Source organism: Solanum verrucosum, unplaced genomic scaffold (assembly GCF_900185275.1).
Source record: "Solanum verrucosum unplaced genomic scaffold, falcon-dt-bn FXZP01000289.1, whole genome shotgun sequence".
NCBI lineage: Eukaryota > Viridiplantae > Streptophyta > Magnoliopsida > Solanales > Solanaceae > Solanum > Solanum verrucosum.
Window position 1 is genome coordinate 711,481 of NW_026020016.1, and position 72,089 is coordinate 783,569.

Genomic DNA, 72,089 nt, shown 5'->3' on the forward strand with positions numbered 1-72,089 from the left:
TTGCTATTGCTATTGCAAGGACAATTGATTTTGGAGATGGTCTTCCAGCAGAAAGAGATTTGATGTCCATTATCGGTGCTCCAAATCAATTGTAAATTGAAGAGCTTCTGCGTAGGAATACATCATCGGATTAATATTTGTAGAATAATATACGTAGTATATTCATTAGTTTATTTTTCTCATGTACTTATTTGTTGATGATAATGAGAAGTGAGTATATTTGATTCAACTGGATCGGAGACAATATATTTGACCTAACAGAAGTGAATAACTTGCCCAATCCTATGTACTCTTAATTAGAATATATAAGTATTATATGAGTATTATTATTTTCAAAATTTTATTGTGATTACTTGATTGAATTAGATTGTGTGGCTTTGGACATTGTTCGAAAATGGATGGCTCAAGTCTTGAATTGACTTTTTGGTTGAATTGAGGCAAGTGATTTCTAAACCTTGTAAAGCTAGTAGAATCGTGTATTTCCCTTCATTGTGTGTGTTGGGGACTAATGAGATTGAGGTAATGAGTTCAATTATTCCATTTGATTGATCTTAATGAATAAAAAGGGGATTAATGAAAAAGGCAACGTGTTGATCATAATGTCTGTGAATTGCCTTGTTGTGGATCCTAAATTTGTTGATTGATGAAATGTTTTGATGACATTATTGTGGACTTGAATTGCTTAAGTTGTTGTCTCTTCTTTATGGTGTGAAATTGCTTATTTACATTGTTTTTTTGCACCATAATGAGACATGTGATGATAAAGTCAAAGGGACATAATATATATATACACATCAAATGTATTTTTTTTAAAAATAATAAAATTTTAAAAATATAGGCATAATGATTGGTACCTGCCTGAAACTTATATCTTAGTGAAGTTATACAAAATAGAAGGCAAATTGATTGAAGAAGATGAAGATCTTGATTATTATTTAATGACCTTTACAAAGACTAATGACCTATATTTATACAACTTGTTTTTGACTAACTAACTTACCTAACCTTTTGTAACTAACTTCTTGAAAGTACTTCTAACTAACTTCTTGAAAGTACTTCTAACTAACTTTCAATACTCTCTTTCTTTTTAACTCTCTCAATACTCCCCCTCAAGCTAGATGGTACAAAAATGTCTAAGACCCCTAGCTTGGATAGTAGATAGTCATGTTGAGGCTTGTTGATACCTTTGGTTAGCATATCAGTTGGCTGATTTTATGTTGACACATAAGTAATCTTGATTAGTCCTTATTGAAGTTTTTCCCTAATGAAATGACAATCAATCTCAATGTGTTTCGTACGTTCATAATAGATAGGGTTAGAAGCCAATTGAATAGCAGACTTGTTGTCATCACTATATACTTGAACTGGTAACTAAACTTCAGTCTTTAACTCTTTCAACATTCCAACCAACCAAACTAACGTGGAAGCTAAGCTTATGTACTCAGCTTCTGCTGAGCTCCTTGACACAATGGTTTGCTTCTTAGCTTTCGAAGAGACCACAGACTCTCCAAGTTTAATCACATAGCCTCTAATAGACTTCCTTGTAATAGGGCAGGCTGCCTAATCTGCATTATAATAAGTTGTAATTTCATTACTACACTTACTAGATAGTAATATACCTTGTCCTGGCTACCTTTTAATGTATTTAACTACTCTAAGGGTTGCATCCATATGAGATTTCTTTGGTTGATGTAGGAACTGGCTCAAGTTTTGAACACTAAAAGAAATGTCAGGTCTTGTCATATTTAAATATAGTAGCTTCCTAATTAGTTTTTGATAGGCACTTTGATCTGTTAGAGGCTTCTCCTGATTTTGTCCAGTTTGATCATCATATTTGTTTGAAGTTAACTTTACATTTACATCCATAGGTGTTCCAACAGTCTTTGCTCCTGATAAACCAACTTCAGAAATAAGTTGAAGTGCATACTTCCTTTGATGCATGGCAACTCCACTGTTTGACCTTACAAACTCTAGTCCAAGAAAGAATTTCAACTCTCCTAGATCCTTCATCTTAAAACTTTGTTGTAAGGACCTTTTTGTTTCCTTTACTAGCTTCAAGCTACTTCCTGTTACTAAGATATCATCAACATACACCACAATTATTGTAGTTCCTTCAGTGGTCCTTCTTGTAAATAAGGAGTGATCATATTGACTCTGACTGAAACATAGCTTGTGTAGAACTTCTGCAAACTTTTGGTTCCATTGTCTTGGTGCTTGTTTAATCCCATACAATGACTTTTCCAGCCTGCATACCTTGTTCTTATTCTCCCCCTGACTGGAAAACCCCCGAGGCATAGACATATATATTTCATCCTCTAAATCACCATTTAGAAATGCATTGTATACATCCATTTGATGTATATGCCACCCCTTTGACACAGCTAATGATAGTATGGTTCTTACTGTGACCATTTTCACCAAAGGGGAAAAAGTTTCTTTATAATTTATACCCTCCTTTTGGCTGTAGCCCTTGGCTACAAGCCTTGCTTTGAACCTTTCTACTTCTCCAGTAGATTTGTATTTAATCTTATAAATCCACTTACATCTAATAGCAACATTCCCTTTAGGCAACTCTATTAGTTTCCAAGTGTTGTTGTCCTGCAATGCCTGGATTTCAACTTGCATTGATTCAATCCACTTAGGATCTTTATTGGCCTCAGCAAAGGAAGTAGGTTCTGTTAACACAGAAATTGCAGCAACAAAATCTTGATAATGTTTAGACAAGTGATTATATGCAACACACTCATCTATAGGATGCTTCACTTGTGTACCCATATTTAGAGGCATAAAATATTTCATCCAAACTGGTGGATGAACTCCTCTTGTAGATCTTCTATTCACCACCGGTTGAGAATCATGAGGTATAGAACCATGACCTTGAACTGTCTCTTCTACTGTATCTTGTTCACTTTTATCAGTCAAATTGTTGTTTACTTCTTTATCACACTGAACTTCTTGTACACACCTATGATCAACCTTTTCTTTGTCAATCATTTCATCATTTACAGGCTTACATCTTGTGTTCAGCATGTCATTATCCAAGTTATTAACAAATGGACCTTCTCTTCTTTCATCTACAGAAGTTATGAAAGAAAAGATTGACTCTCTGAATATCACATCTCTACTCACAAAAAAACTACCGGAGGCCAAATCTAACATGATATAGCCTTTCTGTGTTTCTGAGTATCCCATATGTACTGCAACCATTGTTCTGGATTCTAGTTTATCACTCTCAGTTAACACCTTAGCATAGCACAAACAACCTAACACTCTTAGATGAGATAGCATTGGCTTACTCCCATGCATCATTTCATATGGAGATTTACCTCCCAGAGTTCTGCTAGGCATCCTATTTATCAAGTAAGCAGCTGCAAGAACACAGTGACCACAATATGTTAAAGGAATTTAACCCTGAAACCTTAGAGCCCTAGTTACTTCTAAGAGATGCCTATACTTTCTTTCAACATCTCCGTTTTACTGTGAAGTATAAGGACATGATCTCTGATGAACTATACCTCTTTTCTTAAACAAAGTAGCACACACAGAGTTTATAAATTCAATTCCATTGTCAGACCTTACCATCCTTACCATTTTATCAGATTGTGTCTTAACAAATCTCAGAAAATAATCTAAAGCTACACGCACATCTGCTTTACTTTTTAACAAAAATAACCAAGTCATCCTTGAGAAATCATCAACAACTATAAGAAAGAACCTGTTACCATCAAAAAGTTGTTTGTTTGTATGGACCCCCCCCACATATCCAAATGAATCAAATAAAAAATTTGACTACTTTTAATACTACTAACTGAAAACACATTCCTGGTTTGTTTTGCACAAGGACAGACTGTACACTCACTTAACACTTTATTCACTACTTCTGAATTAACAGGAAAATTTTTACTCAAAATATGTGCTGCTCCATGTCCTAGCCTCTTGTGCCATACATTCACTTCTTTTGCTGATAACTGTTGTACCTCTGGCTTCTTAACAGGTACAGTAAATGACTTGTGCTTTAACTAATCTTATGCCAAGTTCCTTAGCAGCAAGTGTAACCCATTATCTTCTTTACCAACTTCCCTCACCTTGCCAGTGCAAAGCTCCTGAAACACACAAAAATGTGGGAAGAAAGTAACTGAACAATTCAACTCCTTGGTTACCTTACTTACTAATAGTAAATTGTATTTAAACTCTGGTATGTGATACACATTTGTAATCACACTTCTTGGAGATATGTGACATAACCCTGTATGAGACACATATGATACTTCTCCAGTTGGTAAGTATACAGGTTTTGGCTCTTTGATCTTAACAATAGACTCATCAGTAAGCATGTATATATTTGACACCATATGATTAGATGCTCCTGCATCTATGATCCAGGCCTGTTATTTTCAGAAACCAACAAAGCTTTACCTGCAGTATTAGCCTGAGTTTCATGAGCATGAGTTGTATCTTCTGATTTTGACCCACATCCTTGATTATGCTTTAGCATTTGCAGAATTTGATGATACTGATCTTTAGTGAAATTGCACCCTTGCAACTGATTTGAACATTCCTCTATATTGCTCATATGGTTCTTCACAGGCACATTAGTATTATCTCCATAGTTGAAAGATACTTCATCAGACACATTCTCATAACTGCTCTATTTCATGTACTGTTACTCACTTTTCTTTTAGACTTGAAATCTGCAGGATACTCAATCAGCTTATAACATTGGTCCTTAGTGTGTCCCTTGCATTTGCAAAAGTCACACACAACTGAAAAATTCTTCTTGAATTTGTTAAACCCTTGTGCACTAGGACCTCCTCCAGTTCTTAAATACATTGCCAGAGGATCCACTCCAGAACCACTTATAGAACTTAACCTTATACTCGACCTACTAGATGTCATCTTTTGACATTCATCACTTACTATCATAGCATATGCTTGATTCACTGGAAGAATGAGACTCATCAACAAGATCTGACTTCTAGCCTGTCCAAACGACTCATTCAGTCCCATCAAGAACTAATACAACTTTTGTCTATTTAGATGATCCACAAACCCTCTTGCTTTTTCACAATTACATCCAGGAGGTGACACCAAGGCCTCAAATTCATCCCACAGAGTTTTAAGCTTTGTAAAATATGCAGACACAGAATCAGTGCCCTGTTGTAATGTTGTTATTTCTTTGTGTAGACTAAAGGTCCTTGATCCATCTAACTGATCAAACCTTTCCTTTAAGTCATTCCACACACTCTGAGCTGATGATGCAAATGCAACTCCTCCTAACAAGCTTTTAGACACTGAATTTAGAAGCCATGAGAGAACAATGGCATTAACCCTTTCCCACTGACCTCTTAGTTCTGCACTCACATCATCTTGTTTATAAGATCCATCTACCAAACCAATTTTGTTTCTTCCAAGTAATGCCAACTTAATTGACCTACTCCACAAGGCATAGTTCTCGATTCCTATAAGTTGGAATGAGATCAGATTCACACCGCTGATATCAGCAGGACTCAAGAACAAATGATGATTATAATCAACCCCTTGACTCATCGACATAGCTGGAATGGAGCTTGGATTTCCAGAAATTCCACCAACACTACTGGTTCCTATAGTTTGTTCACCAGTTACCCCTTGAGTCATGTTTGTAATCTTTTTTCTTCTTCAAATTGATTTCCGGAAGCTAAACAGAATTATCAAGACGAACAGAATTCTGTAGATGAAACAAAATTCTCCAGATTCTGATCTTCAAACGTAATACACTGATGACTTCTTTAAACTTTTATCACCCGCTCGGATACCATGAAGTTATACAAAATAGAAGGCAAATTGATTGAAGAAGATGAAGATCTTGATTATTATTTAATGACCTTTACAAAGACTAATGACTTGTATTTATACAACTTGTTTTTGACTAACTTACCTAACCTTTTGTAACTAACTTCTTGAAAGTCCTTCTAACTAACTTCTTGAAAGTACTTCTACCTAACTTTAAATACTCTCTTTCTTTTTAACCCTCTCAATACTTAGTCTCATTCAAAGAGGATCCATATTTCTTCCTAAGTTTTTAGATATTGACAACGGTATTGGATATATGTGTAATTTGGAGCAAACATGCTAAAACATAAACTATTTAATAATTAATTGACAGAACATCGATAGAGTCGAGCATAACAAAATCAAGGAAAATACAATAAGACAGAGAACAGTAATAATATATAGTATTATAATCGAAACAATGAAAACAATAGGTACTAAAAATAAAATCGGAGAACAAGATAGTATGTGAGTAACTAAGAACAACCCTGATAAGGGAATCAAACACTACTCAACTACCTACTAATTAACCTTCTATCCCAATCTTCAATCTCCACATATATCTTCCTATCTAGAGTCATGTTCGCTATAAGCTGCAAATGTGTCTTTCTTTCCTTTGATTGATCTCCTTATTTTGGTTTTCCATTCCTTAGAAGTTGTAGTAAACAAATCACGCTCTGAAATCCAATTATCACCAAAAAGATTATCATTAACAGTACTAGAGAGTCTAATCAAGTGTTCTTCATTCTCAGGAGTGCTAATTGCATTCTGAATAAAAGGATGATTAATTAGTTCATCGACACTCAATAATCTACCTGTAAAATCACAAAACAAACATTCCGTCACAAAACCTTTAGCCATGTTAGAAACATCAGTTCGTATAAACTCTTCATCAGGCATATCAAGACCACATATCTGACGTTTATATTTGTTAATCTGTCCCACATACCACGTGGGCTTCCCGGTGAGAATCTTTGCGACAACGCACCCTACAGAACAAATATCAAAAATCTGATGCTTGCAACTTGTTTCTTCTTTGGCAGATCCAAAATCAGCAATTTTTACCAACTTATTGTTCGGATAAATAAGTATATTGGTCAATTTTATATCCCCGTGGATATAACCTTTCTTATGAATGTGACCGATACCCTTCAAGAGTTGATAAGCATAGAGTGCTGCCATTTGTTCTGAAATTTTTCCATTAAAAAGTATAAAATCTAGTAAAGTGCCACTAGGGGCGCATTCAAGCAAGAGATTATACGTCCACTTTGCATATTCGACGCTCTCGTCTTCCCCAAAACATCGAACGATATAAGGCGAACCTTTTAATTGGTTCAAAATTTTTCCTTCTTCTCGTAGCACAGAGTACTCATCCGATCCAATTTGTGCAGATTTGACAGCTACAGCTTGGGAATAATTGTTGGCAGAAGAATGTGTTGCCAAATATACAGGGCCATTTAATCCAACCCCAAGAACATACTGTTTAATCCAACGCTTATCTGTTGTAATCATACTTATAATGAATGAATGAATGAATGAATGATGAGAAAAATAGGTGGTATATATAACAAGTTGAAAAATCCGTTTCCAACTCACAAAGGGATTCAGAGAACAATAAAAGTTGAAAAATCCGTTTCCAACTGAGAAAGGTATTCGTAATTGGAACACAAATTTGCAATTCTTACTTTTGAATAGAGGCAAAGAAGCCATGATGTATACAACTACTAATTGTATCTCGTACGATATCATTGATTTCATACTTGAAAGAAAATCCCAGAGCTCTCAATTTCTTTGATGAAATCTCTGAGGGGATTACTGAATCATGTCCTCCGTCATGATCTTGCCTGTAAATACAGAGAATTAGACTATAAACTTCATGTGGACTATTTAAGTACGTAGAAATCGATGGATGGATAACCTCTCTATAGCAGGGTAAGGATACTCTTTTTTAAGGTGATCGATAACTTCAGACATTGCCCAACTCCGAGCACAACATATATATCGTCCTTCTGCTTTAATATTCTCCATGAGGAATATGTGGGCACGACATATATCCTCTATATGAGCTAATGCTATTGATCCCATTCTTGTGTTCACAGCAGTCAGTATAGCTGACAGTTCAGGATCACCTATAAAATTAAAGGACGTGTTTTTATGTGTTACAAATATTGTTGGTGCATATTTAGTGCGTTTCTTAACAAATATATATGAAGTTTAGACCAAAGTTATTGAGTTCTGTCAAACCTGTTATTGGTGACAAGAGAACTCGAATGCTTGATGGAACTGTTGGAGTGAGGAATGGACCAGCTATAGTTGGTGTTATTGTTGAAACCAAATCAATGCCATTTTCTTTTGCAAACTGAAATGCTGCATCCTCTGTCAAAACCTTTAGTAGTACATAAACCTATAAAAGTGCATTATAAAATAATCGATAAATAACGTAAAATGATAGTAGTACTTTTGACATATGTTGTGCAAAAAATGTTGTCAGATCCTTCAAATAATGCATTACTTTTTAAGGATCCGGTAGACGTATAGGAAAAGAGAATTACCCAACCACTTGGTTTTGTGTTCTTAACATGTTGGATAGGTATTTTGCAAGATTCATCGACAAAAGGTCTCCATTTCCCAAAGTTGTCTCTGGCTGTGATTGTGCTGATTGATGATGTGAAAACAACTTTTTTTACAGAATTGGATTTCAAGCAGGATTTCAGAACATTCAAGGTCCCCTGGATTGCTGGCTCTATCATATTTTCTTGAACATAGCTCTCTTCAAGTTAAAATAAGCCAAAAAATTACTTTCTTTAGTTAAGGGAAAAAGGGTCAAATAATATAGGAGTAAATTTGAAACTAATGATTTAGATAAGCATATATATATTTACCAACATTTTCTGTGGCTTGTGGGCAGAATTCCATGGGTGCAGCAACATGGAATAGTCCAGTGCAACCTCTCATTGCTTCATCAAAGCTTCCTTCTTCTCTTAAATCAGCTTTGAACAATCTTAGCATCTCACTGCCCTCACCCAACTTCAATAGATGTGATGACTTCTCTGTAAAATTCAACCTAAATATTACCTTTTCACTCAGGCCCTTATAAGTTGAGAGTAAAGGCAGAGACGAAGTCAGGATTTGAATAGAGATGACACCATTGCTTTAAAGGAAAACCTTCTAAGCTCAAACTCGCAGTAATGCGAGATACAGTTACAATTTCAATCAACGCACCAAATGAGTTTTGATTATGAGAGCACATAATTAAATATATTAAGCGTAAACGACTATCTATCTATCTATGTATCTATCTATCTATCTATCTATATATATATATATATATAGTTATCAAATGCATGTGCACCCTCACATCACCAAATGGATCCGCCTCTAAGTACAAGGTAGTTTGGAGAGTTATGAAGGTATATCATAATACCTAAATATTGTGTTTGGAAAATTGTAGGGACGTTCATAGGAATGGAAGAGGTTGTTTGCAACAAATTTGTAATGTTTAGAAAAAATTTGATAATATATAGTCGAACATGACTTAACTTCACATAAACATATCTCTTAGTGTTTAAAATATTGATCTATATGAGTTATATGTGTCAAATTAAAGTTCTTGAATTCTAGTTTCCAAAGCTTGAAATTATTCTTCATTTCGACTTTCTTACAAAATACTATGAGTATTTTATTGAAGGTTATCTTATTAGAATAATTATAGACCACAAACACGAGCTGGAGTATGGATGAATTTATAGTTTTTAGCTTATTTATCTTTTTTATTTAAAAATAAATTCTTAAAAACAGGTTTTATTCTATCCAAACATTATAAAAGTGATTAAAAATTATGTTACTTTAAACATACTTAAAATAAATCAATTCAAACATATTCTTAAATTATTGAACCGAATTTTGACATGTTTAACATGTATGTAAGAAAATTTAATACACACACTACTGCTACATACTGTTTATCTAGATCAATATTGGCATGCTACTTTACTAGAGAATTCACAGGTCCCACCAATATCTCGTGAAGTACTAGCATATGTTAAAGTAAGTAAATTTTCACATAGCTCGAGAAAAATTACGAGCTTTAGCGGGCGTTTGATTATATTTTATTGTTAGATTTGAAAAAAAAAAAAATTAAGGTAAAAGATAATATTTAAAAATTGACAATTTGAAGTTCAATTTCAGAGAACCGTAAAAATAGGTCGGAAACTATATATTAGGTCGTAAACAATGTCTTTGCCCCAAGTTTTTTTGTATAATAGGTCGTAAACTATGTCTTTGTCCACCTAACTTAAAAATTTTAATTATATACGGTACGAAAAAAAATTATATACACTATCAACATGAAGTTATGCTTGTTTATTTTGGGGGCAAAGGCGGTGGAGCCAAAAAGTAAGGTTAATGCTTCGAAATTCTTATTTTGTTTAAAAAGCTATTAAGTTATAATTAATAATTTATACATATTTAATAAATTTCTAATTATAAATTCAGAATCTAAATTTCATCGAATGTGTAATCAACACACTGATTGGGGTTTGGTGTGTGTGGGGGAGGGGGTCATTAGTTTGGAAAGAAGGATCAATATGGGTTGTGGTGCAATAGTGGGACTGCTTCATCCATGATCAAAGATTTCAGGTTCGAGCCCTGGAAATGAAAAAGATCTTGTTGGGAGCGTCACTCTCGAATGGACTTAGCAATGCGCAATTCGAATTTAGTCAGAACTTCAATATGGACTTCCGAACACCGAACAGAAAACAAAAAAATTCAGAAAGAATGAAGGATAAAGAAAATGAACCAGGATGGCGCACAGCAGCATGGACCTTGTAGCCCATTTGAAGGAGTGATTTAATGAGCCATGTGCCTATGAAGCCTGTCCCTCCTGTTACACAATAACTCTTATTCTCCTCCATGCTAATTTCTTCTTGCACTATTCAATAAAAGAAAGCACTACTATTTTTAGCTTGATTTCAAGAGAGGAGTGGTTAACTAGTAGCATTCAAGTTTGGGTAAAAAAACAAACAAATGTGGAGATGATAACTTTTGTAACCAGTGATTCCTCCTTGGTTGTCTTTATATGACTTTTCTATTTATTCAGGAGATAAACAAACAATATTTGTCTGTCCATTCTTGGAAAGCCCCCATTCACTTCACCATTTCTCTCTCCGTTCATATTTTATTAAGGTTGAACCTATCGGTAGCCCTCTAAAGTTGGTATTAATTTTCACTTATATATTTTAACTAGATTTTGTTTATTTTAAACACCTTATGTTGAGTCTCGTTATGTCATTTTGATATTTTTTGCTGACTTGACATATTGTGTGTGTTGCACCCATTTTGAGCGTGAGGGGTTTTTTTTTAAAAATAAATCCTTCTTCTTCTTCACTTTTTAGCCCTACCACTTGTTCCACCTTCCACCATGAAAAATCATGATAAAAAATCTTACAAAATATGAAAAAATAAAATATAAAAATCATCACATTAATTTTGAAAAGATTTTTTAGAACAAGACACACATTTGTTTTTCAAAAAAATAGAAGATGAATGTCATATATGATTTTAAAAAAAAAAAAGAAAAAAAACCTAAAATCTAATGATTTAAAAAAAAAAAAAAAAAAAAAAAATTGGAAGAAGAACCAAAAAATGGTTGTAGGGTTGGGGAGGCAAAAGGGACGTAAGGCAGATGGGGTAAGGGTGGGGTGATGTAAGGTGGTGTGGGATGGTAGAAAATAGGTAATTTTATTTATTTATTTTTGCTGAAAAATTAGTTGTTTTTTAATAATTTATTTTAAAATTATTATTTGTACACTCAAATGTCACGCATGCCAACTTTTAATTAGTCATCATGTCATGTCATCCGCAAGTGTATTACACAAACTTTGTAATTTTAGCTGATTGTCAAAAAGGTGTCAAAATGACACAGCGGACCCCTACTTGAGGTGTTTAAAATGAGCAAAGCCTATTTGAGGTGTCTAAATGAAAATTGGTGTCAACTTTAGGGGGCAGCCAATGGGCTTAGCCTTTTATTAAAAGTGTTACTCCCACCCTCTTATTTTATACAAACAAGATCGTGTTTAACTGGACACAAAGTTATCGACAAGTTAGGAATATTGTGAGCTGTGAGATGTTATTTATGAGGGTCCTTATATGCCAATTATAGAAGTAAAAGATGGGGATGTCATAAGGGTTGTTCTCAAAACCCAACAGCAATAAAGTGAAGTTGAGAAAAATCACAAAGCTAGGAAGCTCTTAATGTGTGGAATTGGAGCAAATGAATATGATCTGATTTCATCTTGTGAATTAGCCAAGGAAATCTGGAATCGCTTGAGAATAGTGTACGAAGGTACTAAGCAAACAAAGAAATCTAAGTTAGATCTCTTAACTACTCAGTTTGAAAGCTTCACCTTGGAAGAAGGTGAATCTATTCATAAAATGCGTACTAGATTCTCCACCATTACAAATGGGCTCATGTTCCTAGAAGAGCATGTCACTGCATGGAAGCAGGTTACTAAAATATTAGAGATTCTTCCTAGATCTTGGATTGACAAACTTGATATGGTCTATGAGGCAGAAGATCTTGAAGTACTGTCAAATGCTCTATTTGAACATCTTCAAGTTCATGAGATGGACAGAAGAAAAGACAGTCTCACTCTCAAAGGCAAAAACAAAGAAGGGACCAGATCCGTGACAAGTCAAGCCAAAGAGAAATTGCCGATTATGGGGTGAAGAAAGCTCTGACAGCCTGGGGAAGTACCTCAAGTGATTCAGATGATTCTGAGCACTCTGATGTTGCTTTCATGGCAAAATTTGATGATGAAGAAGCTGAAGAAGAGGTAATCCTTTTTTATCTTAAACAAAACTTGCATGTTACTCTGTTAAGAAGTTGAGGAATCTAGCAGCTGCTTTGATTGACTCAATCACTGAGTTAACTACTGAAAAGGATTTGATAAATAACAATCTAGATGTGTTTTATGATGAAAAATAACCTTGGCTTCGCAAATATCTGTAATGGAAGAACAACTGATGATTCTGGAATCTGAAAATCTAGAACTCAAGAAAAAATTAGTGAAGTTGAGTAAGAACTATCCCAGAGGAAAGGCTGAATCTAGTAGTTCACAACTCAACCTGGAAACTAGCTTGAATACTGCTAAAATGAAACTAGCCATAGCTTTGGAGAGAAATGATCAGTTAGAAAGGAACCTGGTTCGTGTCAAAGAAGAACTGAATAAATCTCTCAAATGGACCACATTTTCAAAAATGCTTACCAATCTTACTAGTTAGGGTCAAAATGATGGGAAGGGGTTTGGAAATTCAAGCATAAGTCCTTCTTATAATCCCCATAGCAAAATGTGTCTGTGTCTGACAATTTGTTGTGTTTTTATTGTGGTCGTAATAATCATTTGAAGAAGGACTGTCCAACTTGGAAAAGGAATCAAGATAACCTCTCAAACTATTCCAAACAGAGGAACAGGCAGAAGAAGGGACCTGGTTAGCAGAGGAACAGGCAGAAGAAGGGACCTGGCCGTGCTTCTGGTCCTAAGTTCAAGAAAATAAGTATGCCTCACTAGACAAAGAATTCTCTTATCACTCATTTATCTGCTTACTGGGAACTCCGACTAAAATGGGTTCGCAAGGCTATCAAGTGACATGGTATGCAGGTGAGATGAAGTAGCAACAGTCAATGTCGGTTCATGAATGGCGGATGCTCAAAGCACGTGACTGGAAAACTGAAAACTTTCTCTCTCTCAAGGCAGTGAAAATCACGACATGTACTCACAGGGAAGCTTTTTAAAATAGTCACTACAATAAAAGTGTGAATTACATGGAATTAGTATAAAAATTTGCGGGAAAATAAGTTTCCTGCAGATTTTCATACTAATCCCCAGAAAAATCCCCATGTAATTCACACTTCTTTGTAGTGACTGTTTTAAAAAGCTTTCCAGTTATTGCATATTTTATTGTTGCTTTATCTTGAGTTAAGTACCTAGAATTGAGTATCTTATCGTTGAGTTGAACCCTATTGTCTCTGAGTTGAGTTGAACTATGTTTCAGAGAGTTGAGTCTCTTATTATTGAGTTGAGCCCTATTTTCTCTTAGTTAAGTTGAATTATGTTTCTTTGAGTTGGCTTGAGTTGAGTTGAGTGAGTTGAGAAGAGGTAAGTACGTTTCTTTTCCATCAGTTCAAGCTTATGTTTATGCTTTAAAATTCTCCTTACATGCTCGTACATTCCATGTACTGACACAATTTGGCCTGCATCGTTTCATGATGTAGACACATGTAGCTAGGGTCATCAACAGGCGCTTCATTGATACCACTTGCAATTTGAATTAGCTATGGTGAGCCTCATTGCTTCCGGAGGATTTCATTTACTTTCAGTTTTGTCAGGATGTTGTGGGTCTTGTCCCGACTTCCATCTTTGTCATTTAAAGGCTTCATAAATAGACAATAGAGTTTGAGAAGTCTGTTTCATTTATTTTGTTAAATGTTTTAAAGACTTGAGTTACCTATTTCTGGCTAGTTGAATATATTATTATATTCAGAGTTAATCATTTGAGTTAAAGCTTGTATTTGAGTTCAATGAATTTTATTCAGTTTTAAGATTTGTATGCTTGAGTTAGTCTTCCGCTTGTAGTCAGCCAGGATGAGGATTCGCGTGGGGACCAGCAATGGTTCTTGAGTGTCGGTCACGTTCAGGGTGTAGGCTCGGATTGTGACAGTAGCATATTGTATTATTTTAATGAATACAATATTTGGATAGATTGTATCGTTCTACGTCGTTACATAATGTGCACTTCAACAATTTACATGATAAACCTATAAGAAAAATAGAATGCGAGGTAGAGCTACTGTGAAAATATATAATAAAAGATGAAATATGATTATTAAATGTTAAATTTTTTAAAAGATATAAAACATAAGTTTAATTTATACATAATTTTTCAAGTATTAAGAATCACCAACCCTTTATTTTATGTATTTTCAAATATATACTTTATTAAATAGTTAACTTCAACTTCAAGGATCAAAATCGCACACCTTAAATAATTGAAGGTTAAATATGTATAGTCCAATAACACAAAAACTAAAAATTTGTATTATGCAATAATATAAGATTAAAAATCACTATTTTAATAAATAAAGATAAAATAAAACAAGAATATCAAGATAACAATGCAAACATCATATATATATATAAAAGAGAAGGCCCGCCACAAACCAAAATTCCCTTTTAATTTATTTATTTCTAAAACTAGTCTTCTCCTTTCATGAAAAGTTGCGACATTTATGAAAAATTGTGACTTTTATGAAAAGTTGCGACTTTAATGAATAGTTGCGATTTTTATGAAAAAATGTGACTATTATGAAAAGTTACAACTTTAATGAAGAGTTGCGACGTTTATGAAAAGTTGTAACTTTTATGAAAGATTGTGACTTTTCCGAAGGGTTGCAACTTTTCCAAATAGTTGTAACATTTCTGATAAGGCACAATAAACATTTGTTCACACTACCTTTTGTTGTCTATAAATAGAGGGATTTCCTCTTATTTTAAAACAACGAAAATTCTAAACCTCCTCTTCTTCTTCTTCTTCTTCTTCTTCTTCTTCTTCTTCTTCACAATTAAATATTTATGTATTTTTCTCCTGTTGAGTGACTCACTAACACCATTGTTTATGTTAGACATCCTGATATGTATTTTTAGAGTCATTAATTTATGCTTATGTTATTAAGGATAAATGATAAGATGTAATAATTTTCACATATTATTAATGTTTGTTACTACGTAATCTTTTATGTAAAATATTATAGTGTTTTAGTTTTAATGATTGATAGATTTTAAATAATATTTTATAAATTTGATGATATTAAATTTTTGCACGAAGCATAAATAATTTTACTAGTTATATTTAAACTAACAATACCGAGAACAATCTCATTGAGTAAAAGAGAGAGCTGGGAACGCGTATAATAAATAATATGGCACGAGCGTCAACTAAAGTTGAAACGAGGGCGGAACATTCTACCGAGTTGCTAGTCAGCTTTTCAATCGTCGTCAGTCGTCACTGCTGTTCTAACAATAATAATCACTTTCCCTTCATCCTCCTCCTCCTCTTTAGTGCCCTATATATATTTATTACTACGCTATTTGTTCATTACTCATTTCTAATTTCTCTTTTATAACTGCTACATTTTTCTCCAAATTAATCATAATTTCTCAATCTCCAAGTTAGACTCCTCCTTCTGCAAATTATATCAGGTATTTTTTTTTCAGATTTTGATTTAGTTTAGAAAGCGTATCTTCTTTGTTTTCGAACATTAGAGGAAACGAGAAATTGAAAGTTGATTTTGTTTTTGTGATTCATTTTTCATATCTGAAGGAGTCGAATTGGGATTTTTTTTTAAAAAAAATAAATTCTGCCTCTATAGTGGAAAAAAACAGATCAATTTTTTTTTTTGGCGTTCTGGTCTTCCTTTGTAATTAAATAGATTTATATAGCAATTTTTGGTATTGTATCTGGGAAGTAGCTAAGTTAATTAGGTAAATCTAGTGTGAAAAAAATTAGGGATTTTTGTGATAAGAAGGGGATGGAGTTAGAAATATTCAGGAGATTATATTTGAAAAGCTTGTTTAGAAAGGAAATTGAAAGGAAATGGCACTTTTTCATTATTATTAGTACTATTTTTGAATAAAATTGAGGGCATGGAAAGGGAAATAGGAGGGGAGTCAAAGTCACCGACAAGGTGAAAATTCAGTTAATCAATTAACTAAGCTATTAAGATTCTGGAGGAAATGGTACATCATGTTTTCACAGGCAATTAACTACATATCCGTGGTGCAAGGTTTTCCTTTAAAAATCATAAACGATTCTAATTTAGCAATCATTTGCAGTAAATTAGCACTAATTAGCTTCGTTCTGTTCCTTGTTCTTGTATATCCATTAGCTCAAAAGTAGAAAGCTTGAATGTCTTATGATAGAGGGTTGAATAATTGATGTGAGTTGGATCTCTGTATTTTTCACAGGTGGATTTCATTGAAGCAGATATTAAGTGCTAGTGAGAAAGAGTTTGTGCATAGAGCAGCTAATGACAGCCGTATAGTATGGACTCGGACCATTTTGTTGGTTATGATGTGACCGGTAGTGATTTGTCATACTCTTCATACCCTACTGTTAGTCCTCTAGAGAATAGACCGTTTGGAACCTCGAAATTTGATTCAGGAAATTCGCCACTTGCGAACTATTTTAACTCTGAGACCTTTACCACAGTAAGTGCTTACCAGGAGCAGCACAGCTGTACAGAGAATCTTTCAGGTGCTACTTCTTCAAGTGATTCCTCGCTGGATTATAACCAATATTTCCATCGGCCAAGCCCCTCGGAAGATCATCTTCCAGAAGCTCCTAACAGTCGGAACATGAAACATACTCTGCTGCAGTTGGAGTCTGCTTTAATGGGGCCAGACGAAGAGGCAATGAAATCCAGCCGTTATCTTGGTGAAAATATGGGGGCACAAACATCAGGTCAGAGGTATAAAGCGTGGAACAAGGAAGCCCAAGTTGTGCATCAACCTCAACAATCACTAGTTTCCATCCTTAATGGAATTCAAAGTGATAAGCGAGACAATGTAATGAAGGACTTACCCTTGCAGGGTGTTCCGTCTAGCAATATGAAGCAGCTGCTTATAGCATGCGCCAGAGCCCTTGCTGAAAACAAGCTAGATGATTTTGAAATACTGGTTGCTAAGGCAAGGAGTGTTGTGTCCGTTACTGGAGATCCCATCCAGCGTCTTGGTGCTTACATTGTAGAAGGCCTCGTAGCAAGAAAGGAGTTGTCTGGAACCACCATATACAGGAGTTTGAAGTGTAAGGAGCCAGCTGGTAAGGACTTGTTCTCCTACATGTATATCCTCTATGAAATATGTCCTTACCTAAAGTTCGGCTACATGGCTGCAAATGGTGCAATAGTAGAAGCGTGCAGAAATGAAGATCGCATCCACATTATAGACTTCCAAATTGCACAGGGGACCCAATGGATGACTCTCTTACAAGCTCTTGCTGCACGACCCGGTGGTGCCCCCTATGTACGTATTACAGGAATTGATGATCCAGTTTCACAGTACGCTCGGGGAGATGGATTGGCTGCAGTTGCCAAACGGCTATCAGCAATTTCTGAGAAATTCAACATTGCAGTTGAGTTTCATGCAGTGCCAGTTTTTGCCCCAGAAATCACTTGGGATATGCTTGATGTAAGGCCTGGTGAGGCTCTGGCAGTAAACTTTCCTTTGCAACTTCACCACACCCCTGATGAGAGCGTTGACGTGAATAACCCTAGGGATGGTCTCATTAGGATGATAAAGTCGCTCTGCCCCAAGATAGTCACTTTGGTGGAGCAAGAATCAAATACAAACACAGCTCCGTTTCTCCCTAGGTTTGTAGAAGCTCTAGATTACTACCATGCAATGTTTGAGTCCATAGATGTGACCCTACTAAGGGACATGAAGGAGCGGATCAATGTGGAGCAGCACTGTTTGGCTAGGGATATAGTGAATGTCATAGCATGTGAGGGCAAGGAAAGAGTGGAACGTCACGAACTATTGGGAAAGTGGAAATCCAGGTTCATGATGGCAGGTTTTCAGCAATATCCTTTGAGCTCTTATGTGAATTCAGTGATAAAGGACCTCATGAAGCGTTACTCGGAGCATTATACACTGGTGGAGAAAGACGGGGCTATGCTGTTGGGGTGGAAGGAGCGGAATCTAGTCTCTGCCTCTGCTTGGTTTTAACTGAGTTACTTCAGTAACGAAGTTGTAGTTCATTATGTGGAAACATATGGTTTGCCTTCTTTGTATTACTTAACCAGACAATAGGATTGATCAAGTAATTATACTCATGTTATATAGTTTCAATTTTCTGAAATTTTAGTATATAAAAATGTTTTTATGTTTATTGTTCAAGTTATCCTTGATATTTATTTGTTAACTGTAAACAATTATTTCTCGTTCTTGATGATTTGTTGAGCAATTTTGGAGAAGCCATGTTCAGTTTCTCTAGTTTAAATAAAATAGAGGTGTATATGGTTCGCTTTGAGATCACAAGTTCGAGCTAGGGACAGTTACTAATGCTTACATTAGGATAGACGGGGAGCAGGGATTTTCTAAATAATGTTCACGAAGGATGTTTTCTGCACCTAACTGCACTCTCCATCCCAAAACTACATCAACTATATTCATTCTGCTCAGGTACATTTCGTTTCAATACAAATACAAACAAACAATTTAGCAATCTATAAATAAACTGAAGTGGAACTTATAACGAGATTCACACATGTTTCAATTGGACTTCCAAAAAATCAATAAATTATAAGTAACCATGGTTCATATAAAGAATTCTACTTTGAGCATATGCTTGATATCCCAATTATGACGAGCTGATAGAAGTTCATATGGACATGTCTAATACAGATGCAAGGCCATATCCACCTGCAGGGCAATCGTCCTCCAGGGCAAGATGCCGAGGCTTTGGTTTAGCATACTCAGCAACGATAACCAATCCATCAAGGAACTACAAAAGAGAAGAGAAACGAAAGAACATAACTTTACCCTCCTGAAACCAAACAGCAATTACTATGTCAAATAACATGCATTGACACATCCATCAACAACTATAAAAGAGAAGATGGAAAAAATGCATGGACTAGGAGAACGTTAGTTAGAAAAAAAAATCGCTAGCATCACAACTAACTTACCTGGCCATCCATGGCCTCTAAACCAGCTGCAGATTCTTCCATAGTTTGATATCTAACATAACCACAACACGTTGAATAACCAGTTATACCATCTGTCAACACTCTTGCTGCAAAAGCATAACATACTACATAAATACATCTATATTGTTTCATCATATGGATCTCTCATGTTACGTTTTAACCAGTGAGATATGAAAGGTACAAGTAAAACATACCATCAAGCACTTCACCAAATTCGGCAAATGCATTTCGAAGAGATTCAGATGTAGTATGTCTGCTAAGACCTGAATGGAGGGTGGAACTTCAGAAACCATCAGTTTCATGGTCCAGCTCCAAATAATAGATGTAAAGTGAGTTCCATATTACTCACAAAAAGTCTAAAACAACTCCAAATTTATATTCATAGCCAAATACAATTTCAATTTCCAGGTATTATTTTTCACTTTGAAAACAAAAATTACATTTTTTTTCAAATTTCACAATGAAATTGGGCCAAACGCGCAGGGAAAAAGCAAGCTCCATATGCATGTGGATAATAGTTAATCTCTAAATAAAATCTTTTTAATCTCTCAAAGAGAATCAGATACACCAATTTCATGATATTTTAAAGCAAATAACATAGATCGATCCAAATTCTAGTCATTTAACGCAATTATCATTTGAAATAATCGATCTGCAAGGGAAAAAAACGAAGAAAACTTGATAGGATCAAAAGGATAGAAGGAAGTAACTGACCGGAAACATAGAGATTGGTGGATGGTTCAGGCGGCGGTCCGGTCCTCGGTTGATACAAAGGAACGTTAGCAGAAAATGAATAGAAAACTGCCCGGAGACCTCTCGGTGCTACCGGAATCCTGCCTGCTGCCGCTGCTCTTAAGGCCATTTTGGATTTAGGGAGTTTAGATACTGAAACACTACCAGTTTTTCACTGATCTATTTGAGAAGAACTACAAGTAATTGAGTCTTTTTTTTTATATATATATAGTATATAGAAATATTAACACATTGTTTGAAAGATGATTATTAGCGTTTATATTGTATTGTTAGTCTAAATATAATATTTTTTTTAATTATTATTTAAATTTATTGTATTGTATTGAATTGTTAACTTAATATTTTGTTCTTATTTTGTCTTCTACTTACCTAATTCTATTTTTATCATTTATCCTACCTTGTATACTATAATTTCGTGTAGGCTTATCATCTAGATTATGAATGTATGACATTATGTAACGACTGAGAACGATAAGATCTATCCAAACAGTGTACTCCATCTATTTCTATTTATATGTCACCATTTTAGATTTCATGTCCTAAAAAACTATGTAAGTTTACTATTCTACTCTTATTTCGTGTTGTCTTGAAGTTAAATTTTCAATAAATGAACTTTAATTAATTTATTTTGATTAATTAAATTGACCAATGAACATAAATTAATCATTTAGTTTTTTTATATTGATCAAATTCATATTTTCAAGATTAATAACTCTCAAGGGTAAACTAAGAAAAATAATGTTATTTATGTATTGATTTTGTGAAATGACAAACACTAAGAAGCATATGTGACATATAGATTGAAACGGATGAAGTATTTATTAAAACAATACAACACAAATCAATTTAAACAAGTATAAATTATAGGAACCACATATTAATTTGTCCTTTAAACAATACATAACAACTATCCAAACAAAATGTAAATATCCGATGGGCCGATTATCAACATTAATTAAAGGAAAAATTGTGCAGAATACCAAATATTTAAACGATATTAAATGTTATAGCTATTGTTTTGGAAAATTGTGACTCGCAGTGGTAGATTTCTTAAATCTTGTTGTTTGTTTAATTTGTATAATTCGCTCAAAATTGTATATGTCGTCTGATTGTATAAATCAGAATTTTGTATAATTGGTTTCTAATTGTATAAATTCCTAATTTATATACGCTTACCGCCTTACCCTAACTATTTGTATACGATTTATGAAGAAACCATAATAAATTACCTTGTTTGTATTTTGACAAGCAAATATTTACTGTTATAACCGTTCTAATACGTGTCAACTTTGACAACTAATCAGCTATTATGTTCCTAGTTTCTACGTAAAACATCTTCCGTACAAATTATATCCTTATTTACCATATTTAAAAAATACTTTTATTCTATAAAATACATTTTGATATAATAAATTATATCATGAATATACACCAAAAAAATAATAATAAATTAACTTAGTCATAAATTATTTTTATATCATAAAAATACATGATGTATTTTAAATATAAAAAGTTAATGCCATGGATATAATACATATATATTCATATTTAATAAACATTTTTCTTTTATAATAAACAAAATTATCATTTACCAACTTCCTCAAATTATTGTTATTTAATTATTATGCCTTTTTAGAGGTTTTTTAAGTAATTTAGTAAATTGTCATTAATATTTCAATATCAGCTACTTAATAAATTAAAATTGGCGAAATGGTCTGATGGACCCTTATACTTGTTCGAGTTTATATTATTGACCCTTCTACTTAACTCCTTATCAATTGAACCCTTAAACTCAATCAAAACAAGATTTTTAAACCCCTCCTACCGTGTGTGTAATTCACTCGCCCATAAATAGATGATATGTCAAATCCATGTCACATAAATCAATAACATGTCATAATTATCTCTATTAACCATTTTTTAAAATTATTAATCAAAAAAATTAAATAAAAAGAAAAATAATAAAATTTCCACACACCAAATTAGGCGCCCCTGTTCTTCTCCCAACCCATTCCCACCGTGAAATAGCCTGAAGCCAACAGATCAGAAAGCCACCGCCACCGCCACCGCTCTTCTTGCCGGCGAGACAATCTATTCTCTCTCTCAAACCCGTCTCCATCTCCACCGCACACTCTCACCATTTTTCGTTCCTCCTTTTCCAATCTCCACAAAATCAGCAACCCTAGGTCGCCGCACTACCAACTTTGGCCGGCAATCCTTTTTCACCGCTGTGACCAACTCCTCGCACCCTCCCCCCCCCACTCTCCTCTCCAATGTCTTCCTTTCACCGCACCACCGGCGACCACTTGCGAATCAGGACTGTCTCTCCTCTCCATTCTCTCCATGCCGCCTCCTATTCTAGCGAAAAGGGATTAGCGCCAAGATCTGCTAGAATGTAGGGAAGAAAGAAAAAAAGGGATATGGCAGGGATTGGGTTATCTGAAAAAGAAGGTGAAATGGAGAAGAAGAAGAATTTTTTTTAAAAAAATAAAATTATTATATTATTCTATTATAATTTTAACAACTTTTTTTAAATTAAAATATGATGTTCACTTGCTTACACGCGCGTGTAATCACACACTCCTGCCAACTCATCCATTTTAATGCCACGTATGTTTGATCAACGGTCAGAGGGGTTTGATATATTATGTTTTATTGAGTTTAAGGGTTCAGTTGATAAAACATCAAGTAGAAGGGCTCATAATATAAACGCAAGTACAAGGGTCCACCAGACCCTTTTGCCATTAAAATTAGGCAAAAGTTGAGTTGAATTACAAATGATCTCTGTTTCACCATTTTTGCAACAAAATACAACACCAATGTATAGTTCTATATAATAACAAACACTTAAATAATAGGATAATTACAGAGATCTAAATTATATTAAATACATAATTACGATGTCAATCCTATTTTGTACTCATGAGGAAGGACACAAACTCCTTATATATAACTAATTCAATAAAAGAAAGAACAATTAAAAATACTAATAAAAGAAGTAGGGAGCCTTTATGGAAAAATGAACAAATGAAGTGAAATCAACTCTTTATACTAAAAATGGGAAAATGCATAAGTACCCCCAGTCTATGTCCAAAATCTCTGAGACACATATAATCTTTACTAAGATCCTATTACCCCCGAACTTATTTTATATATAAGTTTCTACCCCTTTTCGACATACGTGGCACTATCTTGTGGACCTAGCGCGTATTGATAATTTTTTCAACGATAGTGCCACTTAGGCCGAAAAGAGATAGAAAATTATATATAAAATAAGTTCGGGGGTAATAGGACTTTAATAAAGATTAGGTGTGTCTCAGAAATTTTGGGCGTAAGTTGGGGGTACTTGTGCATTTCCCCACTAAAAATAAATGAAGTGAAACTCATTTACTATTTTTTAAAATTATTTTTTAATTATTTTCATAATATTTAGCATTAAACAGTCCTAAATATATGATAAGAGAAAATATATCTTAAAATTTAAGGGAAACATAATGAGATAGTTGTTAAGAGTTCACATCGGATTTTTCTAAGAGAAACATAATGAGAAGTTAACCACAGAAGAAAATGAGAGCCAAGCTAAACACATTTATAAATGGCAAATTTGTGTAAGCAAGGGTACTTAACAAAACTTCTAAAATAATATCCCAACAAAACTTAACTTAGTATAAAGATGATTGTAGCTGAATACTCAAAATCCAAACACAACAAGAAGGAAAACAGCAACACAAAACTAATATCTTAGGCCTTGTCAGCTTTGGCAGCAGTAGCAGCTGCTTGACCACGAAGACGACCAGTCCTCCTTGCTGCAATAAGACCAACCTTTTGCCCTGGTGGTGCATCACGACGGACAGTACTGGCATGACCAATATGTTGATGGTTACCACCACCATGAGGATGCTCCACAGGATTCATAGCAACACCACGAACCTTAGGCCAGCAGTTCCTCTTAACCCGGTATTTATGGTATGCGTTACCAGCTTTAAGCATTGGTTTCTCAGTTCTTCCTCCACCAGCAACCTGACCAATCATGGCTCGACATCCACTGGGCACAATCTTCTTGGATCCAGATGGAAGCTTAATCCTAATAAAAGGTAAAATTGAATACAACAATTCCATAGACTTGATAACAATAATATAACATCATAACAGACTACTACTAATACACGAACACTCATACTTCCAAAAGAAGTATAGACTTTGTTTCATGCGAAATGTGTTAAAATCAATGTAATTTGGATCAACAGGTATGCATTTCAGTATATCCAGACTTTCTTCACTACGTCGAATGAAACAGATTACGATATATTCTTCTTATGCAAATGGAAATGAATCAAGTATCAAAAGCGTCATTGACCTGAATGTCCTACATCTAATCATCACCAAACCAAAACTATCCCATAACACTAAACAGGTATGCTTCATAGATGCTAAATTAACAGTAACTCTGCTTCATCAAATGCAAATGCACACAGTTCCAATTGTAATTCACAAAAAAAACAAATTCTACAGATTCACAGACGAAGGATCAGTGCATAATTGCTTGAAATTGAGCAAACTTTACCAGTCAAGCTAATTAAAAGGAAAGCATATTAAAGCTTTCCAAGAAAACTTACCATTATCCTGAGCTGTTTTATGCAGTCAAAAAGATACCAGGTGCAATTTTCAAATCAACTACGCTTGAATTCTAGATGCTCAAGCCAATTCACTAAAATACTAAATCAATCCTAAAATTATACATTCCATAGTGAATTTCAACATAAATTCCTTTCGAAGTATCCAATAACCAAAATACAAATAAAATTTAGGTTAATCAATGACTAAAAAAAAACCATAAACAGGTAAAAAACCATACCTAGTTGTTCCGTTATCAGGGTTATGACTGATAACAATAGCATAATCACCAGAGCATCTAGCAAAAACACCACGGTCACCAACTTTATGCTCAACATTACAAACAACAGCTCCTTCAGGGATAGATCTGAGTGCAAGCACATTACCAACCATAAGATTAGCTTTTTTCCCACAGTAAATAAATTGACCAGTATACATCCCTTCTGCAGCAACGAACAACTCTTTCTGATGCTTATAACGGAAAGGATGACGGAATGTCATCCGTGCCAATGGTGCACCCCTACCTGGATCATGAATGATTTCTGTAACAACACCTTTGAGATAACCATTACGTTCACCGAAATCAAGTGAACGGAACCTTGCAGGTCCCTTGCGGTGATGAGTGTGAGATTTGAAGACGGAGCCTGCTCCCTTACGTTGTGCTCTGATTACACGACCCATTTCGGCGCCTTCTCTCTGAGGTTTGCGAATAGAGGAAGAAATGGATTAAAGAAGAAAGGGAGTTAGGGTTTTTAGAGGGAGGAGGGCCGTAATAAGTTTATGGGCTGGGCCTCTAGTATTCGTGGCAAGGACCCAATACGCAATTTGACAACAAATTGCTCCACAACAAATTATGCTAAGTAGCCAATCAGCATTCGCCTTTTTATTTACTCTTTTTATTTTACTTAAGATTGTTTAGAGATGATTTTGAGTTGATCGAGATTGAATTCTATCACGACCCAATTCATCGAGTTGTGCAGGCACCTACTCTACCATCTAGATAGGAGAATCCTCAACCTTTGAACCGGTTATAACATGCAAAAAAATAAACAAGTCATAAGCAATTATTATAAATTATTTTAAATCTCCAAAGTCATTTTACAAGGAAACGTACTAATAATCCTAGGGAACTAGTTTAAGCAGGTACGATAGCTTCTAAGAGTAGAGCTTATATAATAAATGAGACATAGCTCCCACCATAAGGAAAGAATAGTAGAAGTTGTCGGAGATAATCATTGTCTTCAACATGAAACATTACTAAATTCGTGCAACCAGACTATACTTAGTGGCATAGCAAGAGTAGTTTCAATACAAACAACACATTCTGATAGGCATCATCGGTCGACCCAAACCTACTACATAATATAAATTAGACAATTCGAAGGGAACATGCAATATGAAAGTTGCACCATTTCATGTCTCTATCCACATATTTTTACCATCCAGGTATAATGCTCATAAATTAGTACACTTTGATCTCATTCCGTTGTCAACTCTACCATTAACATATTTAGACCTTTTCCCTATTCTAAGGCTTCCCAAGCCTACCTATGATGTCACCCTAAGGCTTCACAAGCCTTTGACATCACCCTAAGTACTCTTTCCAAACCTACCTGTTGGTTTGACTCGGATACCACGTTAGTACACTAATTATGAATAGCTCAGGTACCATGCATGTACACTAACTATGGATGGTTCGGATACCACACTGGTACACTAACAATTTGGTTCTATGAGAAAATCAAGTATGTGATTGTGATTCCATAAGAGAACTTGATATTTGTATTTGTGTGTGTGGCATGCATCTAATTACTGTTGTTTCATGGCATGTGACTAAGAGTCTATGTAGTTTGATACTTGTTGTTATATGCATTGCTCTATGTTACAACATTGTAGTGAACTACTTATATTTGTATCTTTGACTTTGCCGTGTGATCCTACCAGTACACTGTGATTTGTGTATTAATATTACACATATTTTTTTTCCTTATTTAGTACATGATATCTTTCGGCGTCTGATTCAAGACCTCAAATAAGAGACACTTCATTCCAAATTCAAGGGTGAACTACATCTTCCAGGCTACCATGGATTCCTCTGATTTTCTTGTCCATCTTTTTAGACACATACATTAGACTTTATATTAATGTTTAGTATTTGGAGTTGCATCCCCAATTTGAATGTTTAGAGTTTTGGTATGATGACATTCAATTTTTAGAAACTGTTTTCCGCATTAAATGTTTTTGCACTACTGGATTGAGTTTATGGAGACTCAATCTTTTGGTTGTCTAAACTGTTTATTTTTTATATATGATAAACTTGATTTTGTTTAAATGGTGTTAAATTGATTTGGATTAGTCTTTGATTTTTCTACCAGATAATTTAGTATGGGTGTCACTCACGACGATCAAAATTGTGACAATAAATATCCTTTTACTTCAGCAAATAACCATGAAAGAAAATGTTTCTCCGTCTTCCTCATCTCATTCTTTTCTTTCTCCTTTAGTTTTTTTTTAATCATAACTTGTTGATGTTAATTACTTTGTTGATTCATGTATTCTCTATTTAATTAGAGAAGATTTGTTTAAATCTGAAAAAATATCTCACATCGTTGAAACAGTTTCTTAGAATAGTGTTCATCATGACTCAAGTATTAATTGTGTACTATTTAAAATATTATTGTAGTACTCCATCTATCTAATTTTCAGTACTATATTTTGTTAAATAATAAATTATATTATTATTGTAATTTTTCATTGTTTTCCAGTAAAAGTTTATCTACAAAATGTTTTCAATCTTTACAAGACAAGTTTATGGTGTTTTCACTACAATTGCGCTTGTGGGGTGTACTATAGGAATATTCTAAATAATACATATTATGTCACAACCCGAGTCTACACCCTGAACGTGGTCGGCACTCAAGAACCATTGTTGGTCCCCAAGCGAACCCTCATCCTGGCTGACTACAAGTGGAAGACTAACTTAAGCATTCAAAAGCTTAAAATTAAAATATAAAAGTTCATAAAACTGAAATATAAAACTTTAACTCAAATGAAATACTCTGAATATAAAAATAATATTCAACTCGCCATAAAATAGGCAACTTAAGTCTTTAAAACATTTAATAAAATAAATGATACAGACTTCTCAACTATACTGACTATCTATGATGCCTCTAACTGATAAAGATGGAAGTCGGGACAAGACCCACGGCGTCCTGACTGAACTGAAAAGTAAATGAAATCCTCCGGAAACAAGGAGGCTCACCATAGCTAACTCGAACTCTCAGATGTATAAACGAAACTCCTGTTGATGATCCTGAATACTTGTGTCTGCATCATGAGAAGATGCAGGCCAAATGGCTCAGTACGTGGAATGTACGAGCATGTAAGAGGAATTCTAAAGCATAAACATAAGCTTGAAACTTGATAAAACAGGAAACATACTTACCTCTTCTCAAACTTACACAACTCAAGGATATTCAAAACTACTCAACTTACTCAACTCAGAAGTACTAAAGGATAAGATACTCAACTCAAAGATATGATATTTGACTCTGGGTACTCAACTCAACATGACTGAACTCATTTCAATATAAAGCAATTTAAAACAAGTGCAATATAAAGAAACAAATTGTTTAAAAACATGATGTCAACTTTGTGTGTATGCAAAGATACAACATAACTCTGAAATGTATGTAAAAATACAATAAACTGATGTATATAAAAATACAATAACTTATGTGGGAGTTTCTCTAACTGACAACCATCACTTAAGAGCTATAGTGATGACACAACACTTTATCTCGCGCTGCCAAGGACCATCCTATACCTTGCCATCAGTATAGACTTAACTTAGTAGATCCACTAGCTTAACTTACGTGATCATCTAAAAAGTATGACCCGTTAAATCCCATGTTGGCCACATGGTTCTTATGGAGATTTGAGTTAATATGGACTCGCGTCTCCAATTTGGTGCTCAATACTACTCCCAAAAATATACTTTAGCGCATATGTGTTTTAAACACCTCTTTCTTTAGTTTGAGATAATTGTTCAAAGCTTAGCCCAAAGGCTCTTTGGGAATTAATGTTCCCTTTATTGAAAACTATCCCAAAGGCTCTCTTGGAATCATGTTCCTTTTTCTTGCTCAAATGTGTAAAAACATTTATAAACTCTTAGGGAATACTTAGTTCCCTTATAACTTTTGAGAAATGAATTCAACTCTTTACTCTTTGCCTAACTTGAAACTTTCAGTCTTAAAACAAAGTTAAAACGTTTATACAAGACTTTACTCTTACTTTTTACTTAACTTCAAAGCTTAAGTCTTAAAACAAAATCAAAACATTTGTAAAAGACTCCTTAAAATATGGTTCATGCCAAATTAGGGACATGAATGACTCAATGCAAGGTTTTCAATAACCATAGATAGAACACAATACTTGGAACTTAAGAACTTCAATGATACTACTCATTTAAAGAATGTTCAACTCCAAAGGTTCATGCGGAATTATAAGCATGAACTTCTTAACTCAAGAACTCAAAGATACTTCTCAAAAGGGCTTAAGAACTCAACACTTAAAGGCTAAAAACATAAAGATACCACTTCTCTGAAAGATGTTCAACTTACGAAGTTCATGCGGAATTATGGGCATGAAACAACTCGACTCGATGGTCTACATAACAACATGGACTCATGTATACGACTCTTCTCATTCTCTTACTTACTTTCTCAGAACTTAGTTCAAATCTATAGTTAATCTCAAAGGATTCACAATTGAACTCAAAGCCTTACTTGAACTTTACTCTTAACTCTCTCTTGAATGTGAATTATGAATTCAAGAGTTTTGGTTCATGATATGAAGGATCTCATGATGACAAAGTAGATTCATGAATACATTCTCCTCATCCTCATACTCACTTGCTCGAGTCTTGAAACAAGTTACTAGTAATTGTAGAAGACTCATCAAAGACTCTAAGGGACCTTATCAAAAGGTTTGAAACAACTCTCAAACTTGACTCTCAACTCTACCTTGAATTTGATTTATGAATTCAAGGTTATGAGCATGTTAGGAATGATTTTAGGTGTTTAGAAGTAGCTTAGAGTAGTTAGAATAAAAAATGAGTGAAGGTGCACTTTAAACGAACTCAAATGGGGCAGGCGACTCTGGCGCTATGGGTGGCGCGGGGCGCCAACCCCTAAACTTCAGAGGTGGGTTTGGGGCGCTCTGGCAGGCGCATTGCACCAGGCCCCAACCCAGAAAATTCAGCAAGTTTCTTTTCTAGTTTTCTCACCCTATTTTGCCTAGAATCGAATGGTTTCTTCCCTAATCACTTAGAATTGATTACTTAACATAAGTACACTCTAATATACTCAATACATCCATTAAAACACTCACTTTGATCTCAAGAAATCATCCAAAACCCAACACAACAAGATTTAGAATGAACTTCAAGAACACCTATCAAGAACTCATCAAGAACTCAAATCTTTCAACTTCAAGAATGAAATTTGCACTGAAAATAACATGTTTGGCGTGTGGATGAACAAACCCAACACTATGGAAGCTTACATACCTCTTAGGGATCAAACCCATGGCGAAAATCCACAACAAGACGCAAGAATCTCGACCAACGCTTGATCCTCTCCTCTTTTCTCTTCTTTTCTCTCAACTAAAACCCTAGGCGAAAACTAGGATTATAAAACTGAACCTAATCAGATTATACCCTAAAAATATTACTAAAAATGAATTAAATCTGATTGGGTAAGGAAAAGACCAAAATACCCCTTACTATTTCCGGCTAACTTTCCTTAACTGGGCAGCCTAACTTCAAAAGGCCCTATCTCACTCATCCGAACTCGAAACTTAGCAAACTCGGCGGCGTTGGAAAGATAATTCAAAGATCTTCGCTACGGTATCTGGTAGCACACCTAAATCATCCTGAGCTAGAAGTTATGGTCGTTTGAAGTCGACCCAAAACTCATACTTAGCTTAACTTGCAAAATTTCAGATTTTGCTATTTCCAATTTAATTCTTTTTGGAACTCAAGGTGCTACATCTAGTGACCTTAACACTTAAGAAATTTTTAATTCCTTGATAAAATCTCACTCACTACGAAGAACAGTTCGAGTCTTAGTTCGAAAAAATTTATGGTGTGTTACATATTATTTGAATTCAAGTTTGATATATATCAAATAGGAATTACATTATAAAAAATAAAGAATTTTGCAATAATAACAAAAATATAAATATTTATAATTATCACTCTATATGAATAATGTTAAAGACTTTGACGATTCTGAACGCAATAAATAAATAAGTAAAGATTTAGTCACAATAGAAGTTTTTATTATTTTTGTCAAAGGGACCTCCTTGTCACCGGATTTGATATACATGGAAAATCTTTTACATAATAGAATAGAGAATTTGATTGTCAACAATCAAAGTTTTACATAACTTTTCTTGGAATAAATAAACACAAGTCTAGAGAACATAAGTTACGTTTTTGAACGTATTTTTGACTGGCATGGTATGAATTTCATCTATCAAATATCTGTATTTCCGATCAAAATACCAATCAGCAAATGCTATTGGGGCAGACTGCACAAACAAAAACAATATAGTTAGCAAACATCATTTTTAAATTGCACTTCCAAACATAAATAAATAAATATATTATATATAAATAAATAAATAATATCTTACCACATTATTGATTTCAAGGGCCACTTCTAAAGACCACCTGCCAATAAGGCTAGTATGATGATGCATTGCGTCTATAAAAACTCCTCTATGTTTAGGGTCATTTCCTTTGGGTATTGCATTTAAGAAATCCGACCTCATTTCTGAATTTTACAACAAATTATTCAAAAATATTAGAAATATAACTCAAGTTGTGTACCTATCATAAAAATTATTCACTTTTTTTGGGAATTATTTTTCATTTTATTTGTATTTGACTATGACACACTACAACAAAAACAATTTTTAGTAGCAATAATATGCATATTAACAAAGAATTTAAATTTTTTAGCAGAATTAATTAATTGCCATTGAATCAAATGTCGTTACGTATGTTCGTATGAACTAACCTCGCAGGGATGCATTCAGACATGCTGATCCTTTCCCCTCATCAATGGTTGTATATTTCTCGTCTCCTAAAGTATATTGTGTCTGAAAAAGTACATGATAAATGTTAAGTACTAATTAGTAATGAGAAGACATTAATTTAATTAAATAATACTACCTCTATCCACTTTTAATTATCATGTTGCGCTTTTCGAAAGTTAATTTGACTAATTTTTAAAGTTAAATTAGATTACATTAATTCGATATTTTAAATAATAAAAAAAATACGAAACGTATTATAAATTACCTTTTTTTGTATATCAATATGATGAAAAAATACGTCTTAAAATATTAGTCAAAGTTCGGATATTTTGATTCTAAAAACAAAAATATGACAAATAAAAGTAGACAGAGGAAATAAATATTACTAAAATTAGTAATAATACCAGTTACCTACCTCAATATTATCAAATGCTGACATGTAAAGAAAAAATGGTGTCTTAGTATATTCTTGAATGTTCTCTGCGTAGAGGCACTGCAAAAAATTGGAAAAATAGTAATAATATTAATTTTATAAATTTAAATCACGAGATAAAATCATATATACAAACATCTAATAAGGGAACAGTTTGTACCAATTCTGCTTTCATTTTTGAAGTGCATGATTTTGGTAACGTTTTGGCAGCTCCCTGCAATACACATAAAGATATTTTTCATTTTTAGGAAACAATAACCTCTATTTCGAAGACTATTAATTAATTAAAAAGAAAATAAAGTCATATAAACGGCTTGAATAGTTGTGTATACTTGTAAAGCAGCAACTCCTCCATATCTCCATGACCAAAATCTTTCGAGCACAGGATTCTTACTGTTATGAAAAAAATATATAGATATTCAAAGTCGGAATAAATAATAATTCTATAATTAATTTCATATAACGTAAATAATAATTGAAGTCTTACAAATGAACAAAGTAGCCAGAATCAACCAAACATTTCACTCTAGATTTAATTGGCAATGAATCGCGGAAATAATCACAATATAATATTGCTGGATATCCTCCTGCAGAACTGCCAGCTAGGATAGCCTATAAAAATAAAATAATATATAAGTAATTTTCTTAAAAGATACTAAAAATTAATTTTATAAATAAAAGTTACATATTTATTTGTATAGAACAAGAGCTGAAAAAAATAACAAGCAATAGAATAATTTCTTGATCAATATATAAAATTTACTTACATTTTTGGCATTCTTTAATCCTTTTTCTAGCAACTCCTCAAGTACTGCATAAAAAATCTTTTGCCCTCTAAACTGAAGATTCTTAGTCTAAACAAACAAAGAAAAAACATTAAGGAATGATAATCCATTTTCAACAAATATAATTATTTTTGAGGTATAATACATAAATATGTCATTTGAATTTGATTTCAGCTGAGATCTTATATATACCCTCCAATTTTGAGAATGCACATGTAGGCACTCAAAATTATATAAAAGTTGAATAAATAGATACACATGTCCTACGTGACATAATACATGTAGGATGCCAAGTAGAATGTGTGTGCTTACTTGTTTAAGTCTTTATACGTTTAAGTGTCTACTTGTGCATATTCAAATTTACAGGATATAGATACAAACTCAAATCAAATTAAAAAACACATTTTTATATTATATTTATTTTAACTTGAAATTTAGAAAACATACTGAATTATTTGTTGGATCAATGTATTCAGAATCTCCTATGAACGATCCACCATCGCAGTATGCAACAAGTACTTTGTTCCAATTATAAAAATCTGCATATTTTACATAAGATTACAATCATATATATATATATATATATATATATATATATATATATATATATAGGACACATGATAATTCAACAACAATAATTTGATCATGTGAGATAAAATCACAGTATAAAATAAAATAAAATTTTTGTTTAAACATGAAATTTAGATTTTTAAGTTGTATTTTTGGTTCATAAACAGAAAACTTCATATGCGAAAGTCCGTAACAAAAGTATAATATCACAAAAATTATTCTTAAAAAAAGTACAAGATTTTAAAATCAAATTTTAATTCGATAAAAACATAATTGAGCATGAATTGTAGTATACTATTTTTTGGTTGGTAATAATAAATAAAGTAGGCGTTAATTTGAATTAATAGTATTTTGGTTGGAAATAGTAATGGTATATCAAATATAAATAGTTTAAAGGTTGATAAGAGTAATGATATCAACTAAATAAATTTTGTTCACATATGAAATAAATAGTTGATAGATAAAAATGATGAATCTTTTTTTTATATATAAAATATAAACTTGTGAGACAATTTTGTATTTTAAAAAAGTGAAATCATGATATTGAATTTCCAAATCAAGTTTTTTTAAAAAAAAAATTAAAATTCCATCACATGATTTGAAGATGAAACTATCCAAACGCTGATTTCATCTCATAATTTCATATCATGAAATGAAATCGTACCTGGATTTTGACTCTCATTCTTGCTGTGAATTCCTTGAAAATCTAGTTGACCCATTTTTTTTGATGAACCATTTGAGGTCTTGGCACGATCTTGGCAGTTTGTGACATTCATACACCATGCTCCTCCCTATGAACAAAGTTATTTAATAAATTTTTGAAATAATATTAATAGACGTTTGTTCATGAAATTTTTTCTTTTTTTTTTTTGTAATTGAACAGAAAACATATTTTTGCCATAAAATTTCAGAATTGAAAAAAAAACAAAAATGTTTTTCTTCAAATTACTCATGAAAAGTCAGAAATAACTTATATATATATATACGAAACTCGTTTAAATAAAAAATATTTTTTTCCAAATTTCATAACAACGTACGGATAGATGGACAATCCAATTTTCAGCTCCATCTCCAAATCCTGGTTCAAAATAGTATGCTGGAGGTGATCCATCCAAGCACACTACCAAATAAATAATGTTAATTTTAGATTTATTGATTTTTTAATTTAAAGTTTATAATTTTACATATTTAGTGAAAATATTAATTTACCTGCTCCTTTTGACACAGCACTATGAACTATTGTTGGATTGACACTATATTTATTTGGGTTTTGTGTTGCATTTGCACATTTAATTGTGATGATGGTCAAACAGCAAACAAGTAAGACAACAAGTTGAAGAGATTTTGTAACCATCATCATCCTGTAAAACATAAAATTAAAAAAAATGGATGAAATTTTGAATAAGAACATATAAAGAATGCAAATGGATAGATAGAAAAATAATAATATTATAAAGATGTACGTACTTTATTAAAATATATATGTTGCAAAAGATGTATTGAACCTGATTAAACGAACTTCAAGACGTTCTATATATAGAGGAGGATGGCGGAAAATTAGGACTTAAAATAGAAGACCACAACACTAGAACCATACACATGTTTGAATATTTTTAAATTTTGTTTTCCTTGAGACATAAAGATTTATATGGCCATACACAATTATAGTTGCACAAAATGAGAGGTCTTGTGGTTATTATAATGTGTGCTTGTTGTCCAAGGGTAAAATCAACATTTGAGTTCAATTTAAAAAAAAATAATTCAACCTCTCATTTTTAGTATTCACGTCCAATGTATGATTTGAGTCATTTTATAAATTAATTTTACCATTTGTTACACTAGTAAGTAGATGTGACGATAAATTTAACTTACAGATGATACGTAATTTGATGAAAATAATGTTTGTGGACGATAAATGAAGCTAAGCCTCATGTGATAGGAGATATAATAAAACATTTTTTTCTTTTAATTCTCCCAATTAAATTTGTACATGATTAATGGATTTTGATCTCTTACCAAGTGTTCTTGAAATTCTTTGTATGCATTATATTGTGCCTTCAGCAAAAGCGATACCAGTTGCAGCAATCGGGTCACAAAGACGTGCCATATCATTTTGTCTATACCTAAATTTATATTATATATAGATATATATTTAATTTTGTTTCTTTAGTTTACTTAGTTCAATTACAGAATAAAAATGAACTTCAAACTTCTCAAATGTAAATCCAATTTTCAAAGACCATTTCATACAAAAAGAATTTCAAAATTCTTGGGCTCACTTCAAATTTGGCTTAAGGCCCAAAGTATGTTTCAAGAACAAGAATCAAGTTTCAAAAATGTGTAAAAGGCTAAATTTTAGCCCAAGAATTGTGAAATGACTTTGAAGATTGATTGTATCTTCTCAAAGTTGTTGAACAAAAATCCAAATAATTATGCTCATGGTATTAGTAATGCAAAAGTTTTAATACACGCATTAACATGATTACAGATATAATTGCCTTTAAAAATCTTTTTCACCATATTTGTGAGAGGTATGTTACATACTTGTGAGTTTTCACTAGGATATTTTTATAAGCAAAAAAAAATTTCTTTAGAAATTATGCAATGCATGTTATTCTTAACAAGAAAAATCATATTAAAAAGGATAAACTACATAACTACACATACATCACTACCATATATACTATATTTACCTCTAGTTTAAAACAATTACACAGACTATCACTTTTAATATTTATACCATATATTTTAAAAGATTTAATTAGATACATAAATCCCTTAAATAAGGAATTGAATAATTATCTTAAATCTAAACTTCTTAATTAATGGTCCATTAACAAGTCAAATTCTCTTTCTTTTTTTCACATCAATCGTTTCATCCATATCCTCACATCCACCAACCCTCCTTCTTCCTTAATTCATCTTCTCCCTCCTTGTTCCTTCATCTTCTCAATACATGTTTGCATGTTCAAATCAACATTACACATATAGGTTTGTTTGTATTATTTTATTATTCTCACGTATTTTGATTTTGTATCTAAGTTAGAGTTCATAATGTTTTGAAGTTCAATTTTAATTTTTTTTACAAATTAGGTTTTATATTTTTGATTTTGTTGTTTCTCAAACACTTCAGTGGTTGAACATTCCCAAAATTAAATCGGACGATTCTTGTTAAAGGTACTACACATTAACAATACTATACTAAATCATACTAAATCAAACAACTTTTATTTGTTCATTTTCACTCATGCATTTCTCATTGCAGGGACTGACTCTTCATCCGCCAATATTCAAGTCGAGAATATATCTAAGTATAGGAACGACCCAATCAAGATATAAGAATTACGTCAAACTTAATTAACAGAAAAAATACACCATTAGATGCACATCAAGTGCAACAATGTTGGATACACATCAGGTGTACATGTATCTAGTTAAGAGTTCATGTATTTAAGTTAAGATTATATGTATCTATGGAAAAAAAAATCAGATCCTTAAAAAAAGGGAGAATTTTAAATTTTTTAACTTTTTTTTTTGAATTAATGATAAGACAAATACTCCACATTCGTGATTTGTTCCTAAATTCGTGTGTTTCAATTACATTTCATAGTTAGATACACATAATTATATGTGTGTTTACTATGTATCTGAGATACATGATTTTGAATATAATGTATGCAATTGATACTTGATACATCAAATTAATAATAGATACATATAAAAGATACATGAAATTAAAATTAGATCATACAAATAGATACATGAATTTAATATTATATTATATAAATAGATACATGAAATTAATACTAGACACATATAAAAAATACACAAAATTAATATTAGATATTTTTATGATACATATGAATGTACTTGTATGGTACTCGTGTATCTAAGTGTTTTGTTTGTTGGATACATCATGTATTGATAATAGATACATCAAATTAATGAATTTTATTATTTTAAGAGTAATAAAATGAAATTAATCAAATTGCATGACCAAGATATACATGTTTTTATCTTTTATTAATAATATTAACGAATTTATTATTTCAAATAATAATAAAATGAAATTAATTAAACATAGATAAACTCCTTGATTTCTACCTTATATTAAGGAAATCAGTTACACCCAATTAATTTAAACAAATAAAATACGTATCTCAATTTTAAAATTCGACAGATACATGTATCTCGCGGATTCAAACTCATGTATCCTAAGTATGAAATATTGTAAATGAATAATATTTAAAATATCGGAAATATGAGTAATAGGACCTAAACTAGTGGGATTTATTTAATGTGTTTAAGACCCTACTTTACAATGCATGAATCTGTTTTTTTTAATTACAAAATATAGTTTTTTAATTATAAAACACATTAATTTGAGTTGGCCATTTTTTTGGGTTTTGGTGCAAATATTTTGGGAGTCCAAATTTATTACTCTCATGTCTCAGTTTATACGATTCACTTTCTTTATTAGTCAGTCTAAAAAAATGACATATATCTATATTTAGCAACAATTTATTAACTTTTAAATGTATGTTTCTCTAAGACAATCATCTATGACTTATTTTAGATGACTATAAGTTACAAAAGTCTTTATTTTTTTCTTAAACTTCTTGCCAAGTCAATTTACACCGCATAGATTGAAACTAGAAAAAAATATAATTTTTTGAATGCAACAACCAAAAATTCAGGTGTCTAGATTCTCTTAACCTTTACATCCCATCATAGCATATATATATAACCACAAGGGATTTGTAGGGGGGTCACACATAATGTTCAATTCCACAATGAGGGAAATAGAGAATAGATAGGGGGAGGTTAGTTAGTAGGGGCCAAAAAGTTTAGTTGAACAATGAATAGAATTATGCAATTTGTCTTACTAGTACTCTTTATGGGGTTTTTTTTAAGACAAGAAGACATGATGACATTTGCTCTTTTATGTTTGGGCTTAGAAAGTTGGCAATAAGTGGAGCCTTAATTCTTTTATTTTTTTCAACCAACAGTTTACCTATTGTTAATTAATAATTCAAGGAGTTGTCTAGAGACTTGAATTATTTCCAACAATATATACCACTAATTGAACTACTATTTAACTATTCAGACAAAAAAAAAGTAAGAAAGAAGAAAGAATTATTATCCATATGTGTCTCCGTACTTTGAATTCCACAATCAAGACATTTCAAATCATATTTATTTGATGTACGTATCGTACCTGATCTTAGATAGAAGGTTATGGAGGATATGTATTAGGATAGGAGATTAGCTAGTTAGTTGAGCTTTGTCTCGCTTATTCCTCTTTACTATCATCCGTACTATCAGTTGTTAAATTGCTCTTGTAGTTTCTTTGTTGTTTTATACTTTGATTATCGTTGTAACTGTTTATGACTATTGTTTAGGATGATTTGTCAGATTATCTGTTCTATTTTGCTATGATTGTCTTCATTTCCATCATGTCTTTGTCTATAATTCTTTGAATTGTTTTTTTCTTGAGCAGAAGGTTTATAAAAAATAACCCCTCTACCTCTAAGATAATAATAAGATCTGTGTACACTCTACTATCCTTCTCATGTCCTATTTTATAGAATTACACTTGATATATTATTGTTGTACCAAAGTAAATTTCTACCAAATTGTACTATTTAGTAAGTATTTTTGGTGAATTAAGTGGTGTTGAATAACATTGCTTGGTGGCAAAATGTTTGGGCCTCCAAATATGGCAAACCATTTAAGCCAACACAAAAGAAACACACAGTGTCATGAGACATATCTGCCTATTTTTGTCTGACATTTATTTGGCAACTTTATTTTTTCTTAGTTTCAAGTTCAACTTCTGCATGAATATGTTCCCCACATTGCATGGTCCATTGCCTATTTCCAAATATCCATCTCTTTCCTACACTAATTTTTCAAGAACAAAATGAAATTAAATAAAGCATTGCCATGCACAAAATTAAAAATTATTAAAACAAAAGTTAGCACAAGTATCCCCCCCCCCCCCACTCCCCTAATTTTATTATTTTTTGTTCAGTCTTTTCAGGGCGGAGTTGATTGCTGATTTAGTTGAACTCAGTAATTTTCATTCAAACCTAATTTTTGTATTGAAAAATTCATTCAATATGATCAATTTAGAACCAATAACTTTATGAATCTAGAATTCTCAACCATAAACTTTAAATTCTGACTCCGTCTTTACCGAGTCTTCCTTGCTACTTCAATCATCCTGTGCAAAAAGCCTTATTTTTAAAGTACTTTGATGGTCTAGAGGTGTTTACTTTCCCAATGGACCCACTAGCCATCCTAAAGGGGAGACATGAAATATGGGCTAAAAGGTTTTATCTCTATGAACCAATTAATTTGGATTGGTTTTAAATTCTATTGGCCAACATCTTTAGCCTACAATTCATCATGGATTAGAGAGCACAAATTAGATTTTACATGAAAAGTAGGAATCTGAGTTTAGAAAGATAGTGATTAGGAATGGACAGTAGGATGATTTGATATTATAAAAAATCCAAGTCATGTCTCTTCATTATATATATCATTGTAATCTATTTTACTTAAAAAAAGTTTAGAAAAAACAAAAATTATTCCAACTCTATCTGATATTTCTTGTCAAATTTTCTCCGGTTTTTAGATTAATGTTTATCCTCTCCTACATGCTACCTAGGTCATAATAATCAAACATAGGGAGTAGTATTAACATGCTACATGACATATATTTTTTAAATTTATCTGAAAGAATAGTATCATATTTTTATTTCAAAACTTTTTCTTTTTTAATGATGATTTATAATTAGATAAATTTTAGTACTTATTTTGCATTTGACAATATGGTGGCAGAGTTAGAGACCAATTGCAAGTTTTATTATATTCATTAACTTCGATTTAAATATTATATTTTCTTACCAATTACCACTCCACTCCAAACCTTATTAGTGGTGCAAAAATCGAACCGAAAAAAGTGTTATTGGTTTATAGCTATTGGGTTAACATTTTTTGATGGTTTTATAAAAAAATTACTGGGTTATCAGTTCGATATTGGTTTTTAATGCTGGGTTATTGGGTAAACGATAACTCATTAGGACTGTAGTAATTTACTTCTTTTACTTGTACATAAATATTAAATATTAATCTCAATACCTTACTAGTTACTGTCTTTGCCCTTTAGCCTCCGTTTCACAATTCACAATTCACATTGACTTTGAGTTTACAACTTCACATTATATAAAATGTCAAAATCTAAAGTAAGAACCCTACTTCTTTTAATTTCTCTTTGTGTTACACTTGATAGTTCATTTCATGTTAGTTATTACTCCCTCCGTCCCTTTTTAGTTGTCCACTTTAGAAATGACACACAGATTAAGGCAACAATGATTAGCACAGTAAAGTTACAATTTTACCCTTATGACAACTTTTCACTTCAAAATTACAACCACTAATTTGAATTAAAGTGAAATAAATTGGAGGGAAACAACATACACTTTTACAATTTTCAAGAAGTGTAAATAAGGGTATAATAGGAAAAAATTTGTTGTCCTTTCTTGATTTGTCAAAATGGACAACTAAATAGGGACAACTAAAAAAGGAAATATGGACAAGTAAATAGGGACGGAGGGAGTATTGTTTTTATTTTATGAGCATTTGTAAAGTTACATTATTATTTTATCGCGTCAAATTTGTTAGAGAAGTCATATACTATTTGTTTAAAAGCATTTTCTTATTAGTTAAATCGAAAATCGAACTGTTAAGAATCAAAACTGATAAATCAAAAATCGATAAAAAATATCTTATTAATTTGGTTATTGATTTAACGTATTTAAAAATAAAAAACTAATAAATCAAACCAATAATACATAAAAATCAAATCGAATTGAACCAACCGATACACACTCCTGACCATTGAATCCCCACTTACTATCACATCATAACCTATAATGGTTAGTGGCTACAGGAAGTTACTAAGAGTGACAGAATAATTGAAAGAAAAGTAGTTCTATTTGAAAGTCATAGTAGTAAAGAACAAACAGTATCCCTCATATATATTTTACAACCGACAGTTCTACACAGAAAAAAGATAAAAGAATAGACCTCAACTCTAATGTTAGAAGCCGAGGAATTAACGACAAATAAAATTTTGTATACTAAACAACAAAAAATCATATTAATTACTCATTTCAATACAAATTAAGAACATATAATAAAAAAAATTAATTAACTAAAAATATTTAACAAGGGATTCGCTGAATATTATCATAAATTTTAGGGAAAAAAGACAAATATATCCCTGAACTATGGTAAATGGTATACAGATTCCCACCATCATATTTTTGGGACATTGGTGCCCATGCCGTCCAAAAACTAGAGCATATATGTCATTCACTCTAATGGAAGCCTAAATAAGGATACGTGTCGTAATCTTATCCATCGATCTGATATTTAATAAATATTGGATTGGTGGATAAGATTATGACACGTGTATGTCCGTTAGTATAAAGGGTATATATGCTCTAGCTTTTGGACGGCAAGGGCATCAATGCCAAAAATATGACGAAGGATATCCGCATACCATTTCCGATAGTTCAAAAATACTTTTGTCCCTTTTCCTTAAATTTTATAATTAATTTCATATTTTCTAGTAGTGCAATCCGTCGTGGATAAACACATAGAAAAATAAGAGAGAATCCCACCCTAGCTAGGCACCAATAAAAAGGGCTATAGTCACCATTATCCATAAAAACAAAAGGTAAAACGAAAAGAAAGGTGAGAATATTTGATTTAATGGTTCATACTTTCGATTAGCAATTTGATTTAATGGTTCATACTTTCGATTAGCAATTTGATTTAATGGTTCACACTGTTTATTTAGTGATTATATTCCCCTTTTCCTCGTTTTATATACATTTTTTTAATTATTAAATTGCATCATATGAAAGCTTTATATGTACGATGTAATTTTGAAACAACCTTGCTTAAAAAATAATGCAAGCTAAACATCAATTTGGGACACAAGATAAAATTAGAGGGTGCAAAAATCAGTTTAATTGAAAAATATGATTTATTTATGGGAAAATTACGTGAATAAGAAAATATATACTTGTTAATTAATTAGCATTGCTATAGTTAGTTAAATTACTATTCGCCACTAACTTACCATCATAATATCATGGCCTACGTCCATAATTTATATAATTCGACTTCTAATAGTATAAATTCAGAATTTGTATAATTTGGTTCCTAATTATATTCTAAATGTATAAATACATAATTTGTATATGGTACATTGACAAGCGAATTATACAAACGGAAATACTCATAGCAAATAATTAGGCAAACGATAGCTAAGGAGACTTGTATTAAGTTTAATCTCTTTGTTATTTATGAAATTTCCTTTTTATTTATTGATATTGAATTATTGAGTTAACAGTTTTCAAACGATCTTGTAAAAAAAAAATTTGGTTATTGATTCGGTTTTTAATTTTATGATTTCAATAATGGTTTAACCAATAATATAATAAGATTACTCTATTCTTAATTATCCGAACCAACCGATGCATACCTAAAACCTTAAACCTCAAAGATTAAAATCCAATTAAATTTCTACCCCCTACCCCACAACCCTACAACACGCACACACATATTTACTAAAGACTTTATTAGTGTGTAAATAAGATTTGTGTAGATCTGAATCTACAAAAGTCAATAAAAGTGAAGTCTAGTACTAATTAATCTTAAATAATTAATCATGGTTTAAGGAAAAGAATGTCACAGTATTTAAGCAGGATCCTGACTTAACGATGCAGCAATTACTCCTTTAAGTACTAAAGGTAAATAGAAAATGAAATTTATACGACTTTGTTAATCAATGATATAGTGTAATGGAAACATAAATTGAGGGACCACATAATTGGTCTGCTAATTAAGTAAGAATTAATTAATACTAATGGAAGCTCCCTCGGTACAGAGTCACCTTTATTATGAAGCGTTTTATTTTTTAATGTGAAATTTTTCGGCGCGAATTCAAGTTTAGTAGACCTTCAATGTGGGTACCAGACATCGGGTGAAAAACCAAAAAAAAAAAAAAACTTTTTTACAAGTCGTTTAGGCATGTTGTTGGTTACAAAGTGAATTATTTATGTATTATTTAAATTAGTATTATGTTAGGCAGCATTAGCATTTTAGTTGTTATTTGTAAAATTCAGCACACAAAATTTGTGTTTTATTACTAATTTAATTACAATCCCTCATAATTAATAAATATGCATTAGTTATGAGAGAATATACGTATTAATTATTTTATATGAGACCAAAAAAGAAATAAGCACATGAATACCTAAATCCTACCTAAGTTTGTGCATAATTAATTATTGCAACTATAACCCGTAACTAAACAGTCCCTTAAGGTTTTGAATTAATATTAATTACAAGGGTAAAATATTACATTTTATCTCACTCCCAAATCAATAATAATTATTAAGAGCTGCATTAGAAATTTGTATAGATCATTTATTAAAATTACAATAATAGAATATATTTCTTGGTCTCTCAGTAAAATCAAGTATTTTATGTTTATATTTTCTAAAATTGTATGTTGACACCATACTACAAGAAGACTAAAGACTAATTCCCACTAAATACTTCAATTTGTCATTGCAATAGCGTAATATCACAAATAAAGTCAGGAAGAATAGTATACATATATTAACCTAACCTTATGGATAGAAAAAATATTTTCAATAAATCCCTGGTCTAAATAAAGCATTTTAAGGCAAATACATTTATAATTAGTTTATTCTTTTACTTTTTTTTAAGACTATGCTTATTTTATCTCAAATTTATTGGACTAAAACATAAATTAAAATGGTTGGGAAGTATAGTACGTAATTTCTAGGTGTTAGTTGTGTGCGGTTCCTTTAATTTGCTCGTGCGCCAACAAGATCTCCAAACATGTAGTTTCTTATAATAGCTACAATACTTTGAATCATAGGTCATGCACCAACATAATTTTAGATTATTTTTGAGCCACTTGCACATCAAATGCTTCCCTATTGACTCCGCGTGATATCAAATAAGCAGGTTAGATTGGATTTAAACGAATTACTATGAATTAGATTTTTAATAAATGACTCGTTCAAAAGTTATTTGATCTACTTAATTTCCCTTATTTGTTCTTTTTAAACTTTTTATTTAATTTGTCCTCAAGATGATAAATTCATAAAAGACATATTGACAATTGTTTATGGGGAAACAGTTCAATAGAATTTGTTATGTGGTCAAAAACACATATCTTAATTTGACTCGTTGATTAGTATATATTAAAAATTAAATATGTTTTTAAATGAATTTAATAAAAAAGATAATGAAATGTAATCGAATCGAATGATATAGTAGAATATAGTTACTTGATATTTGAACTAGATCTGAAGATGTAATTATATAGTCGGTCTTAAATCCGAAGACAAATTAATATGAAAATGCTTGATAATTAAGATCGACTTAGTTAAATATAAAAAGTTTGAAGCACAAGAATATATGTGTTCAACCCTTTACCAGTATGTTGATTACTATTTATTGGCTATAAGCAATACATTAACCAATAGAAAAGCATCATTCTAAGCCCTAAAAAATGCTCTATCTAAAAATATCGTTACACATCCAACTAATATTCTACTGTAATTTGTAGGACCTCATACGAATATATCTAATGTTTTTATCCTTTTATTCATTTATTTTATCTTTGGGACATGAGTTTTTTATTGACTTCGAATCACAAGTTTCTACCCTTTTCTCCTATAATGACCATCTAGTTTACCCGGTAATGAGTCGAGGTCAAGCTAACTGGTTAGTCTTCGTTCGGGACATTCGATCAATGGGAACCATTATGAATATTCTTTCCCTATTTTATGTGTCACGTACCGATTGTTACTATATACACAAATTATTATTTTTTCGAATACAACAATAACTCGAATTGTAGTGGAATGGTTGAGATAATTCCACTCTCAATTAAAAAATTTAGTTTCAAACCGGTGCCAATCCTTTGTAAATGGGGGAATATATCCTAATAGAAGCACCATCTCAGAAATATATTTTACAATATGTTAGACTTTAATACGTGTAGCGAACGATATGTGAGGAAAAGAAAAAAGACAATATCTCAAGAGTTGAGAAAGAAGTCAACTGTCTAGGATTTGAATCACCGTCTCTGTCTCCCTCTTATACATACAAAATTCTATCATATGGTAATTAAAATAAGAATAATTGAAATATAGTAACGTATTTCTACACATTCCTCTGTTTGTATATATAATATAAAAACATTCCCAGAAAATCCTCAACTCACATACTCACATTGTCACCAACACCAAGCACTAAGCTTCCCACTTGAGTGTGGTCCTACTTGCTTTAATTTGGTGCACCCCCTTCTCTTTGACTTCCAATTTTATTTTATTTAAAAAAAAGTTTCCTCACCACTGGCATTTCCAATGAAAATAAATGTGAAGTCAAAATCAATTAATACTCCTATCTATATTTCATAAATTATTGGTCATGTAAGCTTGTCTACTTGTCCATGGTTAGTAGACTTCAGCGTTTAATCAAATGTTTTGAATTTGAGTCTATTTAGGTATAAAGTTATTTTTATTAAAGAGTGATTTACCTTTAAATATGAAATTATTCGATGCGAATCAAGATATAATTGAGTGTTCGCGAAGGTACCAGACCCGTAAGTGAAAAAAAAACACAAAAAGAGTTAGAAAACTTGCATGGACAACTAGGGGAGGGATGCATGTTGTGGCAATGATATTGAAGCAAATTAAACACACATGACACATGAGTATTTAAAACTAGGTGACGGTTGTTTTGACAAGGACATATTGACATGGGAAAAAATATAGTATATTTGTAATTTTTTTTTTATAACAAACTAAGAATTCAACTTAATTTATCATGAGATTTTGGGGTTCTTACTAAGAATACTTTTATAAGCGTAAAGTCACCGAATATTGACGTACACATAATGTTTCAAATATTTGAAAAAGTGATAAGAAGAATAATTAAAGACAAATTTGTGATATTATTATTAAAGAACTTTGAACTAATTTTCATTTCCAAGGATATATTCATGGTAACATTACTATTGAGAAATATAATTATAAGGAATTAATCTTTTACTCAATTAAATATGAAAAATTGTTTTACGCTTACATTTTATATTTATACTTAATAAATTTTTCCACCTAAGTTGTGTAACCCGAAGTCGCTTGGCCAAAGGTGGCTCCGCTGGCCTTGCATTGTCATCATAGATATTTGTTGGGAACCTACTAACAAAGTAAATGTTTGATCCAGTAGTGGCAGATATTAAAGTTGCTAAAATTAAGTTGCCCTCCCAATAGTAGAGTATTTTTTTTTTTCGAATTTGAAATAGCTAAAAATTCATAATTTTAAATATTTGATTTACCCCTGCCTACAAACTTTGACTGATTCAAATATTTAAGATCATATTAGTTATATAAATTGAAACAAAATAAGCACCTACTAAATCCAAAACTATCTAATTTCGATTAATAGTCTCTTTCATTATGATGCACAGTCAAACAAGGTTAGGTTATAATTTCTAATAAAGTATCAAAATTCTTCCAACATCTTTCTTTTTTGGCCTAACCCTGATGTATTTTATTTACTCTACTATTCACCTTTATCTCCATGATACACATGTATATATCGATTAAAAAATAAATTTGTTTGACTATTTATATTAAAATTCCGCTGGATCCTTCCAAAGTCTTTGTAGTCGATATATATATGTGTTATATATTGTTAAAACAAAATATAAATATTATTTTATTATAAGTATATTGAGTTACGTATACAATAGTATTTAACAACGTAAAGCAACAAGAGAGAGAGAGGTGTTTGAGTAAGAAACTAGTACCCCAAATAACCACATACATTCACTCTCTAACACGTGTATGTTGTCCCTTTGCGTAGCCATCTTCCACCATTTACTCAATGGGAAAAATGACAATTTCTTCGTTCACTTTTATTTATTTTCACTTTGAATGTTGTATCTATCCACTTTGAATATTGCACGTTTAATGTTGAAGGAAGAAACATGAAAAAATAATGGTTTTTTTGATAATGGTGTGTGCATCTGTAAAATTATCCAAGCTAGCTTAAGTGGTATATGCATATTTTGTGATCACAACTGACAAAATATAATGGCGGATCTAAAATTAAATTGACTAGTAGATAAAATTCAATAAAATTCGCATGCTCCGTATCTATAACAAAACAATAAGATAAACAAAATGAAAAAAACAATCAGATGGTACTAAAGATAAAGTCAAGAAAATATAATACTCCTGGTTTGGAGAAAATATATTTATGCTCGATAATTTATTAACCCTTTATTTTCATACTCGATCTCTACACCCTCCTTAGCGAATAGCTAGTAAGAAGAATCTTGTGAAAAGGTATAAATAATAGTACTATGGGTGAGAACCAATATGCTATTCACTTTTTAACTTACTAAAAGTAATTGGGACACAAATAACGAATCCATTTATAGTCAAAAGATTCAATTATCTAATTGAATTAAAATATAATTAAGCTAATGTTAATTAGATACCGTGTTTGTGATAAACATCATCCATTACATCGATCGTACGGATGAAAACGATTTTCAATGAAAGTATTTGATTTATTTCTGGTGAAAAATGTGGAAAATCCCTTTTCTGAATTATTTTACAGAATTAAAATAAATAATAAAATATAAGACTTGAGATACTTATAAATTGTAATTAAAGAAAAGAAGTTTGGTCCATAATTAGTACCTGTAGTTTTTACATTTGAAACTTTCTTTGATAAAATATATTTTCCTTAATGAGATCATTTTCTTTAATATTTCAAAGTAGCCAAAAACAGAAAATTACTTTATTAGTAAATTTTTTAAGTGGAGTAATCATTTAACACGATTCTAAGTTGTATAATGTTTTCGGTTATATTTTAACAAATTTTGCTTTGAATCAAAGAAAGAAGGTTTATTTTCCCACCTAATTCGTGATCAAACAAACTATTCTCTTTCTCAAAATATTAGAGAGTCTTTTTCTTATTAAACTTCTATTAATGGAATGAATAAATCATCCTTTCCAATTTCTTTAGTTGTCATGTCAACAATAAAAAGAAAATTAAACCCCAAATATAATGAGTTTAATTAACATTGCAACTTCCGTAACCACCTATATATTGTGATAGAAAAAAAGATTTAAAGGGGCAAGAATGGTGACTGGATAAATATAATACCTTCACTTTTTAATTTTTTTTTAAAGTTTTAGTTTCTTGTTTTGAGTATAAAAAAGTTAAACTACACAACTTTTTTTCAATGAGCCTTATGCACTGCAAATTTGAAATTAGTAAGCAATTAAGATCTTTTGGCCATTTATATAAAATGAATATATAGGTTCGGATCTCTTATGTGTAAAAATAAATATTGATTGTAAAAAGACTATAAATTTTAAATAAGATTGAAAGTGACCTAAAAAATCAATTCTCCTAAATATAACCTGTTTGACCAAACTTCTAAAATCAAATTATAGTGAAAAATGACTTTTCCAAAAATGCTTTTTAGAAAAATACTTTTGGTGAGAAACAAATTGTCTTTGATCAATAATTTAGGGATCATTTGATAGTTGGATTGGATGTGAGTTATACAAGTATTAAATCTTGCATGAGTTAAAATTAGTTAAGAGGTAAATTATTCATGTATAAAATTAGTACAATGTCTCGATTTACAACTCGCATAATTAATACATGTATAAGTTACGTGAAAATCTATGTATTATTTTATACATGATAAAAGGTGGAATAACTAATATATGTATAATTAATGCATAAATAACAAATCCCTACATATGTAATATCAGAGTTAGTCATAAGTCATAACTAATCTCTACATTACTAATATCTGCGTATTCAAACACCTACCTTCTGAAAAACAATTTCTCCTATTCAACACCTCACTTTTAAAAAATAAGAGCTTTTTAGAAAACAAAAAACAAACATTTTCGAAAACAAGCTTTTAGTCGGAATCCAATACAGATACCACGGAAAGAAAGATTTTCTTTTAAATACACTATAGTTTTTGGAGCAGAGCCCACTGTGACCAAACACTTTCTCTATATAAAGCCCTCTCTGATTCATCAACCCCCACACCAAAAAATCAGTTTCCCTTTGATAACAACTCTTGCCTAAAGCCATCCTATACTCTTTTCTCTTTAGTCATTACATTAACAATGCCTGAGGCACCAAAGAATTCCCCAAAAGCCAGCAATTTTATTGTTGCAGAAGAAAACAAGAAAACTCTTCATTTCATTGAAGAAGTTACCACCAAAGCTGATGAGGTCCAAAAGAGAGTCCTTGCTGAAATACTTTCTCGAAATTCTAACGTCGAGTACTTGAAGTGCTATGGTAATCTTAATGGCAATACTGATAGAGAGACTTTCAAAAAAGTTATTCCTGTTATCACTTATGAAGATATTCAGCATGATATCAACCGCATTGCCAGTGGTGATAAATCTCCCATCTTCTGCTCCCAACCCGTCTCTGAATTCTTGACGAGGTTTGAATGTTCTCATTTTTACATACTTGTTGTTTTTACGGTCCATATGTCAATTTTGTTGTTTTTGTAGTGAATGACATATTTCCATATGTCAATTCTGGCATTTTGGATACATATTTGTTGTTTTGTATTAGTACTAAATGAGATTTTTTGTATACGCAGTTCTGGTACGTCAGGAGGGGAGAGGAAATTGATGCCAACAACAGAGGAAGAGCTTGGAAGACGATCGCTGCTTTATAGTCTTCTGATGCCTGTGATGAGCCATTTTGTTCCGGATTTGGAGACGGGCAAAGGAATGTACTTTCTCTTCGTAAAATCTGAATCTAAGACCCCGGGAGGACTATTAGCTCGCCCTGTTTTAACAAGCTATTATAAGAGCCCTCATTTCAAGAACAGACGTCCTGACCCTTACACAAACTATACTAGCCCAAATGAAGCTATTCTCTGCCCTGATTCATACCAGAGCATGTATTCCCAAATGCTCTGTGGACTCAGCCAAAATGCACAAGTCCTTCGTGTTGGCGCGGTTTTTGCCTCTGGCTTCATCCGCGCCATCCGCTTCTTAGAGAAGCACTGGTCCCTTCTTTGTAGTGATATTCGATCTGGTATCATGAATACTGAATTGATTACTGATTCATCAGTGAGAGAGGCTGTGATGAAAATACTTAAACCAGATCCTGATTTGGCTGATTTCATTGAGGCTGAATGTAGCAAAAAATCATGGCAAGGGATTATTACTAGGCTGTGGCCTAATACTAAGTATGTTGATGTTATTGTGACCGGAACTATGTCGCAGTATATACCAACTCTTGATTATTACAGCAATGGACTACCTCTTGTATGCACTATGTATGCTTCCTCTGAATGCTATTTTGGTGTCAATCTTAACCCCCTTTGCAAGCCTGAAGATGTTGCGTATACCCTTATTCCGACTATGTGTTACTTCGAGTTCTTGCCAATTCATAGGAATAATGGTGTCATGGATTCTATCTCCGCGCCCAAATCACTCAATGAGAAAGAAAAACAAACGTTGGTGGATTTAGTTGATGTCAAGATTGGTCAGGAGTACGAGCTTGTTGTCACCACTTATGCGGGTAAATATATGTGATACTACTTTATTTTGTTGCACATTTTTGCAAAGCTTAGTTTAATTAATATGATTGTCGATTTTCAGGACTCTATCGATACAGGGTTGGTGATGTGCTACGAGTTGCTGGCTTCAAAAACAACGCGCCTCAATTCAACTTCATTTGCAGGAAAAACGTAGTTTTGAGCATTGATTCTGACAAAACTGATGAAGTTGAGCTACAAAATGCCATGAAAAATGCAGTGAGTCACTTGATGCCATTTGATGCACATGTGACCGAGTACACTAGCTACGCGGACACTACCACAATTCCAGGCCACTACGTCTTATTCTGGGAAATCAACGTGAATGGCTCAACCCCGGTCCATCCATCAGTCTTTGAAGACTGTTGTCTCACAATTGAAGAGTCCTTAAACAGCGTGTATCGCCAAGGTCGTGCCTCTGACAAATCCATAGGCCCTCTTGAAATCAGGATTGTGGAAGTTGGGACATTTGATAAGCTTATGGACTATGCTATAAGCTTAGGTGCTTCAATAAATCAGTACAAGACACCGCGGTGTGTGAAATTTGCACCCATTATTGAACTATTGAATTCACGAGTCATGTCGAAATACTTTAGCCCTAAATGCCCAAAATGGACTCCTGGACACAAGCAATGGAACAACATGAACTGACTGGCTAGCTAGCTCTAGCTAATTTCTCTGCTGACAGCTTCATCATAAGTCCAAGAAAGAACAAATTAAAGTGAACACGTATCAATTTTTAGTATTAGTCATTATATTAAGAAAACATCCTACCTAGGCTAATTTTGTTCACTTCCCTCAAAACCACCACAAATTTTGTGTGTGTGGTGTTACTTTTCCTTAATTAAAATCTCTTCTTGGAATTTTCATCTTTTTTCATAAATTCTGTCCCTATTTTAAGAATTGCAAATGGATTACATTTTGTGGGAATTGTTTTCTTATTTCCAGTCAGAAAATATTGTTCACTGAACTATCTATCTTGAACCAACTATGAGTACTAGTTGTTGGTTGGGACGGAGCTAGATAGAGCCAAGATGGTACACTATTTATACATGACTATATATATATTGAATTGGTAAAGTTGCTATCATGAGATCATGTTGAATTGGTAAGCCTTGAAAAAATAGTCTCTGACAGAAATGCAAGGTAAAGCTGCATACAATAGGCCCTTTTGGTCGGGCCCTTTTTCAGACCTTGTGCATAGCTGAAATTTTAGTGTATCGGGTTGTCCCTTTTAATATATGTTGAATCGCTTATTGCTTATTAGTGTGTTGGGTTTTTTGAATTTTGAACATTTCAATGAGAATTCTGACTCCACCGCTAGTTGTTGGTAACATTATATTGAGGGAAAAGTGGACTTACTTTATGTGTCTTTTAGTTTAGCACTTGACTTTTAATTAAGTAATCTTAATCCTCGTGGAATTAACTAAACTAAAAGGCCTAGAGATTTATAAAACGCCAGTCGATTTCTCCCGTAAAGTAGATTGGTCGACAAAAAGCTTTTCCATAGGAAACGGGGGACCTACACTTAATAGTGAGATTGTTGACTAATTAAAAACGTTTACCCCATACTTATTTTTCACGGACTACTAGTACTATGTTTGGCGTAATCGATAAAGTTATTGCTATATAGAGTAATTATTAAGTCAGGAGTTCGAATTGTAAAAGAAATCTTTTATAGAAATGCAGGATAAAATTGAGTTTCAGCCCTTCCTCAAATCATATTGAAAGCTTAATGTACCAGATCTGCGAGTCGTCTATCTTTTTCTTACTTGAACGAAGGCATAACTTTTCTTTTTTAGCCAATAAGAATTTTTTTAAAAACTTGTTATCTTAAAAGAAAATATTTTTAAAAAACATTTTGACTAATTAAATATATGAAAATTGAAAAATATATATTTAAAAAACTTCAAACTTATTTAAAAATTCAAATAAAGTGAACTTTGACTGGATAATAATGTGAATGGTACGGCAACCCTCTAGTTTCATGTAATATATACCGGTTAAGATCGAAGATGAACATTTGATGCATGCAAAAAGACATGGAATATATCAGAGAAAGAATGATGCTTATTCTCAGAAAATGTTCCTCCACAATATATGCCTTAATAATTTATTCGTAGAAAGAAACAAAAACATTTATATATTTACGATCGTAAATTTTTTACATATCTTTTAAATATTTTAAATTATTAATTATGGTGACTTATACTACTTTTTACGTAGTTTATAAATATATAAATTTCATTTGAATTTTTTTTGAAGATTTCATGCGTAACTTCCTAGTCAGACGTAAACTGTTTGACTTTGAAAAAACGAAAAGTGTCACATAAATTGGAGTTAATATCTCAAAAGGTCACTCAATTTTGAGAATTTATCTAGCAAAGTCATTGAACTTTGTTTTGTATCAATAAAATCACTCAATTTACACTTTTGTATCAAAAAAATCATTCAACTTAAACTTTTGTATAAATAAAATCACTTAACTAAATTTATGATTGAATTTTTTTTTGATATCACAAAATAGTACTTTTTATGCCAAGTATACATTAATGGAGTTTAATTATTATGCATTTAATTAAGCAATAAATAAAGATCTCCTGGGTTGGATATATATCACGGGTAAAGTATTGATGAAGTGTGGTAATCCTATTAAATTAAGCGAATACATTAATAATTATGGCTGTCACGTCTCATTTGCAGTGGAAATTTTGTAATTAAACTTCATTAATAAATGTATACATAGCATAAAACATAACTACGAAAAGGAAAAAAAATTCCTGTGTAAAGCGCTAACTAATTTGTTTATCAAACTTCTCAATATTCACTGCTAGGTTAGGTTTAAGACTTTAAATTATAACCAACAAATAAGGGCTCCTGGGTGGGATATATCACGGGTAAAATGTTGATTTAGTGTGTTAATCCTATTAAATTAATAATTAATGCTAAATTTAGTTAAATGATTTTATTGATATAAATGTTAAAGTTGACTGATTTTATTGGTACAAAATAAAGTTTAATGACTTTATTAGATAAATTCTCAAAGTTGAGTGACCTTTTAAGATATTAACTCCATAAATTGGGCCACCGAAAGTAGTTAACTTTGATGCTAATCTTATTAATTAAGTGATGAATTATTGAAAAATTACGTAAGTTACGAACAATTTAACAATGAAATTCGTAGAATTAACTTTTAGTGAGAGACAAATTTTAGTGAGAAAGATCTTTTAATTAAATTTCTCTGTTTGTAAAGTTACTTTGATTTATTTCTTTATGTGGAGGGAGAATGAACATTTGGAGCTTGACAAATAACTATATATAAGCAGGGGCGGAGCCAACCTACTCTTAGGTCGAACCTTTTTTGACGTAAAATAATATTATTTATATATGATTAAAATTAATTTTTATGTATATATAATAGATATCGAACCTCCTTTGATTAATTGTGTGTTTATTTTTTCAGATTTGAACCCCTTAATAAAATTTTTAGCACCATCACAGTTAATATAAGGATGATGTTTGTAGTGTTTGCTTTTGATTTTTGTGTTTCTATAGTGGTGATGGATTTACGTGTCGTATTGTCACCACCCAAATTAGAGGGACACATTTAAAAGAGTTTTGAACCACCTCAACAACAAAAAAAGAAGTTTTTAGCGACAATATATTTATTAATATTATCGTAAAAAAATTTAGCGGCAATTGATTAAATATCATGCAATTCATCACCGTTTCAAAATGAGGTAAGGGGTGTTCTCTTTCACAGAAACTACAAAAGAAAAAAAAAAGAATCAATTTTAAAAATTTGATATTACTTAAAAAATAAGCTAACTAGAGATCACTATGTAGATGAGCAATAGGAGTTTATGATTACCCTTCTGCAATTATAAGTTAAAATTATTTTTTTAAAACTTATATATTGACTATTTTGGTAAATTTAGAAGTCGAATAAAGATATAAATAAATATAACTTTTTGGCTTCGGCTGTTAATCAAAGAATCATTTAATTATTCGTTTTATTATATGGTATTTTTTCAAAAAAACATTTTAGATTGCTTCAAGACATAACCATATGCATTATAAATTTCTCTCATCTTTATGTTAAGGGAAAGTTTACGTGATTGAACTATTTACCTTGCTACGATGTTCAAAACCAAACTCAAATAAATTTTTTGATTGTTAAGCTCAAACAAACTTTTTTTTTTCTGAATATGAGGAGAGAATTTAGACAAGTTATTAAACATTTTTCTTTTCTAATAATTTTTTTTAATTCTTAAGCTCAAACAATATTTTTTATATGAGGAGAGAACTTAGGCAAGTTATTAAACATTCTATCTTTCTAATAAATCCTTTGACTATTAAGCTCAAACACTTTTTTGAGTTTTTTTTCCCAAATAAGAGGATAGATTTTAGAAAGTTATTAAATATTTTTCTTTTTTGATAAATCTTTTAAGCTCTAACAATTTTTTTGATTTTTTCCTAAATATGAAGAGACATCTTAGGCAAATTATTAAACAGCTTACCTTTCTAAATTAGCATGCATTTATTATTTCCTAACGAATGGAAATAATAATAAATAAAATGAGAGTAAAAATTCTTCAATTTTGATATCTAAAGGAAAATGTTAGACTATATCCGTTTTGAATCGATGAAAATCCTTTTGGCCAGAATAGTATTTTACCTATGTTATTTTACCTTTTAAAACATTTTTATTCTTTTAACTTTAATACCTTTTAATTAAAAAATGAAAAAAAATCTGTTTATTTTAAAATTAAAAATTTTTTATAGATTTTTTAAAATTCTAACCAAATTTTTTGGCGATTTAGCATTACCCATTTAAATAATCTTCTCATGGATCTTGGAACTCACTAAAATGTTAAGACTTTATATCTCTCCTCAAATTTAAGTGCTTATCCAAATCTTGGAACTTACTAATTTCAAGCTTTTATTTTAATTTAAATTTGAGGAGGGATATACTATATTTTGGTGGGAGTCTTCACATCTGACATTTCTCTTTGTTTTTCAAAATTAAGGATTTTGCTACTTTTTATTTTTTGAAAACTTTGAACGAAGGAGGAAAGGGGATGGAAGTGTGAGGGTTGAAGTATGTATTCAACATTTAGTATCGGTAAAGATATGACATATAAGTCTAACTCAACCCCAAAAACTAGCTTATAAATGGAGAATTTCATTTTTCAATTAATTAATGGCTAAGCGATTTCATAACCTGAGCTTTCCTTAACCAGCTGACCTCCAATTAATGTAAAACTTTTACCAACTCCAACACACCATTCACGTCCAGGCCCAACTCTCAGCATGGACCGAAGTCCAAACGATGATGAATCTGACTCTGATACCATGTAAAGATATGACACATGAGTCTAACCAATCCAAAAAGCTAGCTTACCATGTCAAGATATGCCATATGAGCCTAACTCAACCCAAAAAACTAGCTAATGAGGGGATGATTGTCCAAGCTGGTCTCCTTATATGACCTTGGACAATCATCTCCTCAAAAGATAGCTTATGAGGAGAAGATTGTCGAAGTCCATATAAACAGACCACCAATCTATTCCCCAACCAGTGTGGGACATTTACCCACTATAGCGATGCAACTTTAAGCTTCTATATATGTATTTTGTCATACTTCTTTTTTTCGCAAGTAGCAGCAAGAGCAATCTTAGCAGTATTGGGGATGGGGGGGGGGGGGGGGGTTGACATTTTCTTTTTTGCCACAAAATTATTTTAGTTGAAGTCAGGGACAGAGTTGACAACTCTGTGCTTTTAAGTGAATTATTTATTTGTGCTTTTGGAAATCATAATCCAAGTACCAGATTTGATTTTAAGTAAATTCTTTATGTATTTTCCTAAAATGCTTAAAGTCTAACTATAATTTTTTAAAATCCTAATCGAAGAAGCAAATCTGGTTCTAGGTCAATTATTTATATATATATTGATCTATATTATATATACACATATTATAGATACATATACATATATATACACTATATTAAAAGCATGATTTTTATATCTCAAAAATAAATTTCATTAATAGCCTTCTGAACTTTAAGAATCTATTTACCTTATTTATTGAAAAAGAAAACAAAATAAGTCTACACTATATCAAAAGTATGAACTCCCTGACTTGAAAAAGTTAAATTATGTTAATTGCCTTCTTAACTTTAAAATATAATTACCTTATTTATTACCTAAAAAAGAAAACAAGTGAGGGTTCTCTTTTTTCTCCCTTTTTAAATATTTTTTTTAATTTAATTAAAAGTGTTTTATTTCTTTTCTTATCACACCTGCATTCTGTGATTCATTCTTTTGACATGTCAATAATATTTATACTTCATGTATGAGGTTTATCGATTTAAGGATTATCAAGGAAAAACTTCTGCCAAGAAGGGGTGTCTATTTGGGCACTAGCATAGTTGAAGTGCCGATTCAGAAGTTGGTGCCGGTAAACATATGATATTTGAGTCTAACTCAACTCTAAAAGCTAGCTTATGAGGGTATGATTTCTCAAGTCCATACAAGCAGACCACCATTCCATTCCACAATTAATGTGGGGCTTTTACCCACTCTAACACCCTCTTTATACTTAGGCCCAACTAGAGCCAACCGTAAGCCCAAACATGAATGAACCTGACTCTGATGGCACTCGGATTAACTCAACCCAAAAAGGTAGCTCATGAGGGGAAGATTGCCCAAATCAATTTAACCAGATCACCAATCCATTCCCCAAGCAATGTGGTGGTCTGTTTAAATGGACTTGGTAAATCCTTCCCTCAATAGCTAACTGTAACGACCTGATTCCATCATTAGGAAAAAACCAATGGGGAAAGAATTGGACCAGAAAAACTTTTGAGTAGTAACTTGAAATTTCCTAGCCTAGTCCAGATTTGGACGAAATCGGAGTCAGGCGAGTCTAGGGAAATCTGGTAATGAATGAAAAGTGTACTAATGAAATTGATTGCATGAGTAGATAGCTAAGACGTTAAGGAATTTGTACGAATTTACGGAATTAAATTCGGGCGAGTAAAACTCTCAAAACTGATCTTAGCGTGAACGAGTATGTTCTGAGTGTCATGGGCTGAAGGTGTGTTGTAAAGTGGGGGTTTGAAACTCTTAATTCGACTCACTGTTTTCGTGCAAGCCGCTGTGGCGGAATTATTTCCACCAGGGCGAGGCTGCTATAACGGGACACTACAAGAAAAGAGTAAAATTGTGACGGAATATTTGGAACGGAGAAGTCTGTCACAAATTGTCGCGGAATTTTGACAGATTTGTGACAGATTAATCTTATATAAATAAAAAATTTTAAAAGAATTTTTTTACCTACTAAAATTCTGATAGTGACGGATTTGTGACAGATTTATAACAAATATTTAATATAAGTTTTGTGACAGAGCATTTCCGTCACAAAATGATAGCAAATAAAACTAAATGAATATATGTCGTCACAAAATCATCACAAAAATTATGACGGATTTACATTCCGTCTCAATTTAATAAAAAGACAACAAATTATAAAATCTTTAACTTAATGAACCATTTTTTCCGCGAAAATTTTAAAAAATATTAGATCACCTTTTAACTTTCCCCCAAAATTTTCAACACTTTTAGTTTTCCCACCTTTAACTCCTTTACTCCATTAGAAAATTAGGGTTCAAGAGAGAAGTGAAAGAACTACAATGGGTGTTCTTCCTTTCTTCTACCTCTCACTCTTTCAACACTATAGTTGTGATTTTGAACTCATCTAAACTTTGATTCCGTTGCTATATTGCTCATAGGTATGAATCTTTTCCTTTCATTTTATCTACAATGAACAATATTTTGATTCTTTATATTCTTGCTGAGATTCGTCCCTATTTTTCTTGAATCGATGTTATAAAGTGAATATTTTTTAGTTTTTGATATTGGGTCCATTATACTCTTCACTATTATATAGCTCTTTTTTATGGGTATTCATCAAATTATTAAATTGGATCCTTTACCTAACTGATTTGGGTGTAAGTTTTAATTTTTTTTTATGTGTGTGTATTCATATGGGTTACCGTAGATTTACACATACAACAAGCTTTAGTGGAGGCATGTTGCCATTAGATTTTGTCATTGATGTGCTAAAATTCACAACTTTTTTGATGATTGGTATCTTCTCTATAGTGTTGTTATTCTTTCAATTTTTTTATATTTTTTATGTTTTTCTTGGACAGTAAACAAATTTGGAGTTGTCATTGCTGATCTAAAGTTCATATGTATGGTTGGTCTTAGCTTCAATTTTGATGAATTGCATTCTCTTGTTGCATTTATTAGGTCCTGTTAGATAACAAATTTTTTTTCGAAAAATATTTTTGGTTATAGATTAGAACGATTTGGTTGATTTTTGAAGGTGAATGTTTCAAATTTGAAGAACTGAAATTATTTCACTCACTTACAAAACTTCAACTTCTTTTTTTAAAGTCAAATGCATGTTCAAACACAATTTCAATTTTCAATACAATTTTTCAACTTCATGAATACTATTTTTTGTTTTCATATGTCAATCTGTTAATGACTAAACATCTATTTATTTGCTTGTTCCTAAAGAACAATGTAATTATGTATATTCTAAAGAGAAAAAAGAATCTTCATCAACTCGTGCTTTTAATTTATTAGAAAATACTCTCTTTTACATCAATTTTCATCTCATTCTCTTTTGTTCTATAAACTTTTTCAGGTAGTTCATTTATGTCCATTAGTTTCTGGAAGATTTCTACATTGGTGTTTCTATCATTGCTTAAGTTAGGTAAGAGGATAATTTACATCTTAAAGCATTTATTTTATGTGACCAAGTAGGATACAAAACATATTATCACATTTGCTAAAGGTTAGTTTCTTCTTCGTAGTAATTAAATCACTAAAAATGATATTGGTGGCGTACGAGTAGAATGAAGCTTATAAATTGAATACATCTTTGGCATATCTGTTTTTACATGATCACCTTGACATGTAGTATTATTTAAAATAAAATAGTACACTATTTCTAGTGTGCATTTAAATTGTACAACACTAACTACTATAACATTTGATGATTAACTGATTGTTTATGAATTTGAATTCATTATATTTTGCTACCTCTAGGTTCTAGTGTCATATAAAAATTAGTAGTCATCATGTAAGTTTTAACACATTTATTATTTGTGTTAGAGTATATAATATGAGTAACTCTGATCGTGAGTGGATGTATGTTAGAATACTGGATGATGGATTCATAAATCCAAAGTTTATTGATGGAGTTGAGAACTTTGTTGCATTTGCTAAAAGACATCCACAGTGCATGGATGGTGAGAAGTTAAGATGTCCTTGTAATCATCGTAAGTGTCGAAATAAAAATATTTTGGATGAGTTTACAGTTATGACACATCTAGGAACTTATGGCTTTGTACCGAATTATTATCATTGGTATCACCATGGAGAAAGTTATATTTCAAATCCAAGTGTGCTTAATGATCATCAAGAAGAAGCTTCTAGTGAAACCGTGAATCCTCAATCCCATAATGCATTCCGGTCATTGGTTTTTGATGTTGCTGGGCCTTCTTATAATGGTAACGTGAAAGAGGACCCAAATCCAACAACACAACATATTTATGATATGCTCAAAGCATCAGAACAAGAGATTTGGACGGGAAATCCACATGGACATACACAATTGTCTGTTGTTGCTCGTTTGTTGAATCTTAAGGCAGACATCATTTTTTGGAAAGGTTGTATGATGAGTTATGTCAGTTTATATCAGAGTTGATGCCAAGTGATAACAAAATGATCGATAGCTTCTATGGTACTAAAAAGCTAATGCGAGGATTAGGCTTGCTAGTCGAGAAGATTGATTGTTGCAAAAATGGATGTATGCTTTATTGGCGTGAGGACAATGAACTAATCAATTGCAAATTTTTCTCTCATCCTCGATTTAAGAGATCAAAACATCAACGTTCCAAGAAGAAAACTAATATTTCTTATAAGAAGATGTATTATTTTCCTTTAACTCCACGTCTACAAAGGTTGTATGCATCTAATGCAACAGCAAAACATATGAGATGGCATTCAGAGCATGAAAGAGATGGTGTCATGCGTCATCCCTCAGACTCTCCTGCTTGGAAACATTTTGATCAGACGTATCCACATTTTGCATCTGAAGTTAGAAATGTTAGATTGGGTTTGTCTACTGATGGGTTTCAACCATTTGGTCAATCAGGCCAACAATATTCCTCTTGGCTTGTGATAGTTACACCATATAATTTACCACCTTGAATGTGCATGAAGGATGAATACATGTTTTTATCTGTGATTATACCTGGTCCAAAAAATCCAAAACAGAAAATTGATGTCTTTTTGCAACCCCTCATTGAAGAGTTGAAAGAATTATGGGAGGTGGGAGTCCAAACATATGATGTTTCAAGTAAAAATAATTTTCAAATGCAAGTTGCATTGATGTGGACAATAAGTGATTTTCCAACGTACTCAATGTTGTCGGGTTGGAGTACAGCAGGAAAATTAGCTTGTCCTTATTGCATGAAAGATTCTGATGCTTTTTCACTATCCAATGGTAGAAAAGTCTCATGGTTTGACAATCACAGAAAGTTTTTACCACCAGATCATCCATGGCGAAAAAACAAAAAGTGGTTCAAGAAGGGTCAAATAGTACATAAGGTTGCATCTACTGAACAATCAGGTTTACAAATACTTAGGGAGATTGAGGATTTGGGACTCATGAAAGTGACAGAACTTGGTTCTGACAAGGTGAATGCAAGAATCTCAAAGAGTAGCTTATGTGGTTGGAAGAAAATAAGTATATTTTGGGACTTGCCTTACTGGAAAACAAATCTTATTAGGCATAACCTTGATGTGATGCACATAGAAAAAAATGTGTTTGATAACATTTTTAACACCATCATGAATGTCAAGGGAAAAACAAAAGACAATGCCAAATCTAGAGAAGATTTAAAAGTACTTTGCAATCGTCCAGAGTTGCATCAGGATGAAACTACTAAAAAGTACCCAAAAGCTTGTTACATGTTAGATGATAATGCCAAAAAAGTGCTTTGTAAGTGGTTGCAAGAGTTGAGATTTCCTGATGGTTATGTGTCTAACATGGGAAGATGTGTTGATATGAACAAGCTTAAACTCTTTGGTATGAAGAATCATGATTGTCATGTATTTATGCAACGGCTCATACCTATTGCATTTTGAGATTTGCTTCCACGAAATGTGTGGGAACCATTGACAGAGTTGAGTCTTTTTTTTAAGATCTCATTTCTACCGCAATAACTGAGGAACACATGAGACAATTAGAAAGAAATATTCCTCTCATCTTGACTAAGCTTGAGCGCATTTTTCCTCCAAGCTTCTGGGATTCTATGGAACATCTTCCCATCCATTTAGCTTATGAAGCATGTTTAGCAGGCCCAGTTCAAGAACGATGGATGTATCCATGTGAAAGGTAACTTAAGTTAATTATATATTATAAGATATATAAATATACTAGTGATACTATATTGACATACTTACATTATGTTTGAAGGAAACTCCATGGGGTGAAGTATGATATCAAAAATAAGAATAGAGTTGAAGGTTGTATACGCAACGCATGTTTGGTTAAAGAATCATCAACACTTTGTACGCACTACTTTAAGTTAGACATTTCGACAAGATATAGAAAAGTGCCACGAAATGCGGATGATGGTGGGGTTGGAGAGGACCATCCTGAAATGTTGTCTGTTTTCAAGCATGTTGGTCGTGGTTTTGGTAAAAAGAAAATAAGAAGGTTAGATGATAGAGAATATCATGCAGCTCGGACATATATTTTGTTGAATTGTGATGAAGTGAAACCATATATAAAGTAAGTTAATTACCATGATCTAAATATACATATTATTTACATTTGAAGTTATTGAACTAAATTAGCTTTTTTTTTCTTTAGAATTTTTTAGGATACCTTGAGACAAATACAACCATGTATTCAAGATAGTGAGATTGATGCTAAACTTGAAACAAAGTTTGCGTCTTGGTTTAATCAATATGTAAGTACTAATAGATCTAAATTAATCTCTACAGTAAATTCAATATAATCTTAATGTATTCCTAATTACTTATAATGTCAATAGGCACGTGATCCTTCATCCGGCATTACCAATCAATTCATGAAAGATCTTGCAGAAGGGCCCTTGCATAAGGTTCAACCCTTTAATGGATATGTTGTGAATAGTTACAAATTTCACACTGAAGAATACGGTTCAAATAAATCTACAATGAATAGTGGTATATGCATTAAGGGCTCTAGTCACAGTGCAGATGAGATCGATTATTATGGTATATTGACAGAAATTCTGCAGCTAGAGTATCATGCATTACCATTTAAGCGAACCGTATTATTTAAATGTTCTTGGTTTGATCCAACACCAAAACATGGTACAAGAGTACATCCACAATATAATCTTGTTGATGTTAATAGAAGAAGAACTTTTAATAAATATGAGCCATTTATTATGGCTGTGCAAGCTTCTCAGGTGTATTTTGAAACATATCCTTTAGTAAAGAGGACACAGAATGATTGGTTAGCTGTTTGTCAGATAAAGGCACGTTCAATTGTAGATGTTCCAAACATAGTAGAAAATCTCATACACTAAATGATCTATCTTTTCAAGAGGATAATAGTCAAATTCATGAAATTGATATTTGTGAAGATGAAACACCTTATATATTAAATGATCCGGATGGTGTTTTTATTGACATGGAGGAAGAGGAGGGAGAGAGGGAAGAGGAAGAGAGGGAGATGGAAGAAAATGATGAGGATAATGACAATGATGATGAGGAGGAGGATGATGTTGTTGATGGGAGGAAGAGGAGGAGGATGATGATGATGATGAGGATGAAGATGATGATGATGATGAGGATGACAATGAGGAAGGGAAAGAAGAATATGAACATCAAAACAAAAAGAGAAGAAAGTGTTGAGATTAATGTCACTTGAAGTTTTTAAATTTAGCTTCTCTATTAATCTAAAGTTGAATGTACTGTTTTATGCTACAAGTGATCTTCATTTTCTTAGTTTTGTTATTATATCTTGTGATTTGTATTGGGCATCTTATATTATATATCTACATAATGAACTAATATAATTTGAATGCTAGTTGATTTTTTTATCAAGAACTTTATTGCTGCAATTGTACAAGGTCTAGGTAATTAAAATTTAAGAATATGAGTGATATGCCATCATCAAATGCTGGTTCTCCTACTGGTCCTTGTACTCCAACCACTCCTAGTACTCCAGATGTCTCTATTGGGTCTCCTAGTTGCTCATCAATATCTGTTAGGTTGGTCATCTCAGTTGTAGCGGAAAAGTAAGAAATGATATTTTTATATACTTGATCTAATTTTTTCTAATTTAAGTATTATGAAATGTGTTATTTATTTTTAATTTTATTTCAGATTCGTTCCTAATGGTCATTCTATCTCGAAGACCATCACAGAAACATTCAAGGAAAAACAAGATGCTACTGGCTACTCATGGAAGGATGTCAGTCAATCAACTCGTAAATTTTACTAGCATGAATTTTTGGTAACTACTACTTTATATTTAAAATCTATAAGTAATTTATTTAATATATGTCTCTATGTGTTTATTTCACTAAGTAATTTTTTTTTCAGAAATCATATCAGTGGAATCCTACTGAGAATTCTATAATGGAACGTACATGGAATAAGGTGGCATCCACTTTATACTCCAAGAAAATGTATATTTGGCGAAAAGGTACAGTCAAACCTAATTTTGTTTTGGAGGATATTTGGAGAAGTTGGAAGACGCATTGGGCCTCTGATGAATGGATGGATAAATCTCGTATCGCCACTCGAAATCGATGTAGTGAGACTAGTGGACTAGGCACTGGTCCAAGCAAGCATACCGGTGGTTCTAGATCAACAGTGGAGCATACTATAAAATTGGTACCAAATTTAACACTTTCTATAATATATTTCTAATCTTATCTCTTATTTTAATATTAAACTCTGTTTTTTAGGCAGTAGAACAACGTCGTCCACCAAATTCGTGGGATATATTTAAGAAGTTGCATAAAAGAAAGGATGGAAGCTTTGTTGATGCCAAGTCTAAATGCATTAATGTAAGTTGTGTGTGCTGCTCTTCTTTAACCAAACATTGTAGGACTTATCCTTATTTTGTGAAGCTTTTGAAGAAGAAAAAGGTAGATTTTATGAAATTGTGTGTGTTGCTATTAAGAAGATTTGCTATAATTGTTTGTGTTGCTATTGAGCAAATTTTTGGGGCAGCTCTTTGTGCTGTTTTTGATTCAGATTTGAGCAGCTTTTTTATCATAGTTATGATCAGATGTTGTGCAGTTATTTGGGAAATTTTTTAATGCAATTTTGAAGCAGATTTTGTGCTATTGTGGATAGATTTTGTGCCTTTTTTGGGCAGATTTTGTGCCTTTTTTTTGTGGTAGATTTTGTGGCAGCTCTTTCTGCTGTTTTTGGTGCAAATTTGAGCAGATTTTTATCATAATTTTGACAATATGTTTTGTAGTTATTTGAGCAGTTTTTAATGCAATTTTGAAGTAGATTTTGTGCATTTTTTGATAGATTTTGTGCTGTTTTTGGGTAGATTTTGTGCTATTTTTTTGTGCAGATTTTTATCATACTTTTTTTATCAAATGTTGAGTAGTTATTTGGACAGTTATTAATGCAATTTGAAGCAAATTTTGTGCCTTTTTTTTATATATAGATTTTATGCCTTATTGGGGGCAGATTTTGTTCTGTTTAAAGAGTTTGTGTTGTATTTTGGGTGCATTTTTCTTACAGAGTTGCTAGAAGAAACTTAATATGCACATATTTGTGGAAAGCTTGAGTTTTTGATGGTTGATTGTTTGAAAATTTTCAGGATAAAATGGAGGTTGTCTTAGCTGCGGCTATTTCTAGCTCCTCAGATGATTCACAAGAAGTTCAAGAACTCGATATAAATCGCTTATACTTTGATGTTGTGGGTGGAGAAAAAAAACGACGTGTGTATGATTTAGGCTCTCAAGGTTTGGCGTTGTATCAAGATCAAAATTCTGTCACTTCGCGCAATTTACATGCGGTGTCTGATGATGTTGCTGAAGAGCGCATTAAACTACTTGAGAAAGAAGTGTTGCATATGAGAGAAAATCAAGAGAGAATTCTTCAAGAACGTTTAGAGGCAGATGTGCAATAACGAGTAGAGCATGAGGTCTCGCGTTTGAGGCAACAAAGTGATGATCGATTCAAGTCTATGGAGGAACGATGGTCTCGCATGATGAGCGAGATGGCGTTATCCTCACGCTCATCTAGTAATCCTTCTCCTTAATAGGAAATGACCAAATGTTTATGTGTTTAAATATTTGTCCACTTTTGCTTATTGAAGTTGTGCTTTGACATGTTTTAACTTCTTAATTTTATATTATAAATCTAATATTATGTTTGTTATATCATGGTGGTTAATTATTTTTATATTTTTGACTAATTTACTATATATATATATAAATAATAATTGTCCAATACTATATATAACAATTATTATTTATTAAATTAAAATCAAATTTGTGACGGATTTAATCTGTCACAATTAATTCTAAATTTGTTACTAATATCAACAAGAGAGCAATTTTGTGACAAAATATTCCATCACAATTTACTAGTAACGAAATATTCTGTCACAAATATCGTGAATATATTTAGAAATTTGTTACAGAAACTATTCCGTCACTATTTTGTAATGGAATATTCGGTCAAAAATTTTGTCTCAAATTTGTGACAGAATTTAAGTCAAATACAAGGATTTATATTGTCACCGTCAGGTCTGTCACTATGCCGTCACAATAATTTTGTGACGGAATTGAAATCCGTCACAATGAATTTATGACCCCAGGTTCTGGGACGTCCATTTTTCGGTCACAATTCCGTCACAAATGTAAATTTGTGACGGATTTGTGACAGAATCATCTGTCACAATTTTGCTATTTTCTTGTAGTGGGATGACGTCCGCTGTGGCGGGACAATTGCGATTTAAGTTAGAAATAAATCCCAAAATCATTTTATTATGCAAGTTTCAACTTTGAGAGCTAGGAGACAACCCCAGACAAGTTCTTAACTGTTTTTAACCATTCTTAAGGCTAAATGCATGGTTTTTACTCCCCAAATTCATGTTTTGATCCGTAGAATATAAATTCGTGGGTGATTATCGATGTAAGAGGGTTTTGATATGAAAATTATGGTGGAAAAAGCCCTAATCTGGGTATGAGGGTCAAGGGTTTGATCTAGGATTGATATCATTGATTAGAATCCAGGTAATTGGGTCTTATTTATTGATCCTCATATTATTATGATTATTTGTACACCAAGAAATAGCGGAAAGAATCCGGAAGGGGAAGAATAATGTTTCTTAGGAGATTCAAGCTTTGTTCGAGATAAGTGATGATTGTGATTTCATGTTGTGTTATATATGTTTGTACTTGCTTCATTATAATGCATGCATGTATGCAAATGTTGCGTTATTGATCACACTAATCGTGAATGAAGATAATTGAATAATTGAATGCCATGAATCATGACCTTGTTGTATGATTATGAGAATGTCCTTGTGATTGTGATTGTGGCTTGTTGAATGGATCGGGTGTTACGTTCCGACACACTAACTGGATCGGTTGCCACGTACTGACATAAACATTGGAACAGGTGTCATGATCCGACACACTAACTGGGATCGGTTGCCACGTACTGGCAGAAACATTAGAATGAGTGTCACTATCTGACACACTAACTTGGATTGGGTACTACGTACCGGTACACTAACAATTTGGGTATGAGTTCCATGAGAGGACCATTGAATTGTGTTGTGTATCTACTTGTGATGATTACGTTCATATCTAATGATGATTGATATTGAAAGACTGCATGTTGCTCTAAAATGAAAACCAATGTGTATTATTGAGAACGTGGAATGCTACATTGATCTTGAAAAGATGACTAACATTATATATGTTTGATGTATGTTTGTTTTATAATGTTGTGGTTACTTGCATGTGTTTCACTTATTGGGATAGCTACATGATCCTACCAATACACTGTGGTTGTGTACTGATACATCACTTGCTTGTTCTTTGTTCAGTACATGGCATCTTCAGGCGGCTATTGATAGACCCTAGCTAGGTGACTATTAAGCGTGACCGGATTCAAGGGTGAGCCAGTTTTTTCAGGCTGCCATGGATCTCTCTTGTTTAAGTCCACCCTTTTCGGACTTAGACTATTTGTTTAAGGTGTTTTGTTTAGCTTCGGGATTGTACCCCTTGTTCTTAGACTTGTCGTTAGTAGAGTTTTAGTACAATGACTTTCAGGTTCTAGGGGTTGTTCTTCCGCATTAGTTTGGATAATTTATTTAAACCTTTGGAGTTTATGGGATCTCCGTATTTCTTTGATCATTTAAACCTGCTTCCGTATCTTTAAATGTGTAGTATTTGGTTAAGTTGTTAGTTTAGGTTCTAGTAATGGTTCTCCCACCGGAGTTAGTGTGAGTGCCAATCACGACGGTCTGAGTCGTGACAAAGTTGGTATCAGAGCCTAGGTTCATTGATCTAATTGTACCAAAATGAGTCTAGTAGAGTCTTGTGGAACGGTACGAAGACTTTCGTACTTTTCTTCAAGAGGCTTTAGGAATTTAGGAAAAAACTCATTTCTTTCTACTTCTTCGTGCTATGACTTGAATCCAATTGGTATCTGGGTGATACAAATTGATATCTTTCCTCCTTCACTCTATGATCCGAACTAGAGCAATAAAAGTGGTAACACCATCACTAGCAAGAGAGGATGTGTATAAACTACCGACAGTTGAATAAGGTCACCATTCAGAACAATTATCTGCTTCCTCAAATAGATGATTTTCTGACAAGTTGCAGGGTGCATCAGTTTGCTCTAAGATTGATCTAAGGTCTGGCTTTCATTAGTTAAAGATTAGGCTTGAGGATATACCAAAAATGACATTTAGGACCTGCTATGGGCACTACGAGTTTTTAGTTATGTCGTTTGGGTTGACAAATGTGTCTGCAACTTTTGTGAATTTGATGAATGGTGTGTTTAAACTATTTCTTAATTCGTTTGTTATAGTGTTTATTGATGACATTTTGGTTTATTCGAAAAGTGAGGAAGGCATGCCGGCCATCCTCGTATTATTTTGGCTGTTCTTGGGAAACAAAAAATATATGCAAAATTTTCTAAATGTGAATTTTGGTTGACTTCGGTTGCCTTTTTAGGGAATGCAGTTTCAAGGTGAAACGACCCCAAAAATGCCCGAAAATGTGCTTTGGAAACACCTATAATTGTAATTTCCGTATATCTCAAAATCCGTGCATGATTTCAAAAATTCGACTTCATATTCTTATTCAGGGGGTCAAATTGAGTGGGAAATGGGTCTAACCCAAATTTTAGAGCAACCGTATCAAAATTCGAAAATCGCAAAAAATGCGATTTGGAGGGTCAACTTTAAAGGGGCATATCTCTTAGCACACAAGGAACTGGAAGGCTCACAACCTATTAAATTAAAAATCTTTGAGTTAGCTTTCCAACGCACTTGGTTTCACCTCATTCCGAGTTAGGATGAGGGAGTTATGACCATTTTCGTAAAACCTATCTGTGCAGATTTGCAATTTCCAGTAAGCTGTTTTTTTTTTTAAAGCCTCATTTTTTAGGCTAAGTGTTGGGGCGTTTTTTTATTTATAAAAAGGGGATATGTCTCATACTTAGTCATATTTTTTTCTAATTTCAAAACACTCAAAAACACTCTCTAAGCCCTCTCCAAAATTTCACCAGGATCTTCAACCAAATTCAAACATCTCAAGCTCTAATTCCGGATTCAAGACTCAATCTCAAACTTTAATTCTCCATTCCAATCTTCATCAAGGATTTTCCAAAGTTGAGGTATGTGGGTTTGATTGTAGAAACTTTCCTTTCCACAAGTCCAGCTATTTATCCTCTATTTTTACTTCAAGTTTATAGGACCTTATGGTTATTTATGAACTCTTGAAGCATGGAATTACTACTACACATCCTATTATGGTCTATTTCGCATATAATCATGAAATGGAATTATTATGTGATGTTTATGGTTTTCATGCTTCCATGATCAAATTATGAAGGTTGATTTATATACATGTATGTTGTTGGTGGGCTGATTTATATGGATTTTGAAATTGGTTGAACTTAGTACTCTTGAAATACATGATTTTATTTACATGAACAATAGCCCACCATGTGTTTGATAAAATGCCAATTTATAGAATTCTTAGGAAATGGAAGGTCCAATGTACGTCCTATGAGTCGGATGGTCATATAATCATTGAAATGATGATGAAATGGATACATGTATATGATTTTTTCTATATAAGTGTTGTGAGTCGACTAAGCCTAGCTCGGGGGGTTGTAGGCCCAGGTAACCGTATCGAGGGGTTGGTACCTTGGTTGCCTAGTACGGGGGGTAGTAGGCTCGTATAACCACATCGAGGGGTTTGTACCTTGGTCCCTAGCTCGGGGGTGGTAGGCCCGGGTAACCACATTGAGGGGTTTGTACCTCTTTCGTCTCTCCAATGGGGTGGTAGGCCTTGGAAATTCTATATTGAAGGTCACTCGCCACACCTGTACTACGTCCCACTAAATATGATTTTATGTAAGCATCATTATACATATCATTTCATTAATATGCTATTTATCGGGTATGATTATGCATTTTTCCTATAATGTCCATCTATTGTAGCATTGCATTGCATCCCTTATACTTAGTACATTCAAACGTACTAATGCATACTCTATGCCTACATGATGTCACCATGTAGGGACCAGAGCATCGTTTGACCATCCTTCTTCGCGTGGCTAATACGGTTTTCTATCGAGGTTATTGGTGAGTCCTCCATTCCGGGGACGTTGCTTATGATCTTTTGCTATGTATAAGACTTTACCTTTTTAGTTATGTTTTGACTATGAGGGTGAGCCCGGTAGTTTGTCTTGGCCCCCACTAAGTACTCATGTTTATAGGTGGTGTTGGACAAGTTGTGTATTATGCTTGAGCTTGACTCATCTATGGTATTTATGTATCATTCCTTTTTTTTTCTCTTGCTCCCTTAGTCCCGATTTCCCCCTTGATTATGCTTATCGCTTATGGTCATTTTAATTGCTTCCGTGACCAAGGATGTGTAATGATACGCTATGAGCCTTGGGAAGATTTCAAAATGGCTTTCCTTAATCGATTCTTTCCTCTTGAACTTAGGGAAGCCAAATTGGTGGAGTTCATGAATTTAAAACAAGGGTCTATGAGTGTGAGAGAGTATGCCCTCAAGTTTAACAAACTTTCAAGATATGCTCCACACTTGGTTGCCGACTCACGGTCTAGAATGAACAAATTCGTGATGGGTATGTCCGACCTAGTGAGTGAAGAATGCCGGTCCGCAATGTTGATTAGTGACATGGACTTGT

The 72,089-nt window shown here is 32.4% G+C and overlaps 8 protein-coding genes and 1 long non-coding RNA gene across 9 annotated transcripts; 4 read left to right on the top strand and 5 right to left on the bottom strand.

The window, feature by feature from the left end:
• Positions 1 to 6,378: 6,378 nt before the first annotated feature.
• Positions 6,379 to 7,323, bottom strand: LOC125820941 (mitogen-activated protein kinase kinase kinase 20-like). The gene has a single exon (XM_049500364.1). The coding sequence runs from the start codon at positions 7,321 to 7,323 to the stop codon at positions 6,379 to 6,381; it is 945 nt and encodes a 314-aa protein (XP_049356321.1).
• Positions 7,324 to 7,377: 54 nt separating this feature from the next.
• On the bottom strand, positions 7,378 to 10,724 carry LOC125820887 (putative anthocyanidin reductase). The gene is made up of 6 exons (XM_049500312.1): positions 10,610 to 10,724; positions 8,694 to 8,861; positions 8,364 to 8,581; positions 8,056 to 8,215; positions 7,730 to 7,940; positions 7,378 to 7,655 (listed from the first exon to the last, which is right to left on the bottom strand). Exons 1-6 carry the CDS (start codon positions 10,722 to 10,724, stop codon positions 7,493 to 7,495), a joined length of 1,035 nt encoding a protein of 344 aa, XP_049356269.1. The 3' UTR covers positions 7,378 to 7,492.
• Positions 10,725 to 16,812: 6,088 nt separating this feature from the next.
• LOC125820874 (scarecrow-like protein 21) lies at positions 16,813 to 18,761 on the top strand. Its single transcript, XM_049500297.1, has one exon. The coding sequence runs from the start codon at positions 16,911 to 16,913 to the stop codon at positions 18,588 to 18,590; it is 1,680 nt and encodes a 559-aa protein (XP_049356254.1). The 5' UTR covers positions 16,813 to 16,910; the 3' UTR covers positions 18,591 to 18,761.
• Positions 18,762 to 19,081: 320 nt separating this feature from the next.
• On the bottom strand, positions 19,082 to 20,473 carry LOC125820892 (organelle RRM domain-containing protein 2, mitochondrial-like). The gene is made up of 4 exons (XM_049500318.1): positions 20,288 to 20,473; positions 19,768 to 19,836; positions 19,553 to 19,659; positions 19,082 to 19,368 (listed from the first exon to the last, which is right to left on the bottom strand). The coding sequence occupies exons 1-4, from the start codon at positions 20,433 to 20,435 to the stop codon at positions 19,246 to 19,248; spliced, it is 447 nt and encodes a 148-aa protein (XP_049356275.1). The 5' UTR covers positions 20,436 to 20,473; the 3' UTR covers positions 19,082 to 19,245.
• Positions 20,474 to 23,897: 3,424 nt separating this feature from the next.
• Positions 23,898 to 25,716, bottom strand: LOC125820872 (60S ribosomal protein L8-like). Its single transcript, XM_049500295.1, has 2 exons — positions 25,182 to 25,716; positions 23,898 to 24,410 (listed from the first exon to the last, which is right to left on the bottom strand). The coding sequence occupies exons 1-2, from the start codon at positions 25,619 to 25,621 to the stop codon at positions 24,068 to 24,070; spliced, it is 783 nt and encodes a 260-aa protein (XP_049356252.1). The 5' UTR covers positions 25,622 to 25,716; the 3' UTR covers positions 23,898 to 24,067.
• A 5,569-nt stretch (positions 25,717 to 31,285) lies between these two features.
• LOC125820924 (pectin acetylesterase 7-like) lies at positions 31,286 to 35,350 on the bottom strand. The gene is made up of 13 exons (XM_049500351.1): positions 35,303 to 35,350; positions 35,045 to 35,196; positions 34,873 to 34,955; positions 34,500 to 34,626; positions 33,713 to 33,804; positions 33,248 to 33,334; positions 32,968 to 33,092; positions 32,813 to 32,873; positions 32,641 to 32,694; positions 32,463 to 32,540; positions 32,029 to 32,110; positions 31,643 to 31,782; positions 31,286 to 31,537 (listed from the first exon to the last, which is right to left on the bottom strand). The coding sequence occupies exons 2-13, from the start codon at positions 35,193 to 35,195 to the stop codon at positions 31,421 to 31,423; spliced, it is 1,197 nt and encodes a 398-aa protein (XP_049356308.1). The 5' UTR covers position 35,196; positions 35,303 to 35,350; the 3' UTR covers positions 31,286 to 31,420.
• Positions 35,351 to 48,329: 12,979 nt separating this feature from the next.
• Positions 48,330 to 52,433, top strand: LOC125820942 (indole-3-acetic acid-amido synthetase GH3.6-like). The gene is made up of 4 exons (XM_049500365.1): positions 48,330 to 48,333; positions 50,024 to 50,456; positions 50,619 to 51,550; positions 51,631 to 52,433. Exons 1-4 carry the CDS (start codon positions 48,330 to 48,332, stop codon positions 52,215 to 52,217), a joined length of 1,956 nt encoding a protein of 651 aa, XP_049356322.1. The 3' UTR covers positions 52,218 to 52,433.
• Positions 52,434 to 63,255: 10,822 nt separating this feature from the next.
• On the top strand, positions 63,256 to 64,119 carry LOC125820926 (uncharacterized). The gene is made up of 3 exons (XR_007442551.1): positions 63,256 to 63,444; positions 63,526 to 63,625; positions 63,710 to 64,119. It is a non-coding gene; the product is annotated as an uncharacterized LOC125820926 (long non-coding RNA).
• A 1,506-nt stretch (positions 64,120 to 65,625) lies between these two features.
• On the top strand, positions 65,626 to 67,075 carry LOC125820922 (uncharacterized). The gene is made up of 2 exons (XM_049500349.1): positions 65,626 to 65,722; positions 66,496 to 67,075. Exon 2 carries the CDS (start codon positions 66,502 to 66,504, stop codon positions 66,805 to 66,807), a length of 306 nt encoding a protein of 101 aa, XP_049356306.1. The 5' UTR covers positions 65,626 to 65,722; positions 66,496 to 66,501; the 3' UTR covers positions 66,808 to 67,075.
• Positions 67,076 to 72,089: the final 5,014 nt, after the last annotated feature.

Bases quoted from the DNA above. Each gene is read 5' to 3' on its own strand.
- LOC125820924 (XM_049500351.1), bottom strand. From the start codon at position 35,195: ATGATGATGGTTACAAAATCTCTTCAACTTGTTGTCTTACTTGTTTGC. The intron at 32,541-32,640 runs GTACAAACTGTT...AATTTTTTGCAG, and splicing joins CAAAAATGAAAGCAGAATTG to TGCCTCTACGCAGAGAACAT. The intron at 32,111-32,462 runs GTAGGTAACTGG...GTACTTTTTCAG, and splicing joins CAGCATTTGATAATATTGAG to ACACAATATACTTTAGGAGA.
- LOC125820874 (XM_049500297.1), top strand. From the start codon at position 16,911: ATGGACTCGGACCATTTTGTTGGTTATGATGTGACCGGTAGTGATTTG.
- LOC125820922 (XM_049500349.1), top strand. From the start codon at position 66,502: ATGGAGGTTGTCTTAGCTGCGGCTATTTCTAGCTCCTCAGATGATTCA.
- LOC125820942 (XM_049500365.1), top strand. The intron at 50,457-50,618 runs GTTTGAATGTTC...TTGTATACGCAG, and splicing joins GTCTCTGAATTCTTGACGAG to TTCTGGTACGTCAGGAGGGG. The intron at 51,551-51,630 runs GTAAATATATGT...GTCGATTTTCAG, and splicing joins TGTTGTCACCACTTATGCGG to GACTCTATCGATACAGGGTT.
- LOC125820892 (XM_049500318.1), bottom strand. From the start codon at position 20,435: ATGGCCTTAAGAGCAGCGGCAGCAGGCAGGATTCCGGTAGCACCGAGA. The intron at 19,660-19,767 runs GTATGTTTTACT...ATGCTTTTGCAG, and splicing joins ATTTGGTGAAGTGCTTGATG to CAAGAGTGTTGACAGATGGT. The intron at 19,369-19,552 runs GTAAGTTAGTTG...TCTCTTTTGTAG, and splicing joins TAGAGGCCATGGATGGCCAG to TTCCTTGATGGATTGGTTAT.
- LOC125820941 (XM_049500364.1), bottom strand. From the start codon at position 7,323: ATGATTACAACAGATAAGCGTTGGATTAAACAGTATGTTCTTGGGGTT.
- LOC125820872 (XM_049500295.1), bottom strand. From the start codon at position 25,621: ATGGGTCGTGTAATCAGAGCACAACGTAAGGGAGCAGGCTCCGTCTTC. The intron at 24,411-25,181 runs GTATGGTTTTTT...ACCTTTTATTAG, and splicing joins CCTGATAACGGAACAACTAG to GATTAAGCTTCCATCTGGAT.
- LOC125820887 (XM_049500312.1), bottom strand. From the start codon at position 10,724: ATGGAGGAGAATAAGAGTTATTGTGTAACAGGAGGGACAGGCTTCATA. The intron at 7,941-8,055 runs GTTTGACAGAAC...TTAATTTTATAG, and splicing joins TCTCTTGTCACCAATAACAG to GTGATCCTGAACTGTCAGCT. The intron at 7,656-7,729 runs GTTATCCATCCA...CTGTATTTACAG, and splicing joins CCTTACCCTGCTATAGAGAG to GCAAGATCATGACGGAGGAC.